Genomic DNA, 71,760 nt, shown 5'->3' on the forward strand with positions numbered 1-71,760 from the left:
TATGCCTACCAATAGCAATGTCGATGTTCCTATGTAGAGGCGTACACAACCATTATTGTAAACAGTAATCAATAATCATATACAATCTAACACATTTTCTGGTGCATGCACATTCATGAAAATTTCATAGACTGGTACCAGTGCCACTTCAGGGGCATTATCATATCCTCATTTTAATGAGGTATAAGCTTAGAGAATGTGGATTATATTCCGATAATCTCCACGAGCACTATTTGTAGTCACTATCCAAGAGCACTACATATTAGAAAAGTGATTGAACTCTCTTTTAATAGGCATGCATATATGAGGCAGTTATTTAGGCCTCAAGCGTGTTTTAACACACGACTTGGTCACTACAAGATGCATGATTTAACCTGCTGTGACAACTCCTTGTGTCTGCATCCTCAAGCAAGTGACGAACAATACTTTCCCAGAGCTACTACGATTATTTGTTTTAATCATGAGTTATCTCCAACACCTCAATTTTATCAAATATCTTGGTGTGAGAAAACAAATGAGATGTTTCACGCCAATTCTAGTGGCATCCGAACTTTCTTTGATCAGAATAAAGCATAATCAGATAACCTATTTGATTGTCGACATCTCTTACTGCAACCTTTAGGTGATGCCTGTCATATCCATGACTTCAAAGTAAAGTCTTTAAATTTGTTGACATAATACGCGTCATTTTTAGATGACAGACTTTCTCCCCCTGATTAAGGAGGGAGAACATTTTTAGGTTATCAACATAATTTGTAGCATCCTGTTGTGGTGACTGTTCTCCCCTGATTAAAATGGAAGAACCTTAAAGGTTACAACCTTGGTCATGCCAACTTCTGGTGGCGGGTTGTCATGCCAACTTTTGGTGGCATCTTATACTTCCTGATCATGGAGGAAATATTACTATCTCATTTCTGGAAACTTCTGGTTCCATAATTGCCTGATTTTCAAAGGAAATTCTACTCATGTTCGTTTCTGAGTTTTAATTTAACTACACAAAAAGTACCCAACAACAACTGCGGGTTCGACAAGAGATGAGACACTTCACGTCTTTCCTCGTAACGACTTACTTTCTCCCCTTAACGGCGGGAATACAGTCTCATCTATGATAATACATTATCAGTACAGACTTTTAAATGTCTTATGAACCGAAACCAACATATATAGCTAGGTGACGCTATGGACCAAACACGTAAATACGGGATGTAAGGTCGCTTCCCAAAATGAATATTGATGGTAAACAGTTGATCGAGAAATCAACCAAAGATGCTTAAATAAAGGACTCAACTATACCGGGTTGAGTACGCACATATGCCATTTAGTGCTCGACATAATACCAACTGAAGGCAAAGCATCAAATGCCTGTAAATTTACCACCAAGATAAATGGACTTAAGCGGAAAGTCGAATAATGGATAGACAACCATAAGGTTTACACAAATGGTTTTGGCAATCACAACATTACGTGTTAATATAAACAAGAGACCATCAATTAGATGTCTCTATCAGTACAATAAAGTACTGAAAAATTGTCCATAATGCAGTGTGAATAAGCCCTATAATGCCACCTTAAATCCTCTCTAGGGATTAATGTCGGTGATTCAGCAACGGATTACTATAATGCAATTGTCAATGCCAGTTAAAGAGCCAAATGTCTTAGAGAAAGAACAACACGATTTACATCCTTATTTGACGGAAGCTTCAGGTGTTGTAAAAGATGTCCATGATCATTTTGTATCGTTCTACTCATCTTGGTAGGACTTAGTTGTCCAAACTTACCATGCCTAAGAATGAAAATTCAAGGTCATTAAACTTCTAGCTAATGACAATATGGAATTTGACTGTTCGAATTCCCCTACGGCACACCTCATAAAATAGACCCTTACACTTCTTTACAACGTGCTTCTGGCACAAAAGAAAATTAAGTAATAAGTACTTCATAAAAATGCTCATTTATCATTTGAAGGTGGTAATGCCAAATATTTTCAAGACTCAACGGACTCTTCAGGAATCCGGAATAATACAAGGCGTTAATAATATTAGCCTTTATACCACTAGAATGATACACGCTCTTCCGAAGTCGTCTATCATATTAATTGAACCCGAAATATTATTTTACATTTCGCAAAACCTCTACAAGGTTATAAAATAGTTCGAAAGTATGTGATTGTTGTTTCGCCTGAATTTGAGACAGGTATCTTTATCGTTTGTATTTACACTGGATTGATTACTTCTGGAATCCACATTCTTTAGTACAAATAGACGAGAGAAAAATAATGGAGTCATCAACAAAAACATTTGGTGACCATGGGATACTTCCAGAACCCAAAATTTTATGGCTTATTCCTGGAACCCATAGACCACTTCTGGAGCCTAATATGGATTACTACAGGAAACCACAAATTACATGTTGGACTACTTCTGGAGTCGAAAACATTTTATGGATTTCTTCTGAAATCCGGTATTTACAAAAATAAGCAAAGAAAATAAACAAAACTTAAAACAAATGATAAACATAAAAAAAAATATATATGGTACTAATACACAAATATCCAACTTCGTCACCTTCAAGGTCAACAAAATATTAGTTTACAAATGCACAAATAGATAAACTGTTTACGGCAAAGTTGCGTAGTTGGTCACTTCAAGGACCGCCGATAGGAACGGCTAACACTTTTGTAACGGATCACTTATGGGACCAACGGGCTAGTGGAGCACACGTTTTGCACCCATATTGTGCCACATGATGTTCCATCTTCTGGTGGAACTATTTCAAAATTTCTGGAGATTATCAAAGCTGAGAAAATCAAATTTACGCCATCCTTCAGGGATGCAACAATTTCTCGCTTTACCGGCATTAAAACTGTAGTACCATAACAAAAAAAAGAAGAAGATAAAATGGAAAGTTATTATCAAAATTAACGGAGTTGCGATTCTCACCTTTCCAGACTTACTAGGAAATATAAATCAAAATATGTATCACGTTGACATATATATGCGCCTTAATTAGGATAAAGTTCGATTTAAATCGAAACTTTAATCCGGGATGGTATCCTGACTACAAAAATAATATAAGTAAGTATAAAGTTAAGATCATATTTAATGAACACAAAACAAAAAGAATTTGGGAAGGAAAAATAATAGTCTCTGCCAATGATAAATGTTGCTCCCGCTACATCTCTTCTAATCGATCAAACGAATACACCGCAGCTATCGTGCTGATAACGTTTTATAATCCGAATAATCCAACCGGTATTGTATGATATTATTGATTACAAAACTGTGAACCGGTATCATATATTAGTGCTACGTTTAATTTAAATTCCATAAGCATAAAGAAGTAGACTAGGTAGGCAGAGACAGAAGACGGAGAATAGAATTTTATTCATTTCTCAAGTGTTTATTTTATCTACAATAAAGGCCGATCATGATATATATATATACCATCCCATGAATGCTGAGTAAGGACATGAACTTGCCATGTGTCCAAACAGATGTCCACTTAACAGTGATATTTATCACTAGATTAATGTTAATCCAAAAACGGATTAAGTTTGCTACTTGTACCTCGTGACCTTTGGTGGGTCGGCCACATATCTAGAAGGTTCGTTCTTATAACATTATATGATTTCGTATCGCATTATAGTGTCCATGAGTATTTTACTGTTTGAGTCATTAGTTTTTCATACGATTCTACTTAGTTTCAAATCCATGACTAATGATTTACTTCGTTTTTTCATGATTCAACTGTTCATGGATGTTCCACGTAACTCAAGTTTCATGGGATGCGTCATGCGAGGACAAAAATATGAAGTCACACGGTAAGAAATAATGCAATTCGTATAGTTGCTTGAATATTTATCTTTCTTTTTGCTAATATTTCACAAGTGCTCAATTTATCGTGGCCAATGATGTCTATTCTTTTCTCACGGAGCATTCTTATGCAATATAATTTGTTTATTATCTCTTAGCGCCGACCATGTGTGGTCATCTTCTAGATTTATTTATTTTTGGTGCTACAGTTATTCATTGGTCAATCTTAAAAGTAGGTGATCATTATCAATATGACACGGGTGATCAACTTTCCTGAACATGTTGATTTTCCTTTCTTCTCTAATTCCTTCACTGAGAAAGAAAAAATAATTCATCGAAAGATAGTTTACGGTTTCTATTCTTTAATGAAATTGTGATCACCAAAAATTGATGTCATCACAATTTAATTATCTTTACGATAATTAGTCACGTGCATGGTTGAAAAATCTACGGCCAATTAAGTTTGGTATCTTCCTTTTTTGAAGGAAGATTATGTGATTTTTATATGTGGTTTCTATTCATTCGCAAGAAACCATCAGCCTGACACAAAGTGAATTTTTCTTTTTGCGATGACTAAAAAAACAATATTTGTTTTATTTTGTCGATATTGTAGCGTCCCAAAATTAAGCTACTTATTAATCTAAGAGATCAGTTAAAATAATGAGGCATTAAGACTCTAAATCCTATAATTAAATTCCAATTTAGAAATCTTATACAAAACTTAGCCCAAAATTAAAACCCATAACTCGAGCAAATGTAAATGAAGAATCTCTCAAGTTTTATTAGTAAAATAATGAATTTGTGAGTTACAGCAGAGTGTTCATGCCGAAAGTGATTCGTATGATTCACATCAACGCTAAACCTTTAAGTTAAGAAAACGAACATCTTCACGAGCACCAACTCTTCTGATAACTGAAAGATTGAAGTGGGAACGAGTCACTAACATACTTCACGGTTCTACTAGTGAAAATATTTGTACATCACTTACACACAACACAAAGCAGAAGATTACTCCAACTCATCTCGCCAGATATTGTGTCCATTTACAATATCTATAAAAGTTCCACCACCGGACGGATCTACGGAGATGAAATAAAGCAACCTAACATATGTCATCCCAACCTCGTGTCACTTAATGAAGGAGTAGATGCTAGAAAGACTTCAGTCTCAAATGATAGCATGAATCCAGGTACCATATGATATTTTCGTAGAATGCATACTCCTCATAAATTCTGATGCCACCATCTAAGTCTAAAATATATAAGAAGGTTTGATTATTATGGCTCGACCTCGCACAGCAGGTTCCCAATAGGTCCCATCCTACCATGAACCTAGAATTTCTTCCGGAGTCGAGATCATAGTAACCCAGTCGAACTATTAAGAATGAACAATCAAGCATGATATGCAAACGACCAATCTCCCCACATATATTCGATAGTTGGGGGCCTATTATTCTCCGCTACCCAGTGATACCCTGATGTGTCCGCAGGTACCCTCAAGGCAGAGAGTCATTCCCCCTATAGTAAAATAGGTATAAAATAGTAATATCAACCCACAACTGCCACCGGACAACTTCTAGGGTCTATGTAATCTGTAAGTTGCTTTGACCTATAATAATATTGGGTACCGATCTTCACCTACGTAAGAGTGCGTGGCCTTCCCCACCTATAAACGCTTAACGGGAATCCGTGGAGAACACGGACAATCCTCGCGAGGAGACTAGACAATGCATATATGCAACATACACAATCAATTGCACTCAAACATGGATTGCATAAGAACATATAGTTCCAATCAAACATGCTCAAAAATAATTTGACACATCATGCTCGTCATTTAAAGTAACTTAATGATTACAAGAGAGTTAAAAGAGTTCCCACCTGTTCTGAAGACAAGCCTCGCCTACCTCAAGATTCTCAATCCACACGTTCATCCTTGAATCGATCGTTGTTAATAACGACTAAATGTTAATTACACAAGCATTCTAAAGGTTAGCCAAAAATGCTCGCACAAGGCTCATAATATAATCTCATACAGTTCTCTAGTTATAAGTTTGAATTCTGCTGCAGAAACAATCAAATCCAAAACCTAACCTCTATGAATATGTTAAATCACCTATGAAATCCAAATCTGGATCAATCTATCTTTGTATCGAACCTTTATGAATCTGTTATTCACCTCTGGAAATTATATCTGGATCGATCGATTTCAAAACAATTCCACAGTAACCTGAAATAGAATTAAGTTGAAGAAACTAATAAATACAACAAATCCTCTCTGAAACTGTCAAATCGCCTCCAAAATTCATCTCAAACCTGCTCCCTGTTTTGAATTATGTTGAGATCCAAAATAATCGATTTACAAACCACGCTTTATTTGTATAAAATCGGTTTAAGGGTAATAGTGGAATTTTGAAAGTACAGAAAATCAGGTCTCAACTCGATTTTGGACTAACTCGTCCATATTTGGACTAAAACGCTTGGGATAGGGATTATTTGGACTAGATAATATTAGGCCTCAGATTTGTGGACTAAAACGTTCAAAGCCCACTAACTTTGGGACTAAAAGTCAATTTCTACTGATCTGTACGAGTGTGTAACAGTTGGATTGGCTGGCTGGACACTTTGTACTTATCGGGTTTTTTATGCCCATCAAATGAAAAGGGTATATCGGTATTTTTTGGAAAAGTTGAAACAGAATACAGCGGCACTGAGTTGTCCTCTTTACCTAATTTCAGTTTCTTTCTCATCTTCCTCTTCAACAGTCAGTAACTAGCAACAATCTGCAATTTTTTTTTTCAAAGAAGAAATCATAGATTATTATGAAGGAAGACGAGAAGTTACGCTTACAAAGAGGCGGTGGTGGTGGTCACGATAGTGGAGGTGGTGGTGGTGAAACCCTAGAAGTAAAAGATGAGACAAACCACAACAACAACGGAATCATCAGAACTAGAAGTACCAGTAGTGTGGTGAGAAAGTCGAGAGTGAAAGGAACATGGTCTCCAGAAGAAGACGAGTTGCTGACACAACTAGTCGCTAAACTCGGTGCAAGGAATTGGAATCTCATTTCTGCCGGAATCCCAGGTCGCTCTGGTAAATCCTGCAGGCTCCGGTGGTGTAATCAGCTTGATCCTTACCTCAAACGAAAACCATTTACTGGTAATCCTTCTATCTCTTTATGTTTAACTAGGGTTTTCATTTTCAATTTCTTGACTTATTTGACCTATTTTGACTTATAATTGATGTTGTTATCTGCTTGTGTATCCTTTGTAGAGAAAGAGGACGAATTGATCATTGATGCACATGCTGTTCACGGAAACAGATGGGCAGCAATTGCAAGGTTGTTACCAGGGAGAACAGACAATGCTATCAAAAATCATTGGAATTCCACGCTTAGGCGGAGGTGTCTTGAATTTGATCCTCCCAAAGGTACTAAGGCTGCTGCTGTTCTTGCTGCTTCGATTGAAATGATGGGAGGCAATCCCATGAACCTTGATAAAACTAAGGTATTGTCTGAAACAACTTTATCATGTGAACCTGATGTGAATCGCGAAGCTCATGTCAACATGGGAGACAATGCTGTGAACCTTGATAAAACTAAGGTATTGTCGGAGACAACTTTATCATGTGAACCTGATGTGAATCGCCAACCTGATGTCAACATGGGAGACAATGCCATGAACCTTGATAAAACTAAGGTATTGTCGGAAACAACTGAACCGGACATGAATTGTGAACCTGTTGCGAAAGGAAAAGATGTTGTTAACTCACTTGAGAATCAATCAAACCAACATCAGGATAGGGAAGAGAACTACAGGGTGGAGTATCGTTGCAGAAATGAACCCAAGGAAAAACCGAGACTTTTCCTTCCAACACCTCGTGTTAGTGCATTTAACCTCTATAATCAGGATCAGTCCATGGGTGGCTATGTATTGCCAACAATGGTCCCAATGCTGCATGGACCTCTGCTTCAACCTTGTAAACCACCTGTTGTTGGGCAATGTGGGATGCTTGGGGGTATTCGGCGAGTGCCTTCTCATTGTGGGCATGGTTGTTGCACTGGTTCTCGAAGCGTTGGGGAAGATGGGCGGAGTTCTTTGTTGGGACCAGAGTTTGTTGAGTTTGTGGAGCCCCCACCTTTCTCGGGTCATGAATTGGTGTCCATAGCAACAGAGTTGAGCAATGTTGCTTGGATTAAGAGTGGGTTAGGCTTTGGGTTTAATCATAGGGGAATAGTGAAAGATAATGCAGAGCAGCAGGTGATTTATCATTGAGAATCAGCAACAAGAGACATATCGCACTGGAGGGGGACATGTTTCTCTTGAGAGCCGCAGCAGTAAGATACACAACAACAGGGACATAGAAACAGCGCATTTGTACATGGTGTCCTTTCTTTTGTTTCTTTTATGTCTTCTTGTATCTGTGTTTGCTGGGTAGTATAGTGGTATATGATTAGCAATCTATGTTTAAAGTTCGAAGTAGAAATGATATATAGTATAACACCATATTCATTTGGTTCATGATCTATCAAGAGTTCTAGATGGGCTTAAGCTTTTCTTTCAAGTATATATACATTGATACATCAAATACTGCTAAACATATTTTAGCATAAACCTTAATTAAAATGATGTGAAGTTTCTTGCAGAGTGTAACCTGATGCAGAATTAGAGGTAACTTTGCTTTTTTGGTGGGACATACAGTTGGTTTATTTCTCAGTTTGTTCATTCATTTCAGCTGACCGCCTGCATTTTTGGTCACTTTGTCGTCTTTTAACTTTCAGGAGGAGACGTGGAGGGAAATTTGCAGGAAAAGTAGTTGCAGTGTCAAGTAGATGAAGAATATTATAAGCAGTTGAGGAATATTCGAAATTAAACCAACCCAAACTACATTTCAGCAACACATAAAGATTGTGAACTTATTCTCATCCAAGCACATATATTGTCTCTTTGATATTATAATGATATTTACCCAAAGTTTGCACTCAAACAAAATTTTTCTTTTAATTTTCAACAACACTACCATCACATCCATCGATGTCTTCTTCCCAATATACTTATTATCCACTCTCAATTGCAATTAGTCCAGCCATGTTCAAGACTCCCCTGCACCTACAGAAAGCCTGAGTGATTATTTCACCCTCGTAGCCATCTTATTATATAAATGGAGCCTGATCAAGGCGACAAAGGAGGAAGACAGCAGGAAGCGAAAGCTGAAGCAGAAAACAATTCAATATGTGGTCCACATGTGCTCATTTTCCCATTACCTGTACAAGGCCATGTTAACTCCATGCTCAAGTTAGCAGAGCTCCTTTGCTTATCTGCAGGTAGTCGAATACAACAAGTCACCTTCCTCAACTCTGATTACAATCACCATCGTCTCCTCCGCTTCACTGATGTCCAAACCCGCTTTGCTCGCTTCCCTGGTTTCAGGTTCGAGACCATTTCTGATGGACTTCCTGCTCATCATCCCCGCTCGGGCGACCTCCTCAACGAGATGTTTGATTCCATCAAAGCTGTAACTAAACCACTTCTTCGAAAAATGTTGATCTCCTCATCATCAGCATCTGGTTCATACACACCAGTGACATGTATAATAGTAGATGGGATTATGAGTACGTTCACAATGGATGTTGCAGATGAGCTTGGGATTCCTGTTATTTCTTTCCGTACAATCAGCGCGTGTTGTTTCTGGGCTTATTTTTGTATTCCACAACTCATTTCAGCTGGGGAACTGCCATTCAGATTCAACAATATCGAAGATGATGATGACTACATGGATGGTAGGATAACATCCTTGCCAGGCATGGAAAGCTTTTTACGCCGTCGAGATCTCCCAAGTTTCTGTCGAGCCAAAGATCTTTCTGATCCGCTTCTCCAGTGTGTCATAACAGAAACCTGCAACACCATTTCTCGAGCATCCGCCCTCATACTCAACACCTTTGAAGAACTCGAAGGTCCCATCCTCTCTCATATTCGCTCTCACTGTCCTGGATCGACTAAAGTCTACTCTATTGGACCTCTTCATGCTCATCTCAAGGCTCGACAACAACAACAACGAGAAAGATTATCTAATCAAGCAGATGAAAGTAAATCAGCAACCTCTACTTCAAAAACGATGACAGAGACAAATAGTCTGTGGGAGGAAGATCGGAGCTGCATGACTTGGCTGGATCTGAAGCCGTTAAGATCAGTTGTTTATGTTAGCTTTGGAAGTTTAGCTGTGCTGAGCAGAAAGGAGATGCTGGAATTTTGGCATGGTCTGGTAAACTGCGGGAAGTATTTCTTGTGGGTTATACGTCCTGATTCCATCAAAAAAGCAGTGGTGTCAGAAATATCTGACAGTACTACCTTGACTGGTGATCAAAATGATCAAATTGACCCGACATTAAGATTCATGAATGATATTGTAGACCCGGGCGATGGTGACAATAAGCTGCTAATGGAGGGAACACAGGCAAGAGGTTTAGTCGTAGGTTGGGTTCCACAAGAGGAGGTACTGGCTCACCCTGCAGTGGGGGGGTTTCTGACCCACAGCGGATGGAACTCGACGCTGGAGAGTATTGTGGAGGGTGTCCCGATGATATGTTGGCCATACTTTGCGGACCAGCAGATTAACAGCAGGTTTGTGAGTGAGGTGTGGAAAGTTGGTCTGGACATGAAGGATAATTGCGAAAGACGATTTGTGGAGAGTATGGTGAACGATCTGATGACGACAATGGATGTCTGCGATGAATCATTCCAGAGAGAGCACACTGGTGATAGCGAGTCAGGGTTATTACGCAGAAGGGTCGATAAGTTTGCAGATTTGGCAAGAAGTTCCATCGGGGAAGGCGGCTCGTCTTACAAGAATTTTGATTGTTTAATTGACCATATAGTTAGAACTGCACCTGTCCATTCCAGCAGTAGGGAAGATGGTGGTGGTTAAAATTTCAGTCTTTGAGATTTATTGCTGGCAAACAACCAAGTGTAAATTGTAACTAGGTTATCATCTTTTTCGACCTTGTTTGACAAGTTCTAAGTTTTGTATGAAATCATCACACAGGTTGAATGCAAAATTTTAAGGTTGCCTGCTAGAATCTATTTAGGTCGTGCAGTCTTGCTAAAAAAAAAAGATGAACCTGACGTGCAAACGCGCTACCATTGCGCTGCAGATCCTTTATTGCATTACCAGGTGGTCTTTAGAATTTCTATACATCTTCACACACTCTCCACTGTTGACTAACCATCCCCGAGCTGTCTCGACTACAAGCTTTGTTGGTATTATTAGCTTTCGTTGTCTGTGGGGCTGTGGCATTGGCAAGGAGGAGGAGAGAAGACCAATGAAGCAATCCCGAAATGGATTGACAAATTTGACATAGTAAGTATATACTCCGACTCTGAGAACGTACCACCCCTTCCAGTTCGATAAGCACACTCTCCTTATGTGATGGTGGTGGTGGTGGTGAGGTGAAGAAGCAACTGCGTGAGCAAGTCAAAAGTTGGATGAGATGATGACGATGGGCCGGATTTAAGTATCTTGATCCCAGCCCAGCCCATAATACTGATTAAGATGATTCTATACAAAAGATGATCCAGCAGAGGAGAGCATGCCCATGCTATCTATGTCTATTCCTTTATTTGTTTTCATTCATATTTTTGGTAATTGAAGTGGTCGGATGGATTGCCTGCCTTGGTTACTTCATACTATGTCGATGGATGAACAAGGAAATAAGCAAAAGCCCATGATCTAAATTGTAATCAACAACAACAACACAAGATCCTTTACATATAGATAGAAATGGCAAATCCCTATGTAGTTGACTGTTGACTTTTTGTATCTAAAATGAGCCGCAAAAGAAAAAGGGATCACTGTAAATAATAATTCAATAAAGTAAAATTTGGAACCCGCAGCTTGGTTTCGTCAGGGAGAAAAGAGAAAGGCAGGCAGGGATGAGGAGATTTACCTTGCATGAAGATGATTAACTATATGAGTAAACTTTAAGGTGGGAGCATATCACAAACGGCTAGTAAGTATTATTAAAAAACTTCATTGAATACAAGGTTTTGAAAACTCAAGAAACAGCATAGTAGTCCCTGGGCTGCAGTGCAGTATTATAACTAAATGATGATCAAGCCACTGTAGTAGTAGCCGTTGAGGGTACGTAAGGTAATGTTGGTAGGTAGTGGTGGCGTGTCTTCCCATCTTTAGAGATACCTGTTTGAAAATATCCAAGAGGTGAGCCTTATTCATAGCAGATCAACAAACAAACACATCGAGAACACTGTCTGTTTATGTTGGTATCTTATTGTCTTTTTTAGTAATACAAACATCTAATAGTTAGTTCATGATACACCATCCATTTTTATTTCACATTTCTATGATTCTTTGACGATAAACAAAATTTTGAATTTGAATACACACTTTTATTGGACCTTGTGTGAGTGCACGGTTTTCAAGTTATCACATTAGACGGTCTGTCCATAAAAAGGGATGAGTCGGTAAAGGCAGGCAGGGAAGACACTGGTGAAGGCAAAAGGGTCGATAAGTTTGCAGATTTGACAAGAAGTTCCATCGTCTTACATGAATTTTGGTAGTTGAATTTTGCGGGTTTTTTTTCTTCAAAACCAACCCCGCACCCACAAACAACGTGCGGGTTTTGTTACCCGCCCGCTGCGGGTTGGGCGGGTATGGGTTTAAACCCGCTTAGACCCGCTTTATAATTCAATACTCATTCACACACACACATGTTTTACTTAAGTTCACAGATGAAGATTAAGTGTTGAATCTGTTGATTTTTCGATTGTTGTCGATTTCTGGTGAAGATTCGAAGTCGTTGTTGTTGATTTCTGGTAATTGTCGTTCTTAGGTGAAGGAGAAGAACTGAGGAGGAAGAAGAGGAGAGGCCGAACATAGACAAGAGTGTAGAAAGTGAATGAGGGTTATCAGTTATCCTATCTAATAGTATTAGGGTTTCATAATGGACGGCTAGGATTAGTTTTATCTAATGGTATAAAATTTGCGAATTTTTTGGGCGGGTATGGGAGGGTAGTAGCTTAAACCAACCTCGCACCCACAGACAGCGGTTTTTTTTTTTCTCATAACCAACCCTGCACCCACGACGGACGGGTATGGACTAAAAAACCACGAGTTTAGCGGGTACGGGCGGATTTGGGTTTGGTGGGCGGGTCTTGTGCATCCCTATTCACCATATCGTTAGAACTTGCATCTCTCCATTCCAGAAGCAGGGCAGGTGGTGGTGATAATAAAAATGCATACTGTCCAACTTGAAATTGGTGGTGAATGAAAAAAAACCAAAAAATGAACCTGACGTGAATCGAACACGCAACCTTCTGATCTGGAGTCAGACGCGCTACCATTGCGCCACAGATCCTTTCTTGTATTAACCAGCTGGTCCATAAAACATGAATGGTATATCAAATTGAAATTCAACTTTCACAGCAGAGGAGACCAATGTCTTGAGCCCATAACACTAATTAAGATGATTCTCTACAAAATATAGGGTTGAGCAGAAAAACCGTAACCGCGGATTTCATCCGTATCCGTCGGCAAAATTGCGAGTGAAAACCAATCCGCAAGAGTTATGGACCGGACACGGGTGCATTCTCAAATCCGCACGCGGTGCGGTTACAGTTGCGGTTGGGATTTGATAACCGCGGATTACCCGCACCGTAGGACATATAGGGAATTTAGTAAATGTATTAAGGATAATATGGGAAGTTGGAGTTTTATATATAAACATCTTTATCTTTCGGTGAAACCTAATAGCATCAGTTTTTTTTTCGAGAGGAAGAGACCTAATAGTCTCAGAGGAAGAGACCTTCGATTCTTCTTCTTCTCTGAGTAAATTAGTTGTTCTCTCATTCATCTTCTTCTCATCACAGTAAATATCCTTCTGATCTAAAGTCTCTCTTGCTACCAAATTAGTTGTTCTATCATTCTTCTTCTCTGAGCAGCATCAGCATCAGTAACTGTAAGTAGTTCTCTCATTTTCATTTCTTTTGACTTTCAATGATTATTATATGTTCTAGTGATGTTGATTTCGTTTTAATTGGTTTGGAATTTTCTTAGATGTCAAAATAATTTTGAGTATGTTTGATTTAGGGTTTTCTTAAATTAGTTTTTTCTTCCAGTTTAGAGATTTTGGGTGATTTGGTCGGTAAAGACCATCATCTCTGGTTGAAGTTTGTATTATCAGTGCTGAAAATTAAACCAGTATGTTTGATTATTAAACCAGTTGTGGGTGTGGATTGTCTAATTCATGTATGTTATTTATGAAACAAGGCAGATCCACGGATTGGAGAGAAGAATCTTCAGGAGAACAATATTTAAAATCCTTGGGTAGGTGGTGAAGCTTGTATTGTCAGTGCTACAATTGTTTGGGTATGATGTTGCTATCTCTGCATTCTGTAACATATCTTCTTATTTGCATTTTGTAGCCATTCATCTGGTTGCATCTAATCATTTTGTAATCTGTAATTGTAGCTTATCTCTGTACATCTCAGTTTATCTGTTCCATGTGTTTCATTTGTTATATTCATTTAGCTGCACCCTGTGTTTCATACTCACTGTTTCCATGTAATATACATGTTAAGCATTCTCGCATAATAGTTAAATTCCTTTCAGTTTATCTGTTCATCTTGCATATCTTTTTGTCCTCATATATTACAGTTTTTGGTTCTCAGTTACTCCATCTTTGATTTGATTTTAACTCTTTTAGTTTATAGATCATTGCATCATTGATTCTGTCAATCTTATTTTTCAATATCTACTGTCAATGGGTATGAACAGGAGAATCTGAGAGCACTGTCTATTTACCTTGAGCTACTATTTCATGAGCTTACTTGCTTGACCACACTTCTCTATCAAAGACTACAATATTTCTCTATATACAGATCAATTGAATTAATCTCTTAGAATGTGTTTTCCTTGTTGTGTTCATTTACCTAATGTGTTAAATTTGTTAGCAGATGGCTTCAAGTACTGAGGGACCTTCTATTCCTGTTGACTATCCTGATGAGAGCATGGCTACAGTTAACCCGGCAACCGTCGAGAGCATATCTACAGCTACACCATCATCTCTGGTTGAAGTTTCAAAGCCTCCGAAAGCTTCTGGTAAGAAGCAATCAGACTGCTGGCAACATTTTGATAAGCGTCTTGATCTTAAGCCACCTAAAGTTCAGTGCAATCATTGTAAAAGGAAGTTTTCATGGGGTAAAGACGATATAGGGGGTTCTAACTCTCATGGAACAACAAACATGAACAACCATATAAAGCAAAGAAGGTGTCCTAACTACACTCCACCTGGACAACAGCAATTAGCCTTTCAAGTAAGTGATAATGGTGAGACTCGTTCCGTTGTGAATCACTCGTTTGACCAAGATGCATGCAGAGAAGCCCTCACCAGAATGATCATCAAAGATGAATTACCTTTTATGTTTATACAGCGTGAAGGCTTCTTAGAATTTTTTCATCAACTAGAACCTAGGTTTGATGTTCCTTCTCGTTTTACTGAAGCTAAAGACTGCATGAAGATGTATTTAAGTGAGTACCACAAATTGAAAGCTGAATTTAAAAAGTATGGTAGAAGGTTATGTCTCACCACTGATACGTGGACTTCAGTTACAAACATGAGCTACATGGTGTTGACAGGTCATTATATTGATGAGAAATGGGTGTTAAAGAAGAAGATATTGAATTTCTGTCCAGTTACGGATCATACTGGTCTGGAATTAGGTAAAACAGTTGCAGCTTGTCTTTTACAGTGGGGGATTGAAAGGGTATTCACTTTGACGGTTGATAATATTAGTTCTAACAATGAAGCAGTTGCTTATTTGTCCAAGAGAGTTGTGGGTTGGAAGGATGCAATTTTGGGAGGAGAGCACATGCATCTTAGATGTGCAGCACATATCCTTGCCTTAGTGGTTAAAGACGGTATGGATTTGTATAATGAATCTATTTCTAGGATACGCGAGGCCGTTAAGTTCGTTAGAGGATCAGCAGAAAGATTGAAGAAGTTTAAGGAATGCGGTGAACAACGGAAGATTAACATCACCAAATTTCTTAGCTTGGATTGCGAGACTAGATGGAATTCTACTTACCATATGTTGAGTGCAGCTGAAAAATATGAGGAGGCCTTCTACCAATTTCAATAATTAGGGTATGCGGATAAATTTCTTAATCCCCCTCGACCACCAACAAGAGGTAAAACAAACGTACCAGCAGTACCAGCAGTTTCTAAGGTATGGCCCGTTGCTTCTGATTGGGAAACAACTCGTGCATTTGTTAGATTACTAAAAACTTTCTATGATGCTACATTGAAATTTTCTGGATCAACTTATGTCACGTCTAATTTATTCCTCGACGAAGTAATTTGTATTAATGACGTATTGCAAGAATGGGTTAAGAATGGTAATGTGTTATTGTCTGACATGGCTGACTGGATGGTTCTTAAATATGAAAAGTATTGGGCAGTGGATAAAATCAACAAAGTGTTATACATTGCTGTGTTGCTTGACCCACGACGCAAGGAAGCCTATCTTAGATTTGCTTTGACAGAGTTACTGAAAGAGAATCATGTTACAGTTGACCACGAGGTCCATGAGATGATGACTCCAGTGAAACTTATTTTAACAAATATGTTTGAGGAGTATGCACTATTATATAAAGGGGATGATACGGATTCAAGACCAACAGCTTCATTACAGACTTCTCGTTCACTAGAACCTCAGAATCCGATCAACAGATTTGTTGAGTCTGAAAAACATCAAGAAACAGTGGAGGGAAAAACAGAGCTGGATATGTATTTCTCAGAGAAAAGAGAGGATTTTAATCAACAATTCGATATTCTGAATTGGTGGAAGGTTAACTCTTCCAAGTATAAGATCTTGTCCATGATAGCTCGAGACGTGCTTGCTATCCAAGTATCAACAGTAGCTTCAGAATCAGCTTTCTCCATGAGTGGTCGTGTTCTTAATGAGTTTCGAAGTTCCATGCTGCCAAAAACAGTCCAAGCACTGATCTGTGCTCAAAATTGGCTTCTAGATAAACCAATCAATCTCGAGGAACTGATAGAAGCGGTTGAAAAAATTGACTTAGGTAATTCTCAAACCTTGCTTCCTTTGTTTTTGCATCTTTCTCTTTGTGATCAGCCTTGCACTAATTAAGTTGATTTCTCAAACTTTGCTATATTTTGATGTGATGCTACAACTTTCGGGCCTATGGGGCATAACTTTTTGTGTGCAAATGTGACCTGATCAGTTCATTATAGGGTCTGCGGGCATAACTTTCTATTAGTCTCCTTGGAATTTGATTAGTCATAATCAATCTTAATACTTTGGCTTGTTGTTCCTCAATGTCGATTGGGTCTGCGGTCTAGTTGTGATCAGCCCTTTTAAATGGTCTTTACTAACCAATGTTGATTGGTTTTTGTTTCTTCTTGTTTATTGCTGCCTTATATCTGCCTTATAGTGTTTACTGATTATCTATAACTCCTCATTTTACAGATGCGGCAGAAATCTTGCAGGAAATTCCAGACATATCTATCACGGATTGAATAAACTAGTACTCGAATCCAAGGGCTCTTTTTCAGTTTTTGGCATCAGAGATTCATATGGCTTTGCACCAGACTTGTTGCATTTGAATTAGTACTCTTTTGTGTTAACTATCTTATGTCCTTTGTTGCTTTTGAATTATTGAATTAGTATTCTTTTGCTTTTGAATTACTGAATTAGTACTCTTTCTGTACTTAGTTTCTTTTTTGATGTCTTGTGATCAAATCCGCGGTTAATCCGTAACCGGCCCGCAAAATCCGCTGATCCGCACAGGACAAATCCGCGGGTGATTGCGCCGGTCACGGTTTGAATTTCCAAATCCGTAACTTTGACGGTTTGGTTGCGGGTGACCCCTAATCCGCAACCGTCCGTCCGTTGCTCACCCCTAACAAAATATGATCCAGTAGGGGAGACCAATGTGGTCTATCTATGTCTATTCCTTCATTCGGAAGAATGAAAGGATAATGTGCCTCTATTTCTAGTTGAATTGTAAACTTCTTTTTGGCTTAATCTACTTAATTTTCCTAGTAAAAAAAAAAGTCTATTTCTTTATTATCTTCATTCATTTTTGGTAATTGAAGTGGTCGGACCTTAGTTACTTACTTTAAGCACTGTGTCTCTATAAGTAAGCCCATGATCTAAATTGTAATCAACAACACAAGATCCTCCCTCCTTTACACAAAAGATTAATGGCACATCCCTGTGTAGTTGACTGTTGACTTTTTCTATCAAAAATGAGCGGGAAAAGATATAACTCTATAATGTTGTTTGCTATTGTTATAAGTCAATAACTATTGGCTCAAAAATTTGAAATGATTCCCAGGCAGGCAGGACTGGAGAGGAGGGCACGAAGATGTAACTTTTAGGTGGGAGCATATCACAAACGGCTAGTATTCATTAAAAAACTCATTACTGCTTTTTCATTTTCAAAACTCAAGAAACAACCAACATAATAATCCCCGGGCTACAGTGTAGTCCACTCACATGATAATAATAATTATTAATTATTATCCCCTGGGCATTCAAGCCGTTGCCGGTACGTTAATTCGTAGTAGCATTTTTATTTTGTTTCATTTACTCGTATCGTATGTGGTTAGAGATATCGAGGCTTTTAAGGATATTAAGGCTGCTTTTCAATTTGTTTGATACCCATTTTGAGATCAGAGATGAGGCAGATTGATTGAGTTGAACAATCATCTGTGAACGAAGGTTAGTATTGGGATGTCACATTTTATTAAAGGAGCGTTGTTTAATAGGGCAAAAATTGATCATACATAAGTAATATCAAAGATCTTTTATCTTAAATAATTTTGTAATGACCAAATATCATTATTTAGTTAATTTTAATTTAATTTAATTCAATTTTATTAGATAATAATTAATTTTTACGGTTGGAATCAATCCAAAACTGGACGTAAAACCAATTTCTACGTTTGGAATCAACCCAAACTTGGACGTAACATCAATTTCTACGGTTGGAATTAAAAGAAACCTGGACGTAAAACTACATGCAAATAAAATTCTACGGTTGGAATCAATCCAAACCTGAACGTAAAATTAAAATTTACGGCTAGGTTGACGAAAGGAAAATTCAGTAAACTAAACCTTAACGTAAAATTAAAAATTGCGGTTGGAATTCAACTAAACCTAGACGCAAAATTGAAAATTACGGTTGGAATTCAAATAAACCTAGACGTAATACAACATGCAAATCAAAGTTTTACGGTTGAATTGAACTAAACATACAACAGTGTCCGGGGGTATCTTATTGTCTATTTTTTTTGAGTAACTAATTTAGTTAACGATGCGCCATTTTGCTTAACGGCAGACATAGTAGAACATTTTTTTCTTCACATTTCTATGATTCTTTCCTTGACATTAAACAAATTTTTTGAAATTTGAATTTGAATACTAGGCACTTTTATTTACTAGACCTTGTTTGTTGTTAGCTAAAATTTGACTCGCGGGTGCTTGCTTATCTCGTCAAAGACTTGAACATGATGAGGTGAGGTGATCCATGTAGCTAGTTGAACTTTGGCAAGCATGAGTTACCTGTACTGTTCTAATACGATTAGCAATTAAAGGGATTGAATTTGAACAATTAACATCTGCCGCAGCAGTTAAGACCCTCAATAATACATTTCTTATCCTCCAAAAACGGTTTCAAATGTAACTCGGAGGAAAGAGAAACTCTAAGCTAATCAACTAATCGAAAAAGGACAAGTCTCAAGCTCTCATTCTAGACACACAACACCGGCCGATACTAGTGCACAGCAGCTTCAGGTAAGGGCACCCACCGGAATTAAGCAACTAAGTTTACTTAGCCAGTCAGATGAATCTAATAGTTGCTAACGGACTAATAATAACAATAATAAAGGGGAAATTTAAAACCAATTATAGCAAAAATTGGAAAAAGTAAAAGTGAATTATCCATTCCTAGAATTTAACCAAAAATTGACAAAGAGATAAGACAATCTTTGTACGTGTCTTCATTTAATTCGCCAGAGGTGAGTGTTTAAGACTAAACAAAAAGAACAGATCCGTCCGTCCGTCACTTACACGAGGACTAAACTCAAACGGGCGAATATTTATTTATTTATTTTTGAATAACCATTTTAAAAAAATTAGTATTATTTAAATACTCGAGCTCTGTTTCTTCGTTTGTATCCTCTATCAATTCTGAACTAGTGTCTCTCTCTCTCTGTTTCTTTTCAATCTCTTGTTCGATTCAGACCAGACTACTAGAGTGTTTCCATAAACAAAACAGAACCACTTTCTTTCTCTCTCTCTCTCTCTCTCTGAACCAAACAGAAGAATAATGGTAGAGTCTTAGACCAGAGAAACAAGAAGAAGAAGAAGAAGAAGAAGAAGATAAAAGACAAAGAAGAAAACGCTCCTCATCCTCCTCATAACAACAACAATCACAAATATCATGTGAATAAGTGTTACCAATGAATAAAGCAAGCTCCATCTCTCTCTCTCTCTCTCTCTCTCTCTCTCTCTCTCTCTCTCTAGGTAAATCTGTAATCATCATCAACCTTCAACCTCACTCCATTTACTATTATACTATAAATTAACAATTTCCATTCCTCAAGTTTACTCCAACACAAAACCTAATTTGTTTGTTAGTTTGTTAGCAACACCCTATCTATCTCTCTACCCACTAATTAACTAATTCAATCCATTGATTGATTGCAACATTCCATTAACCTCCACTCATTCTTCACTGTTGTTTAATTTGTAATCTGTGAATGCTACTTGATATTTAAGGGGGTTTCTGTACTGTTATACACACGAGGTTTACAACAACAACAGTAATCAAGGGAAAATAGAAGAAGAAAATATGAGTCTATCGTCTTTGATTATCCGAGAAGATGAGATTGAAATTCATGCGGAAGAAGAGTGTTCCATATCATCTGAATCACCATCTACATCAATTGAGGACCGCCGGAACCACAGTAATAGCACCACCAGCAGCAGTAGCTCATCTTCTTCTCCGCCGCCGCAATTGGACTGGCCTACTAACAATTCAACCAATAATAATGTCATCAAAGATGATGCTGAGAAACCCCATTTGGATGTTGCGGAAGCCAAATCAATAGACAAACTAGAGAAACAAGTCTCTACTAACAAAATTTCCGGTCGGTACCCATTTTATTTAACTCTTCTTCCTTCATTTTCACCCCAATATTGTTTTCTAATTCACTGATTTTTCTCTTTGTTTCATTGTCTTCAGAAATTGAGATGATGAAGGAGAGATTTTCAAAATTGTTACTTGGTGAAGACATGTCTGGCTCTGGCAAAGGGGTTTGCACTGCTTTAGCCATTTCAAACGCCATTACCAATCTATGCGGTACTACTGTTACTTAATTGCATCCTGTCTTCTTTGCATCATACAAATTAGCAACAACAACTTAATTTGAATTTATTTTCAATCTTTTGTTCAATTTCAGCCACCCTCTTTGGGCAGCTATGGAGGTTAGAACCTGTATCACCGGAGAAGAAATCAATGTGGCAAAGAGAAATGGAATGCCTTCTATGTGTCAGTGACCACATTATCGAATTGATACCTTCCTGGCAAACATTTACCGACGGAACCAAGCTTGAGGTAATCCTTCCTACTAGAGTCTACAAATTTATCGCTAAGATGTCACCTTGAATCACTAGCAGTTAGACCCACATTTAGCTGATTCACACTAGTTGCATTCTCTATGCAGAATGTATCAATCTGCAGATTTATGATCATCCAAGTGCATTTTGAATCTCTATGCAGTGCTTGTTAGTGTCAATGTCTGGGTAACTCATAGAGCTCCAATTTAGGATGGGCATGCGAACGACCTTCATGCCTTCTTATCTAATTCTAAACGTTTTCCACATTTATGACTCAGGTCATGACTTGCAGACCCCGGTCAGATATTTGTATCAATCTTCCCGCTCTTCGCAAACTGGATAACATGCTTCTTGTAAGGTTCATCAGCCTCTTTGTTTATTTTCTTTTTCATTTTAGGCAGGAACTGTTTGTTTAAACATTGTATTATTTCCGGCAGGAAATACTAGATAGTTTTACAGACACGGAATTCTGGTATGTTGACAAAGGGATAGAAGCTCCAGATGCTGATGGCTCGGCCTCTTTCCGTAAACGTCCCTTGCAGCGCCAAGAGCAGAAGTGGTGGCTACCTGTACCTCGTGTACCACTGGGAGGTCTCCAGGAAAGTTCACGGAAACAGTTGAAGCATAAGCGTGATTGCACGACCCAAATCCTTAAAGCTGTCATGGCCATTAACAGCATTGCTTTGGCCGAAATGGAAGTGCCTGAATCATTCTTAGAAGCTCTTCCAAAGGTAATACAGATCTCACTTGTAATTGGTTCCCAATGTCGGATGAGGCAATGTATAGTAAGTAACCTCGAGTCAAAATTTGAATGTTTGATTTGTGTATATCAGAACGGGAGAGCCAGCTTAGGAGATGTTATATACCGTTACATTACGTCAGATCAGTTCTCTCCAGAATGCCTTCTCAATTGTCTCGATCTAACACCGGAGCACCAGGCTCTAGAGATTGCTAATCGGGTTGAAGCCTCCATTTATGTGTGGCGACGAAGAACAAACTCGAGAACGGCAAACAATAATAGTACCAGGTCCACACCAAAATCGTCGTGGGAGATGGTTAAAGACTTGATGGGTGACGGAGATAAGAGGGAATTGCTTGCAAACAGAGCTGAAAGCCTCTTGCTTTGCCTGAAGCAGCAGTTCCCTGGTCTTTCTCAGACTACATTGGATATGAGCAAGATCCAATTCAATAAGGTTTCATAACAGTTTTGCTGCTTAAATTTTTGTTTAATGAATTAATCCGAAATTTCCGTGCTCCAAAGAATCTAAAACTCTTACCTCTTACAGGATGTTGGAAAATCCATTCTGGAGAGCTATTCACGAGTTCTTGAAAGCCTAGCGTTTAACATTGTAGCTCGTATCGATGATGTTCTGTATGTAGACGACTTGTCCAAGAATTCAGATCAGTCATCATCAGTTCCTACCATCAGCGTGATTGCTCACAAGAAGGTTTCCATTCCACATTCTTCTTCTGCACCTCTCTCGAGTACTACTCCCTATGCAACGGCTTATACCACTCCGAGTTACTCACCAGCACCTATGGTTAGCCCTGCAAATGGAGGAGTCCTGAACAGCGCCAAGCCGTATCACCGTGGGTTTGGAGTAAAGAAGGTCTTAACAGATTATCTTGGTGCTGAGACTAAGACCAAAAATGCAGGGAATCTTGCAGATGCGTCGTCAGATTCTATCCCAGGCTCGTTTCGATCATCTTCAAGTAGGGTGGTCAGTTGATGACTTAAATTGTTCATATTATCCCTTCCCCCCATTGACAGAAGAATAGACTTGTCCTAGGAAATGTGATGTAAATTTGAGAGCGATGATATCATGCTAAAATCATCCTATTGTGTTTTGTTCTTGTGTGATGAGTTTTATGTCATGTGTGACAGTTTGATACTGATTTTTTTTCGACATTATAAAGAGGCTGAACTTGATCCTGTAATGTATACTAGCAAGTAGCAACAGTATGACTCCCAATACTAGTAGTAACAACTATTGCTGCATATAATTCCATACCAAAATGCATATAACAAAATACATTCAAAATAAACTCATTCCATTCCAAAAAAAAATCCATTAGGATGTAATCAAACCGATGCATTTTGAAAATGATGCGCGTAATACATTAACACTTGACAGTCTCATTAATAAACTATCCAAAACCCAAATAACTTGCTGAAAGAGTACCAACAGAAAACAATAAAACCGTGCACTTTAGAAATGCACCTTAACTCTATAAGAAGAAGTGTCGGGGTGCAATAATCAAAATAAAGAAAAAATCAAATAAGCAAAAGTTATCGATACTTAGCTCATTTATAATGGAAGTGATCGATTGACGAAACAAACGAGCTTCCCATATGTCCACAACAGCAACAAGGCAAAACTTTGGAAAAACATAGTGAATCACGTGTTCAACACGTTGCCATTAAGACATTAGCGCCCGACTACACTCAAGAGTAAATGTTATAGCCCTCACAGGACGGATATATCTCCAGGATAAAACACCCTTCTACACCTACTACTAACATATGTAGTAGATGCTCAACTTGAGCTTGGCAACTCCGAAAAAACCGTTAAGGAAAATCGCAAACGCTTAAGAAACACTATAAAATATTTTCCCTAAGGGGTCCCTCCAAAATATAGAGCAACCCCTTTCCCATAGATTTTACAAAAGTAGTGAATTTGTTTATATAATCGACAAATACAACTTAAAAAGATGAATTCCCCTATATGGGACTAAAAAACTTATATGGTCTTTTAAAACAACTAAAAGTAGAAACTACACGACGTGGGACTAATAAGTTTCATTCATAAATAAAACAATAAATTAATTTTATTTAGTTAAAAAATAAGTTTAGATCATCTTACAAAGCTTTTGGTTGGTAACCTAACAACAAGCTGGTAGAGCTGGCAAACGGGCGGGCCGGGGCTTGCCCGTTGCGGGTTCCACGGGTTCGGGTTAATACGGGTTGAAACCCGCGGGTTGAAATTCTTCACGGGTTGTCATTTCTTCAACCCGTACCCGTAACGGGTTTAACCCGCGGGTTCACGGGTTAGCCCGCCCGTTCAACAACCCTTGTACGCAGTTCAACTTCTTCGCAGCTGAGCTTGTCATGGTGATGAAAAGGTCATTCAGACGTAGATTGTGATCGTGATGATGGGAGCTGTGTTTCGTTAACAGGGAAGGTTCCGTGGTGATCGATGCTAGTGCTAATCAATTTTCCTTAGTAAGGGGTAACCAACTTACTAAGAAATTCCAGATCAAGGGTACGAGTGTGAGCGCAAAACAGCAAAATACCATCATTTAACAAACAGAATTATATTAAGAAACAAAATTTCAAACTTCAAACCGCTGCACAAGAGACTAGAAGAACCACGACCACCAAGATAAAGAATCCCAGGCTTCTCAATCTCAACAGCAGCTGTACACTATTAATGGTGTGGAAGAACTGGAAAATAAAACCTAACATAATAGTCATTCAAGTTCTACTAGTGGTGTAGAACCACAGCAAAATAACACCTAACATAATAGTCATATAGGTTCAAGATCTTCTTCCTCGCTACTAGCACTTCCAGAAAACACAACCCAAAAGAAAAAACATGTATAATAAACTGACACCATATACTAAACACATCCTCCTCCCAGACACCATCATCAGCACTGGTTGATCAAGCCCTTTCTCCTCTGATCCTCCTAGCAAGTTGAATATCCTTGGGCATGATAGTGACACGCTTTGCGTGGATGGCACACAAGTTAGTGTCCTCAAACAAACCAACCAAGTAGGCTTCAGCTGCTTCTTGCAATGCCAACACAGCGTGACTCTGGAAACGCAAATCAGTCTGCAGAAAGCAAACACACAGTCCACATTCAATCAGTATCAGTATATTCTATCTTTGTTTAACTTAATAAACCAATTCAATCAAATTAAGCATTCAACAACAGTGTACAAAGTCTCTATACCTTGAAGTCCTGGGCAATTTCACGAACAAGTCTCTGGAATGGAAGTTTTCTTAAAAACACAAATAGAAAGTATCAAATCCTAATCAATGTTTCTGCAGACAATTTCTTGTGTACAGTGGAGATGGCTTAGTCACTAGTTACGGAGCTGTTAAACGGACTGAGTTGGGTTTGCTATTTCATACATCTGATGGAGGAGATGATTAATGGTTTGTAGAGCTCGAGACGGTGGATGCTGGTATTGTTGACAGGCTCGAGTGAACAGAGTGATGGATATTTGCAAGGAGTACGTGATGGAAAGACTGTGATATTTGCTGGTGTTGTGAAAAAGAAACCGAGTTCACGGGTTCCCGCGGGTTCACGGGCCGGGACGGGTTAACCCGTTTACTCACAAGCCGACATTTCTCCAACCCGAACCCGGCTTGTTTTGAAACAAGCCGAGCCGGGTTCGGGTTTTCACGGGTCGGGCAAGGGTTAACCCGCGGGTTTTGGCTTGTTTGCCAGCTCTACAAGCTGGGCTCAAATAATAATTAATACATATTTTTCCAACAATTAGTACTTTATAAACTATTTCTTGTGTGATATATGTAAAAATTGCGAACTACGTTCTATTTCGATAAACATTTTGCAACTATCGTTTGCTTAATATATGCAACAATTGAGAAGTATTACCGGTAAATGTAGCAAAGATCATGGGGATGGGGCAACAGATTTTTCTTTCTCTTAGAGCATCTCCAATGTTAGAGGTCAAGGTCATCCTATGTGGAGAAGTTATTTATACCTTTTGTTTGTGGGTCATTCACTACATGACAAAAATAAAATAAAAATAACACTCTCTACCTAATTTTCATCTCCAATCTACAAGGTACTATCTTACACTTTTTAATTAAATTAAGAGACAAAAGATGATGTGGACTTAAGACCTAGGGTCATGAAGAAAGTCTTATTTCCACCTTGTCCTTTACCCCCAATAAGCCATGTCATCTTTTTCTATGACCCCCACCCTTGCATTGGAGATAAAACTTTGGTGCAAAAAGTCTTAAATCCTAGGTGTCATACTAATTTAAGACCTTTACCCCTTGCATTGGAGATGCTCTTAGGGGCAGCGAAATCTCATGGTCAGTCCTGCATTTATGAATTTGTATCGAAATTCCATGCATGCATGCATGCAATACTAAACTGCTGGTCCCGTTTATTGCATTTCTCAGTTTCCCTCCCTATATAAGAGCTAGGGATACATGCATGAAAATGAAAACAATCAAGCAAAGTGGTAAAGTCAACGGGCATTTAACTGAAAACCAATTGGCAATGAGTGGAACAGCCCTTCCATATTATATTTAAGTTAATTAAGCAGATTATAGCGATATGGGACTATTTTTCCTTTCACAAGCCCCCTCATGTCTAAGGCCAGTCGCTGGGCGTCACACGTGGATCTATGTACGAGTTACCAGTCCATCGGTAACAGGTGTACACAGGTGAGTGACTAAATCTGGGGGTAACACCTCGGCCAATATCGGCACTGGCCTACACCCAGAGTGTACAAGTGAGTAATCATTTTGTTGTGCCCACGCACAACTTAAAAGAAAGTTACACTACTAAAGCACCAATACAGGGACAATCAAGTTCTTCATATCAGACTTGTCTAATTAGTTGTAAACTCGAGACGGGTTTCTTCGCAGTAGGAGAACCTGATATGGGACATATTTTGACAAGTCACGTATATTCCAAGATTTGTATAAATCTTGGACATTTATCAATTTCAGTATTATATTTAATAGGATAATTATCTTCTTTATTTAGTTTATCTTGTTTAGGAAACTTCTAGACTTTAGGGTTTTAGATTTGAAGGCTATAAATAACCTTTTCTTTTGTCATTTCTCTTTAGCTTGGATTAGCTCGCTTTTATTGATTAAATGAAACTGTTAAGTTGTTCGGTTAATATCATTGATTATTGATTAACTCTTGTATTAGAGTCACTATCGTCGTCGTTGCTCCAGGATTGGGGTTTCTATCATCATCTTAAGGAGTGGATTCTCTTTCTCTCTTATCGCTTCCGCTTGTGCCATATCAGTGAGAGATTCAAATAAATCTCAAGGACGAGGAGTATGGAACAACATTCAAAAGCAGAAAAATGTAGTCAATAAATTTCAACAATCTCAATGCATAATGGAAGAGGGGTGAGTTTTTGGGAAGATATCTGGGCATGATCTCAATCTCTAAAGCTAAAGTTTCCTAACATCTTCAAGTTAGCCACATAGAAGAATGCCTCCATCAAAGATATGATTGCTGCGGATACTTGGAACTTCAAGCTGAGAAGAAATCTAACACAAGCTGAAATTCCAGAAATGATTGAGCTGTTTGCAGTGCTGGGTGTTCCACCAATTTTAGATGAAGAAGCTGAAGATGAACTAATATGCACAGAACCTTGAGGATACAGTTCCAAAACATGCTACAACTGGTTAGTGCAGCAGCTACCTGACACTATTGTACATACAATCCCATTCTCTTGCATATGGGTCAAGATGGTTCCACCAAAAGTTGAATTTTTTATTTGGTCTGTGGCTCAGTATTCCATTCCACCATTAGACATTCTACTAAGAAGAGGATGCCAAATTCAAAACTATTTATGAGCATTCTGCAATCTACAGCCATAAACAGTGGATCATCTTTTCCTGCACTGTGAATTTTCTCATGAGATATGGAGCTATTTCATTGGAAGATACAATATAAGATGTGTTCAAGCAGGAACAATGACTCAACAGTTACAATCCTGGAAGTTTAGGGAAGGAAGAAACAAAGGAAGAAAGATATGGCCGCTTATCCTATTTGCGATTTGTTGGGCAATTTGGGATGAACGTAATGGAAGAGGCATGCCAAGAAAGAGACCAAAGACCAGGGAAGAAGTCATAATTGAAGTTAAAAACTTGATATATGTATGGTGTGGGAAAGAAAAAAATCTCAAAACTACTTTTTTCCGGGAATTAGTTACTCACTGGAAGGTAGTTATAGATTGCTGTTAAACGGTACACTGTAATTAAAATGTGGGCCTGTTTTTTTCTAGTCTTTTTACCATTTTTTTTTATACACTCAACCTTTTTAAGTCAAGAAAAACACAATACATATTATACGGATGTTTGATCAAACCGAGAGATGAATAAAATAGTTCGCTTATCCATTTTTTACTTGCTCGATCCCCTTTTCCAAATGCCTGATAATTACCTACACACAAAATAATGAAATGCCTGGTGGCATTTTTGTTCTGATTATTGAGAACTATAAATAGTACAATTTGAGTATACATAAGTGGTTCTAAATACCGATGGATAAAATGAAATGTCGATGGCATTCCTAGTTTCGCTTTACTAGCTAGGAATTAATGCTCAAATCCGAACCTTTTATTTTATGCCGGTGCTCGGAAGATTTCCTGTGCTTTCATGTAAAAAGTATGTAGCTAACTTCACAAAAAATTCAGTTGAAAGTGAGTCGTTCATAGTCAACTATTAGTCAAGGTGCCATCTCTAATTTTCCAATAACCAGATGCCAGCACCTGATCAAATTTGCCAGGAACCTTCCGATAAGCAACTCTTTTAAGAAAAAATAACCTACACTAATGGACCCAAGTGGTAGATTGTGAACTTGGCTAAAACACAAAATGAACCTAAAAGATAATTTAGGAAACGGAGCAGAGGAGTTTATTCGGGTTTAAATCCAGGTTAACCCTCTCACACGTTTGTCATTGGGCACATTATATAGATGATGAAGTCCTAAATTTGCTTAGGTCCAAAAATATAAACAGGTGTATTTCCGACTGTCTAGTGTTCCATGTGTTTTTCATTTTGATATTTGTGATGAAAGCATGAAGAGCAGAAGGATAGAAGACTCGGGTCAATATTGACCACCTGAAAAAAGGGGGTGTACTCTATAAAAGATCTTTTTGCGTTGTAAAGAATGGTACTACTGTAAATTGCCTCGACCATTGAACATAAAAACACATCATTTGTAATGATAAATTTGATTGTGAGGTCTAGATTGCTGCTTCAATTACCACTTACTCATTCCGTTTCTATGGAGAGGTTTCTTCTTCATCTTCTATATATAAACATGTGGTGGTTTCAAGATAAACACATAAAAATACAGTTTGAGAACTTGGTGAAGTACTGTTATGCAGCTGATGAAGAACGCTAAAATGTGGAGCGTTCTTCGGTCTGTCATTAGCATTGCGGTGGTGCTGACAACGATATTTGCATTATTTCCATCCGAGTTGTGTCTCTGCGATACTGTCGTTGTGCGAAATGCTCTCACTAGCAAAACAGAAAGTCCAATTGTTGGAATGATTCATCCTGTCTACTATAAATTTGATTATGTCAAGTATGGATCTGAAAATGAGATGAACTTCGTTGTCCCTGTGGATGGTATCCAGTCTCACTCCGCAAGGTGCAGTGCTTTCTATGATGTCAGTTTTTGGTAATACGGATCTACGATTCCGATGTGGATCACGCAGCATGCGCAGACAAGTGTATGGTTGAGTTGCGAGACGACGGTTCATATCGTTTGGATGAAAAGAGTAATACTTGGATTAAAATTTACGATGTCAATGTTATAACTTATACTCGTACACCAAGAGGAGCTAATGTTTGATTTTTCTCTTAGAAAATAATGAACCGTTTATATTACATATGTAAGTGATCGTAGATCTATGAAATGAAATGTTGTTGACATCCCAAAATAAAATTATCTCGTTTGCTTTATTTATTTACAGAATTTTACAGACTTTGAAGCTGCAAAGCACAAGCTGCCTAAGATTTTGTAAATAAATACTAAGATTTCGCAAATAAATAGTATTAGTAAGAGTTAAGAAAAATATGAAATAACTGTTAAGATTTTGTAATTACTGATTGATCTCTAATTACTTTTAAGATATAATTTTTCTCAATACAGCATTAAGTTTAAAATCGGAGGTAGTTGTGTCCATCAAAATCGTTTTAGCTAAAAAAAATGGGGACAACTCTTTTCATCCTGCTTCCGACAATTGTTCATGTATCACCGCTGCTAATAGACCCTGTCACTGCCGTTAATCTAAAGAAAGGATTTAGTTTGAAGATGATTCATAGATACTCCAAGGAATCACCTTTATATCCAGGTGATCATTTAACAAGAGAAGAAAGGCTTCAAAGACTCTTTGAACAATCTAAATCTCAAGCACGCCACATCCAGTCACAAATATTATTCCAGAGCAACGCAACACTCTCCATGAATCCTGAAGTTGCACGTTTGTCTGTAATTTACGAACCTAGAATGTATTACATTCCAACTGTTAGCTTAGGTACATTTCCTCGTACGCGAAGCCGACAACCATTCATGAATTACTATTTACGCGAAGCCGACAACCATTCATGAATTACTATTTAATGGTTGATACAAGTAGTGATCAGACATGGCTGAATTCAGTGTGAAAGTACCACTGAAGATTTCGTTCAAGATATGTCACTTTATCCTTGGAGTTCCTCAACTACATATCGTCCCATTCCTTGTAATATGCATCCTCTTTGCAAGGGAGATAAGTGCAATGCTGATGGACAATGCACTTACGTATCACGCTATTTGGCTGGTGCAGTCACATCTGGTGTTGTTGCTGAAGAAAAATTCATTTTAGGCTCTAACACTGGCGTATTTGAAAGTATTGAATTGCATATGGGTTGCGGATTTCTCCAAAAGAATTTCAGTACTATTGGTAATAATCATTTGTATGAAAACCTAATCTTATTGCAGGAATTCTCGGCTTAGGATCAGGACAATGGTCTTTTATAAATCAATTAGGTGCTATGGGACAAGGTAAATTTTTCTACTGCTTCGAGGCGTTTAATCCGAATATTGAGGGATCGATACATATTTAAGGTTTTGCGCATATACAATAATTGGAGGCGCAGGCCAAGAAGTACATGCAACTCCCATTATCATATCTAATTCACTATATTACTTAAACTTAGAAGATATTAGCGTAGGTAATAAAAGAGTACGATTTCCTAGAGGTATTTTTAAACTTAACAGTCAAGAAAAAGGCGGTACGATTATAAATTCTGGTGGTCCAATATCCATGATATTTAAAGATCATTTTGATAGAGTTGCAGACTTGGTAAAGGCACGATTTAACAACCTCGGAATTGAATATGTTGGTCACCACAAATATTTTGATGTTTGTTTCCGCCTACGGGGAAGGTTCTATATTACCAACTATCCTTCCATGACACTTCATTTTCAACAAGCTGAATATGTTATTTCAGATTATAAAACTTATTTCATAGCATTTAATGACATTGTTTGTCTAGGCATTTACCGAGATAATACTTATACGGTAGATTTTGTTTTGGGGCGATGCAACAAGCTAATAAAAGGATTTTGTATAATGTTATGGATGAATCACTCTCGTTTACTACAGAGTATTGCGAATTAGATTCATGAATAAAAAGGATTTTGTATAATGTTATGGATGAATCACTCTCGTTTACTACAGAGTATTGCGAATTACATTCATGAATAAAAGATGTTTATGATTATCAATTTATTGGAACATGTTTATCTTTACAGGTGTACCGATTAAAAGATGGTAATTATAACTACTGCAAGAACAAAATATAGTCCGGCTCTTCCCTTAACTGTTATTTATTTCGTCCTCTCCGGCCATTTCTTGTCGGCGTTTCACTGAGGTTTGTCAAGGCAGCTTATGCAATTGGGTTCGAAGGCAGCGAATTCAGTGTGTTGATCCAAGGTGATGTGCTTTCCTGAGGGTCTTTTTCTCTGTCACTGATAAAGTTGATTTTGTTGTTGTTTTTGTTCCTCCTAGTTGCTCTAATGTAACACGCAATTGATACGAGAAAAGTCGTCGCCAGCCCCCCCAATATCACTCCACCTCCGGCAACTGATTTTTCACTTGGATGATAATGATGATGACGATGGTTCGCTAACTTTCTGCTGCTCAATGGTGATTCAGCAGCTTCATGGTGCTCTTCTTCATTATGTCCTTCAATAGTCCCATGCTGAGGAGCAGCGGCAGCTTCACTCCCATGGTTTTCATCAGGAGTGGTTTCTCCATGAGGATGTGCTTCTTCAACCGCATCAGTAGTTACACTGTGGTGTTCACCGGTAGCAGTAGCGTGTTCTGGGAAAATGGATGCCTCGCTGGAGCATTTTAGGTCTTTCTGGTTGTTATGATCCGTTCTAGTTGTGATAATTTTCGACGCTGGTGAGTCAGAGACACCTGCTGATTTGGAACTAGACTGGTGATGGTTGCCTCCTGCTTTTCGTGGAAGTGGCACCGGTGCTGCTGCTCCGGTAATGGTGACATGGTCTTCATTTTGATTATGAGCAGGTAAGCTTGTTGTATCCTTTTCACTGGCCATGGCTAAAATCATAAAAAGATTTGGTACCAAGAAGAAGAAGCTCATACAAACAAGAAGAGATCCCTTCGCCATTGTTTAAATTATAGAACTCTGATTTTTGTATTTCTACTGAGCTTGGAGTTTGAGGCTGAAATAAGCTGATGCTATGTGATGAATGTCTTTGAAGAACTAAGGAGACATACTCCTGTTTATATAATAGTTGAATCGAAGTCGAAGAGGGATAGGAATTAACAGCTCATTCTTCCCCCCACGCTCAGTTACGTCGTAGTTCAGTGGGAGCTTCGCATTTTCGGGATCTCAGCAACCGAATTCTTAATCCAATTAATTAGTGGTTGTTGATTGTATGATTAGTGGGAATTACACGTGAAAACATTAGATTAAAACTAAAAAAACAGAGTTGCAGTGAGGCTTTCCCCATTACAGGGAAGAAATCTGTGTGTTTAAGAGTTTTGTTAATGAAGTTGAATTAGGTGGACGTGTACGTGTTATATTTATTCATTTCATTCATCAATGCACACGGCTTAAATTCAACAACAGCTAGACACCAAAATCAAGAAAGAGTTATGGTTATCAACAAGTCAATGCAGAGATACAGACTGTTAAACTTTTGCTCTCTTAGTTTAATCTTCATATAGTTTAGTTTTTAATTCGAATTCGTGCAGTTTACAGGAAGCCTCTGGTTAAATAATATTTCAGCTGGGCACTAGTTACTTAGTATGATATGCCACCACACCACAATGCAACACCACCACCAACAACCTAAAAAAACAACAACTGAATCTCAGAAACGATCAAAATCAAGAAAGTGTACATGCTTTTTTGAGTTAGGTAAGATTATTACATACATGTTACTCAAAAATTCACCAACTTCATAAGAAAATATAACATGCTCATACTTATCACTAACTCATAGAATTCTTAAAAGCATGACAAAATTTCATAATTCAAATATTCAAAATTCAATTCATGTTATGATAAAATTGTGATATTATATTCAAATATTTTATCCATAACATATTATTTGTAATAGTGCAATGATTAAATTCAAGAAAATTCTAATCTTAATCTTGTTAATAACAAGATAGGAGGAAACTAGAATTCTTTCTCATTTCGGAAGGATGGATATCTTTAACAAGATTGTTCTACCCAAAGTAAACTTTGAGATCGTACCAATACCGAAAATCCTAGTGATGTGAGTATATCTCAACACCACTTTCTTTCAAACTATTTGGTTCTACTTTTGAACCATAACCTATCAAAACAAACATGGTGTAAAACACCAATATATACCAACCTCTCATCGTATCCACAATTCACATTAACTTACATTGAAAAGCGTTGTTAATAACATTTGATATCCTTGCAATACCGTGCAAAAATAGCAAATAAATTCATAATCAATATTATGTTCATTTCTTGGTGAGAGTTAATATTCACATTGGCTTTGACTAGGTTTCAAAATATTTCGGTTTTGGGTTCGTATAGAATTTCATCTCATAAGTTCCAAACTTATATGAGCCACATGTTTATTGTCATACACAATAATTCTCAATATCTTGTTTCCCTAAAATTTATTCTAAGATTTAACCATCAATTTATTCAATTTAGAATGCCATTATTTGATCACTACAATTACTACAAATAGTTCATCAAACATACCTCAGTTTCTTTTAAAGCTCAATTGGTTATAAACCATTGTCCATTCTTTACGCACTAACAAAGGAATCAGCAAATCCATTGCTCCATACATCGATTAATCTCAAAGGAATCAGCAAATCCATTGCTCCATCGACTAATCTCCCACAATCTTTATTTCATTGGAAATATAAACTTGCTCAAGTAAGTGAATTTTCACCTGTCACAATCATTAACATATGAGCATTTGAAACCAAAAAATAAGTAAATATGCACTTACATAGATACTTAAAAATCAATCAAAAAATTGGTACTCCAAGTTGCTCTGAAGCATCGAACAAAGATTCAAAATTCTATAGTTATAACATCATGTATTTATAACTTTCTATCAAGCATTTTATCAAACATGCGCGGTGCAATTTTTTTGATTGCTAACAATAATTTTGATTTTCATTACTAAAAATGAATATGACGTACTATAATCAAATCATGATTTCTTAACGTAATATCTTACATTTCTAATATCATGTATCACGTCTCCTAATTTGGACAAACATACACAATGATTTTGAAATCATCACATTTCTCAAACTAAATATCCAAAAGGAGAATTTCAAAATGGGTTTGAAAATAAGTTGCTGATTTACAAGTTTCATGTTACACGAATCCAAATTATCTACACAAAGATTAAGAAAACAAATTCAATCGGGATTAAATTTCTGCCCATCAGAACTTTTCAGATATGTTATGCTGTTTTCTAAATACTTTAAAAATACTTTCCATACTTCAAAAATTATGAAATTTAACAAGGAATATCCTCATGATGTCTAATACACACGGTTCAAATTTCAAGACCCAATTCATTTTAGTTAAAGAGATGCACATAAAACTCTACAACCTGTTAAAAACGTTCGTTTATCTTCAATAATATTTTTCAATGCTAAAAATTCATGAATAGAGATATCAACCATTTTATGATCCTAGTCCATAACATAAAATTAACTTTAGGTATCAGGTTACCTAAAATCTCAATCATCATTTACAATTGTCAAATAAAAATTATACTGATTATAATTCTATAAAACGAAATAAAACAATGATACTTGTCGCGTTTATGCAATTGTTTTCCCTTGATTCGTATGGCAGAATAAACCGTCTTAAAATTGTTGGAAAAATTGCCGAATTATGCCTGCACAACAAATAAAATCAAACACGAAACAAATAACGTTATGGCTGAGTCGCGGACTAAGTTGCTTTCTTTAAGACGTTTCGCGGCTCTGCCCAAGATTGTGCAAGCAGTTCATCATTTTCGCGTCGTCCCCAGGATAAAAAAAGCCGAGTTCAATCTCATACACAATCACTCTTACACGGTGAGAGGATGTGAAACTTCTACATTTCATTCTTGCTCATAATCTCTAATAGAAAACAAATGATGCTCACACATCGTTTTCTTTCACAAAAAGTATTTCTTTTGAAAACACACAACATAAAGAAAAACTCAACTCCCTTAAAAAAAAGTTTTTCCAACCAAAATCTCATTTTATATTGAAATGTTTTTACACAATTTAATCAAATATAATTATGGTGTAGTTAACACCATTAACTCCACAAAATGAAACTCTCAAAGTTATAATGGTGTAGTTAACACCATTAAAAAGAGAAATATGAAACGGTCAATTTTACCAAAAAAAATTAATTTCTTTTAATAAAGATTAAATTCCAACTTTAAAAAATAAAATATTAATTGGAAATAAATTTATGTTTTAAAAATATATTCCCAACCGTTACGACTCTTTCTAAATACTTTGAGTGAAGACCAAGGAAAACCTTAGTTCGACCGACTAAGTATCTTAATATAATTTAATTTTCCTTAATGCCATACATTAAAATAATTTAGGGGTCATGGCCGGGGCTGTAAGCATTGCTAATATGACATGAACAAAAAAACACTAAAGCATGATTAAGTGACAGCCCCGACTGATTTGAATCGAACAACAAAACACTAGGGCTGTAAGCCCCGGCTAACTTAGAGTCTTCGTGTTTGACAATTCTAATCTAATTAATTTTAATAATGATTAAAAAAATTTGGGGGAGTACTGACCAACCGACCAAACAACAACAAAAATCGAAACAGGTTGAGCCCCGACCGTAGGACGGGGTGATACATAGTCTTCTATATTATAAAAAGAAGTGGCCTATGTGTAGCCTGTTACATCCGACCATTGGTTTAGACATCCTACGACATAGATATAAAGTTGGGCGATAGATATTTTCGAGTGTCCTATCGGGAGACAAGGCAAGAAGACGTTTCCTACCACAACCGGGTTTCTTAAATAAAAAGGACAAACATCCTTTTTATTACTTGCGGAAAAAAAAACTAACTGATTTCCGATTATAGAACAAATACCAGAGGTGAATGAATTTCCTAATCCGTGTTCCTGCCTTTCTGGTATCTCTGTGTACTCTCTATATAAGAAGCCTTCGCAATGTTTATAGCAGAAGCGTAGCTTTTCTTTTTTGATTGTACCTTTTCTCTGAATCGTGCTCAGATCAAGCATCTACGTAGGTGATCTCTGTGTATCATGCTCAGATCAAGCATCTACATAGGTGATCCTGGTCCCTTTCGATAACTGTTGCTTAACAATGTTTTGAATGCTTAGAGTCTAACTCTAATGTATGTATTGCAGATACCCCTTAAATTGTAACACCATCAGAACGTACGAATAAGAATATATCGCAGGTAACCTTCTAATCATCTATTGGTATTGGTATTGGATAACAGTTCTTTGATTCAATTATTTAGTATAGACAAATAATTACACATATAGATAGGCAAGGATTCTTTGATTTACCAACATGTAATTTTTGATATATTTAAAACAAATTTGTGCTACTCAGTTCGCTGAAGGGACGTGCAGTGATATGGAAGCAAATCAATTCTCCATCGAAAGAGAGCGTAAAGAAAAGGAAATTTCAAAAGCAAGATCCTTGGCGCAACAAGCACGAAGAGTAAGAGAAAAGCAAGAAAAAGAGTAGCAGGAAAGACACAAACAAGAATTGCAAAACAGTCAGATTCCCCAAACAGCATCGGTCACTGATTCCGTGATTCAGAAAGGTTTACTTGCACCTGATCAAAAGAAGGAAACTTCAATATTAAGATCCTTGGCACAATAAGCATGAAGAGAAAAAGAAAAACAAGTAAAAGAGGGACAAGAAAGATATAAAAAAGAATTGCCAAACAGCCAGTTTCTACAAATAACATCGGTCACTGATTTTATTTCTCAGAAATGTGTCCTTGGACCTGATCAAGTAAGTATAATTAGTTATCATACTTAAAAACAATGTTCAAAGGTAATTGAATTAAAAATTTGTCTTTTTCAAATTACTGAAGAAGCATGAAGTCGTGTGCAATCTAAACAATCCACACCTGAATGTGAGAGGCAAAAAAAAAAACTACAATCTCTGGCACAACAAGCACGTCGAGCAAGAGAGAAGCTAGAAAAGGAAAGCCGGGAAATGGAAATTCAAGAATTACAGAATATGCAACCTAAACAAAAAATATTAAATTGTAATCAATTCGCCATTCACAGAGCTAAGGTGTTATTTCATTCAAAAACTACTTAATCTTGTGTTTAAAAATATGATTACTTTCTAATGTTCACTTAATTGACTTTACTGGAAAGGATGCGAAGGTCCCAACGAGAACGTCGCGCCAAATCAGAAAATAAAGCATCAATGGTAAAGCCTGGGTTCATAACCATAGTAATATTCCGTAAACAAAAACATTGATATTAAAGAATACTGATTTCTATGATTATAATTAACAGGCACTGTGCTTGGCGCAACAAGCACGTCAACGAAGAGAAAGAAAAAAAAAGTTATCCAACCATCAAAAGAACCGTCGATGGTATCGTTCTAATCAACAGTAGTATCTAATACAAATCTAAAAGTATATAAATAATCACCTAAAAGTATAATAAATCACATTTGCAGTCTATAATAAATAACTTACACGTTAAATTCATTCACAGGAACAAATAAGAATACATTCAATGTTTGGATTAGTATGTATTGCAGATATCCCTCAAATTTAACACCATCAGAGTACACATAAAAATACATTGCAGGTAGCCGAAACATGGAATACATTGGTAATGTTGTTCATTTTCTAAATTAAGGTTTGTCCGGTGATACCTATAGGTTACATGACCAACATATTACTTATTTTTTCGATTCAAAGCCTACTAAATTTATCGCATTAGGCTACACCATCATTTTTGGGTCGTGTAAGTATGGATTGGGCATTGTATAGGTTAAGGCAGGCTTACCTGTTGTGAAGAAGCATGTATGAAATTTGTGAACTCAAAACTATGTTGCAGTTCAGAGTTTGTCAAGTAATTGACTCAAAGGAACTAGATACTACTAGAAGAGAAGTAAATTCAGGTGGTAGCTCACAGCCAACAAACGTGCAAATGAAAAACAATAATTAATCCACAGCAAAGTATGAGCTGAATAACTTTCAAAGGAATAAATATTGATCAAGCTTTTGGTGCGATCCAAGTCAGCGACATTATTTTTTCCAAAAAATACACATGAAAAAATGATTTTTGGGTGAGTTTTTGAGATTTGGGGGTGGCTGGAGCACCCCTAAGCCACCCCAGTACCGTCCCTGATCCAAGTGCAGTTATTGAACCATTCTTCAGTGTCATTTAAATGCTAGGAGAGTGCTACCTTCTTTTAAATTTAATTGCAGGGGAGCGCCAAATTCCTGAAATTGCGTGGTGAGTTGTTCTTACGGCAAAAAGAATGATTGAATTCATCTTTGGTAACGAGAAATCGAGCTCACCCCAGTGTATAGAGACGGTTTGGGTTTCTAGGACAAACGTGTTTGGGAAAAAGCTACAGAAGAAAGAGAGAAAGTGGTTCTACCTTCTAACTCTAGCCTCTACAAAATGTTAGCCCAAATTACGAAGATATCTCATAGCTACCAACACCATAGGGTCCCTGGCATGAGCACCACGTTCTTAGATGTAGTATTTAACTCCTCTCTGAATTTAGATTAACACTATGTAACTCATCCTTCGGATAGCATTTCATAATATTTAATGATTGAGAAAAATACACATATGTTCGTAGGACAATGCAATATGCCAACACTTTCAAGTTTCAACGAGATAAATATGCACCTTCATAAGATTAAATTAATTCCTGTGGATGTTTATTTGCCAGGTTGCCCGCCTAAACCGGAAACAGTTATCGATGCTATAACAAAACTTCGTAAGAAGGTTCAATTTCGATACAGTATTGTACAATGCCGGTACAGCTACATAATTATAACTTAAAGATGCCGATTTATTGTTGTAAGCCTCGGCTAATTTGATCCGGACAATTTAATAATAGGACATTCTTAGGGGGTTACGATCAGACTAATTTGACAAAATTTTGTGAGAGAATACTAACCAGCCAACCAAACAACAAAAGAAAAAATCAAAAAAGGTTGAGCCCCGGCTGTAGGACATTAAAGAACAATTCTAAGTAAAAAAAAAACTCAATTTTCAATTTTTCTTACCACAACAAATCCAAGTTATGATGTCCAACAGTTGTTTGTAGAAATGTCGTAACACTTTTCCCCTTAAAATCAATAAATCTCTCTTCAATTTGTTAGAATCTGAAATATAAATCAAACACCCACTGTTACAATACACCTATAATATCAATTGGGGAAAAAGTTACAAAAATTACTTACAATCGAGGAAGAACGAATGGAAAAGTTAAAAAATTTGAGGAGTAAAGAACCCTAACCTGGAAACGAAATCGATGAAGAGGATAACCAGTTTATCTTTGTCTGTTGATATATCTCCTCTATACTTAAGGAGACCACCTTTGTTAGCAAAAAATTAGGAGATTTGGGTTCCAAAAAAAGTTGATTTAAGGGTTTTTAGAGGGTTCCTAAGAGTAAGCTTGATTGATAGAGGAATTAGAGTTGAGTTTAGTCCTCGGTTATGCTGGTAAAGTTGTAAATGTCGTGGGGGCGTCTGGGTTATATCAAACGAGAAACATTTTAGGATTTTTTTTTTATAAAACGTGTGGGGCAGGTGACCCCAGGTGCACCCCTGTAGATTCGCCCCTGAGTTTGTGGTTCATATATAAGGATGTCTAGTCCTATGTTGTAAAAGGCGCTAGGCAAGGCGAGGCGCACCTAGGCGTCGCGGAAAAATTAGAAAATTGCAAAAATGGGCGTGTCTTGGCGCCTTTGGCGCTTTTTTTGCTAGGCGCTCCCCTTTTACAACATAGGTCTAGTCCATGAGTTAAACTATGGAATTCTCAAGGAAGTTGTGGGAATTCCATTCCACCTCTTGGGGTGGTTATCTTGTGAGAGTTTTGATTGGCAACACTAGAGAGACAAGGATGGCTAACATACAAAGATATATATTATTGTAATTGTTTTTTTGGAGATATTGGTTATAATGAAAAAGTCATCATTGATAGTGGATGTAGGCACATTGCCGAATCACTATAAATTTCGCGTCATGATATCCTTTTGTTGTTTACTTTCTATGTCAGTCGTATGTTTACTCTCCTCTATAACTGTTTTCCGACATTAAACATGGTCTTGTGGTCTGTCGAGATTTAAAAGAGTTTAAACTTTAAATGCAGCATCGGTGATTTAAATATACACCAAATCAGTATCTAAGCTAGAATGATACAGAAATAAATCAACATCCGACTGAAAAGTGAGAATGTATTGGATGTTTAGGCATGTAACTTGGAAGTTGGAACTAAACCTCTTACACCACCGGAATTCGCTAAACAAAATGGCTCTATCAAGCAGAATAATAAATCCATGTCGTCAAAATATGGTACTCGACGGGCAATGCAGCATTAAGGCTCTTTACAGTTTACACTTGCAGTTCTTACACATGTTCCACAGTGCAATCCACCGAAGCCTCAAAGCAACCAAACAAGCTACAATTAACACGGAACATAAAAATATATTGAAGTTATAAGCCTCCGGTCATAAACAGGTACCGATGACACTAGTCAAACTAACACAATAAGAGGATGTCATGATACTCGACTAGCATTTTTGTTCGGACTTCGGAGATGAAAATTGCTCTGAATTTTGTGGATCACGTTCTTGCAGTTCTTCAAGTCAAGCTCACTCTTAAAAAAAAAAATCCAATTTAGATTAGTCTTTCATCACAGCATGTCCACAGAAATCTCAAATCTTATCTCTAAAAGAAAATTCCACAAACACATCAATCATGGGCTGGGACACGCACCAAGAAAAATTAGCTAACTGATGAATTTCTGTTCTTAGGTGGTTTATATGTAATTTCTATGGCGGAAAAAACATTTCTGAAGTTTCGGGGTGGGCTAAAGCCTTAGTCTCCCTACCTCCGTCACTATGTAGAAAGTGATTTGTTACATCTGTTAGGCAAAGAAAGTGTTTGGATAGTCATTAGTCGACAAACTTGGTTAGGACTGCCTTGAAATATATGACCCTTGTTGGCCAAGCCCCTTCTAAGTTCCGCTCATTTGCAAAGCTATACATACGCATACAAACCTGTTGTTTTCATCTTTTTTCTTGTTCTAATTAAGTTGACTGCATAGCTAGATTAGTCTTTCATCAGAACATGTCCACAGGAATCTCAAATCTTATCTCCAAAAGAGAATTCCACAAACACATCAATCATGGATACACTTCCAATGCACGCCATTGTGACCTAATGTCACTAGGTCAAAGAAAAATTAGCTAACCGATGTTTTTCCAAGTCAAGCTCTAGTCGTTGTGAAGGAAAATTCAAACTGATTTGGGATAATTGAACAGGCTGGAGTTGTTACGCTTAAAATGCAGTCTATATAAACCAAAGCCATTCTGCACATTCATTAATCCAGCAAACACTTCATACTATAATTGATACAGTTGAGCTCAAGTTCAGTTAGAGTAATTAGCTATGAGTTCGTTCAGTAAACGTACTCTAATAACTTCACTCGTTCATCTATTTCAACTACATTTCTTGCTCTTTTTATTAATCAACATCACTCGGTGCCCATTAGCATGTCACGGATGCCATGAACAGGAAAGAAGAGCACTCCTTGATTTCAAATTCTCATTGGAGGACCCTGCGAATCGTTTATCTTCATGGCTAGATGACAACAGATATCGAAACTGTTGTGATTGGCACGGAGTGGGATGTTCCAGTGATTCTTCTCATGTTATCTCCATAAACCTCCGTAACACAGTCCTTGAAACTTTCTACAATGAGTATCTCGATGATTCATATCACAACGATATGCCACCACAGCCAAATACTGCATTGCGAGGTAAATTCTCTTCCTCGTTTGTCAACATTAGTCATCTCGAGTATGTTGATCTTGCCTTGAACAATTTTGAGGAATCGAAAATCCCCTTTCTGTTTTCTGCTCTCACCAAACTCGTGCATCTTGATCTCTCCCACTCTAACTTCTCTTCTCCAGTTTCGACACCATTAACCAACTTATCGTCCTTACGATACCTCGACTTATCTTGTGGTTTCATAGCTAGAGAAAGATACTCTTGCTTAGAATTGTCATCTATAAAATGGCTAAGAGGGTCAATAAATCTAAAGGTCTTAAGATTGAGAGGCATTGATTTATATGAGGCGGTGTCTTCGGAAAAGAATTTTGCTGAATCAATTTCCTATCTTTCTAATCTTAGAAATCTTGATCTCAGTGACTGTAGTCTACCAAGCACAGTTTTTCCCACCCATGAGTTTTACAATCTTTCTCGTTTATCTTCTCTCACATTGAGTCAGAATTCTTATCTATATTTCGACATACCAGTACAGCTACTCAATTTAACTTCACTTTCTGTTCTTGAATTATCTGATTGTGCACTACAAGGTTCAGTTCCTTATCTTCCTCAACTTACGAAATTTGATGTGAGTCGTAATTATAATCTTCGTCCTGATCTAACTAGAATGTCTCGACATAAATGGCCTAAACTTGAAAGACTTTCCATATCAAATACTAATGCAAGTGGGTCAATCCCCGACTCAATTTCCAATGCGCCATTATTGGTCGACTTTGATGCTTCTTTTTGTGGGATTCAAGGGTCTTTACCTTCTTCAATCTACAATCTTTCCCAATTGCAATCTCTCGACCTCTCTGAAAACTCAATAACAGGTTACATCCATTCCTCAATATCCAATCTAACATTCTTAAGGATGCTCGACTTGTCTTATAATAATCTCCAAGGTTCCATACCCAAATCAATCTGTGAGATGTTTTCTCTCCAAGAACTTCGTTTAAGTAATAATACCATAACAGGACTCATACCAAGTTGCCTAACAAACCTCAAGAACCTTACGGTATTTAGAGTTGATGGAAACTCGATTGAGGGTACCGTTTCATTGATTAGTTTAATGAACGATCTAAATTTGAAGGTTCTAGGCCTGGGTTCAAATAGGTTAACTGTGGTTATAGATCGACATTCCCATCTATACTCTAAATTTAAACTAGAGTTTTTGAATTTACAATCATGCAATCTAGAAGGCTTATTCCCTACTCTTTTCATGTGTAAATTGAGTAATCTAATGGTTTTGGACTTGTCTCATAATCACCTAACAGGAGTTATTCCTGCTTGTTTCTCCAAACTCAATTTCTATGCATTTGATCTGTCAAACAACAAACTTCATGGTCGACTGCCTCTTCCACCGCAAGCTTTGTATACCTATTCATCATCATTTGATGTATCATATAATAAAATCACTGGTGAAATCTCAACAGACTATGGAAAACGACTTTCTAGTTTTAATTCCATCAATCTAGCTGGCAATGAACTTTCAAGTTCGATCCCATTTTCCATATGTTCAAGAGATTCAGAGTTTAATCCTACATTTATAAACCTTTCGAACAACAAATTTTTCGGGGTTATACCTACTAGTATAGGGTACTCGTGGGATCTTATATCTCTAAACCTCGGCAAAAATAACCTCACAGGAAATGTTCCAAATGAGCTTCAACAACTAAAGTCATTGTCATATCTTCAACTAAATGACAACATTCTGGATGGTACTCCTCTTAACATCATCAGTAAGCTTCCAGGGTTGGCAGTTCTGAACTTAGCAAATAACCACTTCGAAGGCAGTATACCCAGTGCATTTGGTTCGGCTACCGGATTGAGCATTCTTTCCTTAAGGTCAAATAAGTTCAATGGGTCAATCCCTCAAGAGATTAGTCATTTGGAAGAACTCCAAATATTAGACTTATCGGGGAATAATCTAAACGGGTTAATTCCTAGGAAAATAGGAAACTTAATGATGCTAAGAAGTAGACCTAACGATACATATTTGCTAGACGATTCAAGAATTGACGTGCAATTGCAGATGGTGATCAAAGGGATCATGTTACAGTTTAAGAAACTGTATGCATATAGTTCTGGGATTGATCTATCGTGTAACAATCTTGAAGGCAATATCCCAGAAGAGATTGGTCTACTGAAAGGGCTTTCCACACTTAATTTATCACACAATCGCTTTTCCAGCGTTATACCACAAAGTATTGGAAGCATGAATGGTTTAGAATCCTTGGATTTGAGTTTCAACAAATTAACTGGACTTATCCCATACTCTTTACCATCAATGAATTCTCTTGAGAGACTGAACCTATCTTACAATAACTTGAGTGGTAGGATCCCAAGAGGACCACACTTTGATACATTGAGTGGAGATGGTTCAGCATATCTCAACAACAGTTTGTTGTGTGGCTTCTACACAAATAATACTTGCGAGGCTGATCAGAGAACTGACGCTACTGATGGGAATTCTCCAAATCAAGGTCATGAAGATGTTAAAGAGGATGCAAAAGGTAAGTTGTTGTTGTATGCTATAGTTGCCTTGGGGTTTGCAGTTGGATTTTGGGGTTTATTCTTTGTTTTGCTTCTCAAGAAACAGAAATGGTGGTTCCCGTATTGGAGATTAGTAGATGTGGTTGCAATGGGAGTGGCTAATTGTATGTGGAAAAATTAAACATCGCTGTGTGCTAAAATGTTGATAAATGGTACTAAATCTTTTACCATGTCCGTATCTTTCTTTTACTGTAATTTCTGCCGTGACAAATATTGTGCAATTGAGCTTAATTCCAAACACCAGATAATTAAGCAAGCATGACATTCTCATTTTTTGACTGCAAGGATACTGAATTCATGATTCCACTTGAGATTGTTAACAACAAATTTAGCACCAGGAATTCTCTTCCTTTGAGTAAACTTTTGTTCAGGGCTAACAGGTTTGGTTATGTTTCGTTTCACCGCTCTAAACGGTTTATGTAAAACTTGTGTTTGCTGTGTTCTTAACTTTTGTCATCTCCAGCCAGTGGAGAAGAGGATACTGTTTGAAACCTGGCCTTATTTGTGTGTTTTTTCAACTTAAGGATGCTGATTTTGTTCATATTTGTGCACTAGAGAGTGATTTTGTACATTTGTTTTTGGACTGCGTTGAAATATATGGTTCTTGGCAAAGTCCCTTTTACAGTTCCCCGCGTTTGCACCGAAGCAATGCTTCTCAAAGCTGCAAACACCTCGGCCTCCACACTTGCTGAATATAATGTAGTATCAAGTATGTATATTTTACATAAACAACGGCATAAGACAACAATTAGAAATACACGAAAAGGAACCCTGACTGACAACATTTCATTGCAGATATGGTAGATCAACATTACCCCGTCCAGCAAGAACAAACACCATTAATATCTTAAAGCTTATAAAATAGTTACACCAAGAAAACCAGCAATATACTTAATCAACAAGGATCTTACTGATTCACCTAATAAAGTTACAGCTGAATAAAATATGGATCCATGGGTCATCGATCTCCGTAGTAGAGCGAGAACTCTTTCTTGTCCGGTTATTAATCCTCACAAATAAGTGGAACTATGATGGTTCAAGTACTAATCAAGCTACTGGAGAAGACAGTGAAGTTATTTTGTACCCGCAAGCAATTTTCAAAGACCCGTTAGATGAGGTTTAAATTTAATTAGCATACAGGTTTTACCACCATCCATCATTCCCACGTTTTGCGTTTTCCAAATAACTGCAAGGTCTCATATACGTGGGGCGTATATTTGATTTGAATATATATCGTAGTTAAGACGATATTTTAAAACATTCCATTGCGGTGTTACGTTAAATTAGGAGAAAACATTTAGGTAGTTAATATTACCGGGATGTAAAAGGAAAGGGCCAAATAGGAGTATAAAATCAAAACAGAATTTCGTTAGAAACCGTCCAAATAAAGAAGGATAGATGTTGGCTTCTAATTTTGCCCCCATCAAAATTTTTCTCAACAAACAAACTGTACATAATTATGGAAAATTCCAGTATCTCCCATCTTCTCAGATTTTTAGGTCTAGAGATTGATAAATATGTGTTCGATAGAGATGACAGACGGAAAATTTAACTGCAGTGGAACGCTTCAAATGATTAGATTTTAAAATAACACGATAAGCAAGGGGCCATTCATAAAAACCAACCTTTAAAACTTTTAAGTCACTAACACTCATACTTCTCGTGTCCACAGTTGCTACCCTGAAATTTAAACAAGAATAAAAAGGTTGAGTACCGCTATTTAGTTTCAGTCACTAAAGAAAATACTGAATAAAGGAAATGAATCTGTTTAAGGATTTCCACATAATGTTATGAAATGGTATAATGCTCATGTCGATGGCGGTAAGCAAAGATGAGACACATCATCCTTTTTGACCTGGCCATTGCATCACCAATTTCAGTTCAAGATATATTTCAGTCTCATCATCTCTTGTAAAGCAACACCACCTCCTACTACAACAACATCAATCACCATCTCATACAGCAGGACACAACGTAGCTCAGCTCCTTCCATGTCTCATTGCTGACTCCACTCTGCAGCTTCAATAGCAACCACCAGAACCAACATCTAAACTCATTCCAGTCCACTCTTTTGCTGCAATTCTATAGCTTCATAACCAACCCATTGAATCACCAACAAAACTATCTCTAAGCACCCTTTATCATTTTCATCATTTACTGCAGCTTCACAGGCAGTAACAATCAGACCCTGTAACCATTCATACCACCAATACCCATCACCATCATGAATAAATCGCAACAAAACCTTCTTAATTCTTACCCTGATTTCTTCATATTCATACTCAGTTTCTTCCATTCTTCATTTTCATACTCAGTTGTCTTCAAAAGTGAAGGCAACACTAGCCCAAGTTTTCTCCAAATGAAGTAGTAATAAGTGTTGCGACTTCACTGGTTAGAACTTATAGAAAAATTAGGTACCTGAACTCAAGTGCAACCACTCAATCTCTTGGATATCTCTTTTCTGCAAAAAAAAAAAATCATATCAAAATCACATTCAATAGACATAAATAGACATTGACCATTTCAATCGTTTTTGAAGATGAATCCTTCAAATTATACTGATCTTGAATCTCATCAATTCTTTCCTTCCATTTACAGTAAACCTTCAAGAAAAATGATGTATCTAGGTTTTTCAAACTGTCTCGAATTGAATAAAATTAATCCATATTTTCATATTACTTTTGTAGCTGAATTCGATAAAATACCTATGATTTGTTGTTGCCGTGGTGGAATTTGGATAACATTGGAGTGGTGGCGGCGGAGATGGTAAAATACGTATGATGTGGATTGTGGAAATGGAGATAGTGATGGCGGCGATGGGGATAGTGGTGGTAGTGATGGCGGAAATGATGGAACTAATTGAATTTAGAAAATATTTGACAACAACTTATTGAATTATCCATCCCCTACTAGTAGAATTAACAAAGCATGGTATAAGAACCTTCCAATTTCAAATACAAGATACAGGATATGTATTTGAACCTAGATTTGCATCATGGCTTTCTTCTCCGACTTACATTCCGAGTCTATATTCCGAAAAGTGCTGCAATTAGCAAACTTTAAGGTTCTCAAATTATACTCTATATCCAACTGATATTCCATTCCTCTCACTACGATAATCAAATTCTCCGGTAGTGATGTATGAGCCTTAACCTCTATGCAAAGCATGGCATAAGCTAATCTCTCTAGATTGTTTGTTTTACGATCAGCATACAAGGGAATTCCTAGCCCACTCCCAATCTTGCTGAGAAAACAAGTATTCCACAGGAAGAGCGGTAAGTTATAAATCTTCACCCAGATGGGAAGAGATGTCATTTCAGTTCTGTCAAAATTCAACTTATAGTTCCATTCTCTCAGAATAAGTTGTCGCTGCTGGATTTGCCAGAGATCAGCTGATTCTAGGACTCTGATCTTATCTTCCGCACAACCATACTTAAATAAATAAAATCCGTTACCAATAGCTAACATAGAAAAACTTCCTTTCACCTCCCATAGTTCTTCAACCATCTTTATATCTTTATCGGAGTAGTCTTCCTCGCCCATAAAAAAGCCTACTAGAGAATTCTTCCATTGATCACATCCAGCTTGGAACTCTTCATCTGAACACTCAATACGAAGCTTTCCTCCCTCAAAGGAGGGTTCAACAAATTCAAGCTTAGTTTTGTGCTCCCTAATGGGTGCCTGGTTATCAACTAGAAAAGTTGGTGCAACATTTAATCCAGAGGGCTCATATGCCGCAACAATCACCTGGCTCAGTGACACATCATTCTGCGTTTCTTTATTGAGCAAAACACTGCCATCTGAAGCCAATTCCTGGTGCAATTCCACGTCATTCCTGTATTGCTCCTCCACTGATAGCACAGGAGAGGAATGCAGAATAGCCACCCCATCACTAATGTCAAATGCACCAATTGTGGAATTACTATTCTCGTTGTGGATCGAAGTACTGCTTAAGTTGCAGATTGATATGTCAGCAATGGACTCTGTTGTATGGTTGAATCTTCTTGTGTAGTTTAAATTGTGTGGAGTACTATTTATCGTAGTCCTTCCTTCTAGAATGCTCACTACTTCTGACATGGAGGGCCTTAATTTAGGGTCATGATGTGTACATAACAGTGCCAAATTCAAAAACATTTCCGCATCTTTCGCTGGTATGTCCATCTCCAAGTCTTGATCAATCAGCTCTAGAAGATGTCCTTTTTGTAGTGAATTATAGGCCTGTATGCCCAAGCCAAAGATGTCAGGGTAAATGCAATTGCAAATATGGTATTCTACCTCAGTGGAGATATAACAAGCAATCCATTACATCATTACCAACAGCAAGGAATATCTACTTACCAAATCTAGAAGGGATACATTTTCTTGCTTTGTTATCCACTGAACTCTGTTCTTTCCAGACATAAGCTCAAGGGCTACTACTCCGAAGCTGTACACATCTATTTTTTCTGTGACGGTTCCTCGTATAACATACTCAGGGGCCATGTATCCACTGCCAATAAATTAAAAGCAGATTAGAACATGGAATTAGCCATCGATAAGCAAATTTTCTACCATTGCGCTCCATTAAGATCCTAATTACAATCCAAGAAATCTTAGGAAACGAAGTTATATATGTTTTGTTTTCCTTACACTGTTCCTGCAAGTTTGCTGTTGATATGCGTGATTTCTCTATGGTAATGAGTAACCAGTCCAAAATCGGATATCTTTGGATTAAGATCTCTATCAAGCAAGATATTTGAAAGTTTGATATCTCGGTGGACAATCTTCATTTTTGGGTCATCATCGTGTAGGAATGCAAGACCATTTGCTATTCCTATGCAAATTCTAACTCTTGCTGGCCAGGTAAGTTTATTCTTCAAATTTATTGGACCTGAAAAGTGAATACCACCCGTCTTCTATAAATCGATGATTGTAACTTTCAGGAGATGATAAAGTTCAAACTATAATATTTGAGTAATAGTTACCAAATAAAGCTTTATTCAGACATCCATTTTCCATGTACTCGTATACTAATGATTGCTGGTTGTTCTCTGAACAGTAACCAAATAATCTAACAACATTTGGGTGTCTCAGGGTAGAAACAACATTTACTTCATTTGAAATATCTAGCTTTCCTTGGTCTGGTATATTACGAAGTTGTTTCACTGCAATCATCATTCCATTGGGAAGCACACCCTGTACAACACACCATTCAGTATGAATGAAAGGAGGCGCACATGAGAATTGGGAAAACAGATAAAAGTTATATTGCAAACCTTGTAAACTGAACCAGAAGATCCTTGACCAATCTTGTTTGCAGGACTGAAATTTTTAGTAGCTACCTCAAGATATCTTAAATTGAAATTTTCAGTTTTATACTGCTCATGTGTGTCTTCAGAAGGTTCAACCCACTCAGGGTTACTATTCACTTCGCCTCCCTCACTTAAAAAGGCCTTTAGATCAGAAACAAAATCGTTACTAAATTCAGAATCAGCAAATCCTTCCTTTACCTTTGCCTGAGAAGACTCAGTTGCCTTCCCACCATTTTCATCGTATACATCGTCATGGTCAGAAACAAACCTTTGGTCAGCCAGGTCTGTCACTGCGGAAATGCTGCTTCTTTCGGCATCAGACATGACCTTAGAAATGTTTTCTTCAAAATATTGTGGATCGACTGGTGGTGTCTTCATTATAGTCTTTCCTTCAATAATGTTTACTACTTCAGACATTGTAGGCCTCAAAGCCCGAGAATGATTAGTGCATAAGATTACCAAATGCAACAACATTGTTGCCTCTTTCATTGGTATGCTGTCCTTCAACTCTTCATCAATCAGTGATAAAAGATCCCCATTCCGATGTAAGTCATGTGCCTGTATGCCAAACCAAAGCTCCTAAGTTGAAGATGCAGCAAGAGAAAATAATAACTGCTTAAAAAACAAACCATAATTAGAAACACATATTAAGGACCTAATAACTGAAATTCTGAAATTCCGTATAAGAAAAACTTGACCAGTTCACTTTTGTTGAGTTAGAACAACACTTGTTGTAACTTACAGTTCCCAGAAGGTTTCTTTTATGATGTGCAGTAGGAAACTCGAAAGGCTTTTGTCCGCTCATTAGTACAAGTATGACTACTCCGAAGCTGTATACATCTGATTCCTCACTTACCGTACCTGTAATACAAAACTGAGGGTCCAGATAACCACTGCAAAGAAAGCAAATCAAATCACAAGTGAGTTTATATCGGATTCTAGTCTGAAATGAAAATTAGATAAGGATAATCTTCTCGTATTTACAATGTTCCGATCACTATGGTCGAGCAGTGCGTGGCTTCTTCTCCAAATACCATAGCAAATTCAAAATCAGATATCTTGGGATTAAGAAATTTGTCAAGAAAAATATTTGCAGGTGTAATATCTGTATGAATAATTACGGATTTTGATTGGTCTTTGTGATGCAAGAAAGCAAGGCCACTTGCGATTCCCAGACAAATTTGAACTCTGATGTGCCAATTGAGCTTTTTCTTCAAATTCTCATTGCCTGCATCACAAACCTATACATAATTAGGCACTAGTAGTATAATTTTAGCTAATCTTTTCTACAACAGTTATATATTATCTCAATAATTACCAAACAAAGCTCTATCAAGAGAACCATTTTCCATGTACTCGTACACTAGTATGACTTCCTTTTTCAGCGTGCAGTGTCCAAACAGTCTAGCAACATTTGGGTGTCTTAAGGTAGACATCACTGCATTTTGAATCTCAAATATTGTATCTCCGCGACTTATATATATTCGTTTAACAGCGATGTTCAACCCATTAGGAAGAATACCCTGCATATACAAAGACATCATCACAAGTCTAAACCTTGTGAATTGTACTAAAAATCAACTAAAGAGACAAAAAGTAAACAGATACTGAGCGTATGTGAAACGGGAACAAAGCTGACCTTGTGAACGGTTCCCCAGCGTCCCGTGCGGATCAAAGTTTTTTCACTGAAATTTTGAGTAGCAGCCTTTAGCAGCTTCAAAGTGAAGTATCCACTTTCGAATTCCTCATCAGATTCTAAATCGTGTTTGATGCAAAATTAGTCAGCAAAAACAAAAATCTACCAACCACTTCCAATAGCATGATAACTAATAATTAGAATATTTATTATAAAAACGAAATCCTACCATGAAATCGGTCGGCTCCAATAATATTAACCATTTCTTCTTTTCTGCTTCCAGAAGAGCTATGAAAAAAAATCACAATAAGAAGATAAAGATGAAGATGATATAAGTTTTTAGGTGTGTACCAAAACAAGTCATTGACTTGTTCATTTTGGTAATAGTCTTTCTTTGAAACCGCAGCCCCATTATCTTCTTCTTGTTGTCTACTTGACTTAGATATTTATTTTCACAAACAAGTGGACAACATTGACTTTGGGGGAACTAAACCAGTTTTGCTTAGATATTTATTATCACCCCAGCAAAACAACCACGCAGGCCGCAGCATACTCACATCAGACCAAACCAGTTTTGCTTGATGCTTGATTCGGTCTTTGATCAATAAGAATCGGATCAATTTCAGTTTTCTGATTCCAATTCTCGATTAGAGCCAATCAGGGTACAGACCAGCTAAAATGAAACCAGTCCACTGGAAGGTAAAATCGGCCGTTAAAATCACAAAGAACCTTGAAATTCATCATTGGTATAGCTTTTTTAAGGACCACTGAAAAGGAATTAGGGGCCACTATTTTATTCACATCCATTGAAGGGAGTTAAGGGGTGTCTCAAAATTAGAACATCAAAAAAAAATAAAAGAGTTAAACAAACAAAACGGATAGATGATAGTAGTTGTGATCCAAACTTAGGATTTGATTGCTTGAAATCAAATATTTGATCCGAATATTTTTTGTGATTTACAGTAGCAGAAACATAATCCGTAGATTAACAATCTATTTACCTACCGATTATGGTTGATGTTCTTCGATTTACAGTAGCAGAAACATAATCTATAGATTAACAATCTATTTACCGAGAAGTTATAGTTGATGTTCTTCATTTCCTAAGAACATCAACCATAATCGGTGGGTAAATAGATTGTTATCTACCGATTATTCTTGATTTAAAAAATTCAAGTTTTTATACTAAAAATTAAGCACAATCGGTAGATAATAAACACCATTAACTATCGATTGTGAAAGTAGAAAATTTTGAAAATTGAATATATATTCGAAGGTTAAAGTAACACACTTTACTACCGATTATGGTAGAACCAAAGTTCGAAAATTTTAGGATTTTGGCAAAATCACATTTTGGGGCAAATATACATTCAGAAGTTAAATTTACTACCTATTATGGTAGTACTAAAATTCGAAAAATTGATTATATTCGGAGGTTAAAGTAATACACTTTACTACAGATTGTGCGTGGTACCAAAGTTCAAAAAATTTAGAATTTTGGCAAAATCACATTTTGGGCCAATATACATTCGAAAGTTAAATTTACTACTGATTATGGTAGTATTAAAATTCGAAAATTGATTTTATTTGGAGGTTGAAGCAATACACTTTACTACCAATTATGGTAGTACCAAAGTTCGAAAGTTTTAGAATTTTGGCGAAATCACATTTTGTGGCCAACAAACATTCAGAAGTTAAATTTACTACCGATTATGGTGGTACTAGAATTCAAAAATTGATTATATTTGGAGGTTAAAGTAATATACTTTACTACCGGATATGGTAGTACCAAAGTTCGAAAATTTTAGGATTTTGGAAAAATCACATTTTGGGGCCAATATACATTCATAAGCTAATTTACTACCGATTATGGTATTACTAAAATTCGAAAATTGAATATGTTCGGAGGTTAAAGTAACACCATTTACTACCGATTATGGTTGTACCAAAGTTCAAAAATTGAAGGATTTTGGAAAAATCTCTTTTTTGGGCCAATATACATTCAGAAGTTAAAGTAACAAGTTTTTGTGATATTGGACAACTTTGTTAAAACTTCTAAGCTTGAATAGTTCCAAGATTTAAACCTCAACTTTATCCTTAAGTACCAAACTTATTGTCATATGCAGAGACCATTAGAATTTTATAATCTAATACTGGAGAAATATAGATCTTTCCGGCAAAAATAACTTCTAAGAATCAAAACAAAAATCACAGTTTTCTACTCGAAATTTAACTATGAATAACAAATTAACAATTAGGGGAATCAGAATAAAAAGAAAGAGAGATAATCGCCATACATTGTTGATCAAGAGGAAACTACTTGCCAAAATCAAGGACATGGAAATTGAACCAAAGTCTTTTCCTCTTCCGTGGTTATGCAGACCGGTAATAACTCTCTTCTTCCTCATCAAGCTCCTTGAAAAGAACTGTCATAACCAGATTCAGATTAACTAAAACTTCTGATCAAAACTTTAACTAAAACCCTAGTCGAAAAATACGAAAACCACTAATTTGTTTACCAACACACTTTTGTTCCAATTTTCACTAACCCCTAACCAAATCACACCAACTCTTTAAATTTTGAATCAGCAAAGAAAAACTTACAAACTACATTGAGGTATGAAATACAAACGTCCACGCCCGGTGAAATCCTACAATACCAAACAAAGAGACTCAACATTGATCTCTCCAACCCAACATAGAGCTTCGAAAAAAAGAGAAAATGGCTAGAAAACAAACTTAAATAGGAAAAAGTAAGATATGTTATGGAATAACATATTTGTGGATTTACACCACACTTACACCATCACCCTTTCACCTCCTCTCTTCCCTCTTTATTTTGTAACCACCACCACCAGTAGTAATAGGTAGTAAATTGGTGCATGCCTTAATGTCATTTTAAATACTCATATTCTTTTCCCTATAAATAGAGAGCATTTCTATTATAAATATACACATCTAATAGAATTCTTCTCCTTCTTTCTCTTTATTTTCTATGTCTTCTTTTAGTTTATAACACGTTATCCACACGCTCTACACCGAGCTTCGGAACTTCTAAGAAGAAAATCAGCAAAGGAGAATTGGTGTTAAAAGAAAATTTTCTTTCTAATAATTTATATTAGTAATTGGTTTTTAAAACTCTAAATTTGTTTGCATGGTATAATTTAAATGTTATGCTAACTTTTGGTTTTATTTTGTATGTACTCTACTTGGATGGACTAATACAACTTTGATGCATAAGTAAACAGACACGATCAATGGTATTGTTGGTTTCATTGCTAACCCATTTTTTTTTATACACCAAATTTTGTTAAGATATTTCTATTATATCTTTTAATTATTTTCTTGGATGGTAACCACATAATTGATTATTGAATCAATTTAGTTAGCCTTATTTGGCATATTATTGTTTTGTATTATTGACAATAACGAAACCCATGTCTGTCAGATCATAAAATATGTTCTCATTAGTATGATTCTTTTTCTTTTCTGCGATGAATTTCATATCTTCGCTGCACCAAATTTTAATTTTTGGGTGAAATTGAATTAAATCTATTGGTTAATTCTAAAGAGACATGGTCCATATATATGGGGCGTGGTGATCAATATTAAAAATTGACTTCCTTTCTTCTTAATTTTTTTTATAAAGAGAAAGAAAAAATAAAAATCCATCGAAAGATGGTGCACAGTTTCTACTCCTTTAATAAAACTATAATCACCAAAAATTGGTGTTATCGCAAACCTATCCGGTAACTAATCATGTGCATGGTTGAAAAACCTACGACCATTTTTTTTGGTATCTTCGCTCATTGGAGGAAGATCATGTGACATTTTGGTTTCTATTCACCTATAAGAAACCATCGGTCTAACCACAAAGTGGATTTTGATTTTGCGGTAACTAAAATGACAATATTTTCTTATTTTGTCGATACGAGGGATTGATAAATAGTATAAACCTATTGGTAATAATTTTCTCCATCATTCTTATAAGATAGAGAAATAAATTGGCATACTTTATGAAAAAAATAAAATTGCCAATAAGGATTGATTTTTTTTTGACCACATAATGGATTTTTTTTCAAAGAATATAACGATGATGATTTCCTTTTTTTTTTTAAAAGAAACATTTTAAGCCAAACAAAATTGGTTTTTCCTATCGATCCCAAAATGATATATCATTAATATGGTGGATAAACAATTTCAAATACCAATAAAATGAGGAATTCTTGTATTCTTGAGGGATATTTAGCAACTTTTAAATTTTTCCTCGTGGTAATAATCTCCAATATTGAAACCACTTCACTTGTATATGAAATATGGCTGGACATAAAAGATTAAAGGGTGTGCACCCGGCTAGTCAGCTTATATTATAGTCTTTTTAGAGACTATATTGATCTTGGTATAATTTTCTTTTGATACAGAATATATATGTCAATAATTTCATTTTAAATCATTATTTCGTTCGACCTCAAGGTCACGAAATTATTGGAGATTTATTTGCATATTTTATATGCGTTTATCTATACCAATAAAATCCATGGTTGATTTTGAATTTGTACGTCTAATGGACTATAATTCTTGGACATTTTTAAATTTATGACTCCTGAAGTCAAAATCTAATGTCCAACCTGGTATTGTTAAAATCCAGAATTATTAAAAATATATGTCCGCAAATTAATCGGATAATACTTTACGAAATGTTTTTCGTGTATGAAATGAAAATTATTTCAGCCATATTCAGGGGAGACTACACACTAGTAAGATGGTGTTAATTAACTTTATAAAAGTTATGTAAATTTCTCTCCCATCATGAGAAAATTCAAAAAGTCTTCCATCAAATAGGCGTGAAAATATCTCATTTAGCTTTTTCATAAGCTTACGCCGTTTGAAAGGCAAACCCAATCACATTTAGCAAGCATGTAATGTTTTAGCACTTGCTACAAATAGTTCTCTTATAAAGTCTATCATATTACAATTAACATTCTCAAAATTAATATCTCCTCGTTAAGCTGGGGAGATTATAATACCCATGAGCGCTGGTACCAGTAAATTTTGAAGTTTTCAAAATATGCATGCATTAGAGAATTGTATGGGATTGTTGTACATTAATGATTGTCGAATATTTATTTACATTAGCTTCTAAATAAGACATGATGGTGGTTAAGAACCCATCTATAGATAAATATCGACAAATGTGATTGGTAGGCACAAAACCCAAATTATGTTGGATTAAAATCTCTTGAATAACGCAATTTTTGGATCCAAGACTTAACACATTAAACGTTCAAGCCTGAATTCTGAAAATTACAGGTTGGTGTAGTCTTCATATGTTATGTGAGAAGTATGATCGTTGTAAAAATGAATTGAGAATTTGATTTTTTTTCCCTCTCAAACCTTAGGATTAGTTGAGTAATACTTTGTTCACCTTATATGACGCATTTGGCGTGGTATTCCTTAAGGACTCATATTGCATTCACACAAGAAATTTGGGGGAACATATTTGAATTCAGGCAGACACCTAATTCTATTATGTCACAATCCTTTATGTGTTTTTAGAAATTTGGTACAAAACCAAAATCCGGAAAATAAGTTGATGATATCAACTTTATAGGTCTCTTAAGGAGTCCTTAAAAAAACAAAAATCCACGATTTAGCAGCATAAATATATTTTTTTTCTCTTAAATCTGCAGTTCAATATTATGCTTGCATGAAACTCTTCTAAGATACAGATTAGAGTTATTATTTTGATGCTTGGTTTCTATAATACTCATATAGTTGAGTTAGCATCCATACATCGTCAAAAGTTGTACTCTTTTTCCTTCGTTTCAGGTCTTGTCCCATGTAGTTTTTCTTGACAAGGTTTTAACGAGGTAACTCAGACGTTAATTATTTTATGTAAAATGTTGATATTGTGCTCTTTTCCCTTCGTCCATATATATATTTTTTTTCCCGTTGGGTTTTTAATAGCAAGGTTTTTAGTGAGACAATTTAATTCAACGTGGTGGTCATCCAATGGGGAGTTGTATCGGTTTTGGTTATTTTGTGGATTCCCACCATTAACGAAGTCAATCTGTTAGACCAAATTTGCACAGCCATCTCCTAGAAGTATGGATGTCCTTCTGAACCACGTAAGAAACTACATCAACTACTTCTACAAATCATCCTGAGTTATTAGCAATGGTCGTGAATGCGTTTGGTTAAGGTGATAGAACGAAGAATATTTCTCCGAAATTTTTCTCCACACATGATCTACAGAAGAATGGTGAAATTGATATTAAACAAGTACGTTCAAGTAACAATCTAGAAGACCTCTTCACCAAAGTATTACCAACTTCAACATTCAAGAAATTGGTTCACAAGATTGGAATGTGTCGTCCTAAAGATTTGTAAGCCAAGATTTTCCGAAGTATCCATCAGGGGGAGCGTCTTTCAATAGGTATTTTATTGGACTTATCGCGTTGTACTCTTTTTCCTTCGTCAAGGTTTTTTCTTCCACTGGGTTTTCCTTGTCAAGATTTTAACGAGGCAGCATATGCTAGTCCACATCACTTTTGTACTCTTTTTCCTTCGCATAGGTTTTTCCCACTGGGTTTTCTAGCAAGGCTTTAACGAGACAATCTTAGTAGTGTGGTGTCATCCAAGGGGGAGTGTTATGGAATAACATATTTGTGGATTTACACCACACTTACACCATCACCCTTTCACCTCCTCTCTTCCCTCTTTACTTTGTAACCACCATCACTAGTAGTAATAGGTAGTAAATGGGTGCATGCCTTAATGTCATTGTAAATGCTCATATTCTTTTCCCTATAAATAGAGAGCAATTCTATTGTAAATATACACACATCTAATATAATTCCTCTCCTTATTTCTCTCTATTTTCTATGTCTTCTTTTAGTTTATAACAAGATAAACCAAAATCATAAACAAGGGATTTCACTGAAATTACCGAGAACTTATATTGTACCAAATAACATCCACTCAGGACCATAATATTTCCTAAGAGAAGAAATCGAGAGATTCCGTGTGGTTTTTTATGGAGATAGAGAGAGATTTTAAGCTTTATTTCTGTATACAAGAACAAAATGGAAATTTTACACGAGATAGATAGGGAGTGATCGATATAAGGATTGAAGCAAAGAGATAAACCCTAGATTGAAGTAAGAGATGATTTTCTAGACAAGAACTATGAGCAGTGAGATATATCTACTTCTACAGAGATTAGAATTATCAAAAGAGATAGGTTTTTCATCTAACGGAAAGAGAAACTGTGTTTACTAAGATCCGGAGGAGTCGAGACTAGAGAGACCCATTAAAAAAAACTGACCCACTACTCGTAGATAATGACTCAAACTGACGACATTGTGCGTTTGAGTCGCTTTATGGTAGACAATATGAGTGAAGCAGTTTTGGATCAGAACTGTCACTATAAATGAAGGCGGCGGTAGTAAGAAGAACTGTTATCAAAAACTTTTTACTTCGACAATAGTTTTAATTTGAACCACTTACAATAGCTGACAACTGTTATTATACATTAATGTACAGTAACATTTTTCTAGAAAAACTGTCACGATTGTATACCATTATTGGTGTGAGTTTTTCGTGAAAAACTGTTGCCTATATCTCGTAGCTTATTCTTTGGTGACAGTTCATTTGTGAACTGTCATGGTTTTGGATTTTGAACTGTCACCAAAGCCCAATTTTGTACTAGTGAATGACGCACCAGATGACGTCAGATTAGTCACTAGTAAAGTGTGAAGATCTATGCGCTGTTAAGAGTACGTGCAAGAAGAGTCAATGTAAGCGTGTGTTAATGACGCACGCCAGATCCGAAAATAAGGACTTTATTAGTTGTCATCCACTATGTAAACCCCTACATAAGGGACCAAGCGACCTTGTATTGAGAGAGACCTTTTTGAGTGCATAGACAAGAAATTTAAGAGTGAGAAAGATTATTTGGAGAGCAAGTTCGGGTTTTATCGTTACTTTATATCCAATTTGAAGATCTTAATGAATGTTCTTATGATGATTACTTAGATTGTTCCGTAGATTATTTTAAGGGTGTGGTTGTGAAATTTCTTGCAACTATAATGTTTATACAGTAAAATCAAAATCATGGAGTCATTTTCAGGGCAACATCGATTGCTCATTTCGTTGTGCTAAAGAAATATCCGGATATCATTAGATTGGTGCTAAAGGATTTTATGGTGTGCTTTTCAATGGTAGTCTTCATTGGTTGGGATACTCGGGAAGTTTGCCTACCTCCGAGGTTAGAATATGTTTTGATATTAGCAATGAGACTATAGTGGATATGCCATTACCTGAAAATATTATGCCACTTATAGATTTTCGGCAGAGAATTCATATGAATGTGGGAGTGTGGGGAGACTGCATTTGCGTAACTTGTGTTTGGGAACAGTTAGAACTGATTTGTGGGTGATGCAGGAGTTTGGAGTCAAAGAATCTTGGATCAGAAAGTATACCACAACCAGACAACTAGGGGAGTTAGATCCATTTTGGCAACCGCTATGGTGTTTTGACAATGGGGAAATTCTGGTAAATAATTGTTGAGAATAATTACTTTTGTATGATCCAACAAATGACACAGTTAGATCAGAGGTGGTCTTATGGACGAAAATCGAGAGAGTTATGTGGAGAGCATAGTCTCACTTGACACCGGTACTTATGTAGAGAAAAAGTTACAAATGGGATCGTGAAGAGTCTCAAATGACAATGGTTGAGGTAATTAGAATCATCACAAATTACGCACTTTTTTATTATTTTTCAGTGAGTTTACCTCTTTGGTTAATAAAGAAAACTAAGTCGAATAGAAGTGTTTCTTCATTTGCCGCTTTTATGTGTATATATTTCCGAGTATCTTGATTGCATTTGTTGTAGAACGCCGGGGGTGAAAAGTTTTGCTTGCTCTAAATATACCAATGATATGCATTTCTTCAGATGGTGATTCATTTGGGCTCTAGAAACAGAAGATCACCAGAAAAGACACATCCATGCTTACTGGCTTGCGTATGTGGTCTATGCATGTGTTTCGTATAGCTAGAGATATATAGTTAACTGTTGCGTATGTGGTCTATGCATGGAGCTAATCTATTACTAAACAGTTAAATGGAACCTTTAATTGGAATTTTTGTTGGTAAAACTTCTTTAGACATGGGATGTGTCCATTTTGGTACTAAGTAGAATAAATTAATCTTCTGGAATTGACACCCCAGTGAATTCCATAGACAGATAGATGTGTTTGCAATTTCGACATGCCGCAGGAATTTGAATCCCAATAGACAACAGCAGGAAGAAATTTTAAGATTTTACCCCAATCTGCTTCTTATTTTACTTTTCCATCTGACTGGAGAAATTTACAGTATCTTTGGAGTTTCGAAATGCTGCTGGCTGATAATATGCGCCAGCCGCCAAGTGAAACAAGAAAATCTTAACTCATCTTTAAGCAAGTAATTAACACCTGGAGATAGTGCGATTACACTGCTAGTTCATAGTGACATTTAAGATACGTGTTTAGTGTTAGGACTGTCTGTAACAAATTTCAGTACGTAGACGTTGATCACTTCAATGAGATTATATATATATAGATAGTGATCCATTTGTACCAACTACTAGTCTACTAGTGCCATGAAACAGATATATATATATATGTAAAGATACAGTAAGAAGATGATTTATGGATGAGTATGACATGAAACAGAAATCAAATGTTATTAGTATGATCCCTACTGTAGGTTATAGGATGACTGCCCATTATCAGTGATCCTACTCTAGTCTAGTCTAGAGATGAGAACAATGAAGTGAAAATTGTCATTTTGGTTTTTATTCATTAATTTGCATAGTATAAAGCGTCATTAGTAAGATTCTGTCTATATCTTTGGAGGGTTGAGTGGTTGGGTTTTCCTTGCAATTTCTCCAAAAGAGAAAAACTAAGGCTTTTCTTAAATATAGTCTATACATTTATTAACTATAATCCACTAAAATAAATGTTTAAACTAATCAAACAGATTCTTATAATCATTTCATATAGTCTGCAAAATTGTATATAATTTTTATATATAGTCCAAAATAATAAGAGATTTGACATAATTAATATTTTTGAAGAATAATAAATACCTTCGATCAATTTTTTTTTTTTTGTAATCATGATTGAGAAGAAAAAAAGTTAGGGTTTATATATAATTGTTAGAATTTATTTTATTTTGGGGTAAAAATGAGAATTAGGGTTTATATATAATTGTTTAATTGGTGAGAGTACTAAAAGAACAATGATATTTAATTTTAAATTAAGAACAAAAAGTTAGGGTTCATTTTTGAGGAAGAGGGAGATTTGATTTGAATTGTTAGTAAAAAATTAAAACTTGTTTGGTTTTTTGTTTTTATTTTTGACTTTTTATTTTAACTTAAATTTTTTGGGTTATGGTTAATAAATATGTGGACTATATTTAAGAGAAGGTAAAAAAAAAAATTAGTTGTCATCCATATTGTTTTTCTGATAATTTTAGTATTAGGAAATAATATATGAGAGTCTATATTTAGGAGATACGCACATTAAGTTGTGAGAGTTATATTAGGAAAGTGTCTATGTTTAGAGTTTGATCTTAGTTAGGAAAGTACCTTGAGTGGTCGTCAAGTTTGTGAACAATATAAATAGGCTGTTGAGCCATGAAAGTTGATACACCAAAATTATTATCAATGTAGTCTTTTACGCTTCCGCGTTTATGCTCTCCTCTCTCTTGCTCGATCCTTAACATGGTATCAGAGCGAGGTGAGAGGGAGAGAGGAGAGGAAGAGAGTTAGAGAAGTTTTTCATCGTTTTCGTTTTAAGGTTTACGAGAGTCGTTAAAAAAAAAAGAAAAAAAAAAGAAAAAAGATGAAGAGTTGTTGTTTTAAAGAAAGAGGACAGTGACTTGAAGAAAAAAAAAAGTTTGGTCTGCTGAGAAGAAGGCGTGAGATCAGTCGTGTTGCTGTTATAAAAGTGAAGATGACTTGTTACCTGTCAAGTCATGTTCATGTGGTTTTGTTCGTGTGCTGTTGACGAAAAGAACTTGGAGCAAGATGGAGAATTTTATAAAGAAGGAAAAGATGTTGCTGCCCTAGATTGATTTCCAGTGATGATGTTTACTGTTCTGATGGTGAATATAACCACTGTGGTTGATGGCTGGGAAGAATACTGAGAATTGAGTTGAGCTAATATAGGTGATTCTCGTTGCTGTTGATGACGAGATGGTGATGGCAGACGAGGTTGGTGCTAACCATGGTTGATCATGGTGGTGATTGCAAAGAAAGAGCCCAAACTGATTATCAATGGGTTGATCATTGTGCTTGAAAGTCTGTGGCAAAGATGAATAGAGAGAGTGGTTGCTGCGATGATTGATGTCAGCATTTGCGAATGTTTATGGTCTTCTTTTGGAAGTCAAAATAAATAAGGAAGTTGTATCAGTTTCCTGGATTTAATGGATTAGGGTCTGTGGTTTGTGTGTTGGGTTTAGCTGGCGTATTCGAACTTTGAGTTAAGAAACCAACAGTGATGAGGAAAATTAGGTATTGGTCACCTACGGATGGATGCTGATATCAGAAGGTCTAGGGCTGAAGACGAGTAAGACGATGATATTGATCATGATTCCAAGGAGTACGTGAGTTCGAGAAGGAAGAAGTTGAGTGTTGTCATTGTGTTTAGAGAAGAAGATTGTTAATCACGTGGTTTGATTGATTGGTTGCGAAGATTGGCTTGTTTAGAAGATCCGAACAACACGAGACTTGATGGTTTGTTACAGAGGCCGAGTAGTAAGAGGCAAGACGAGAGTTGTTGTTGCTGCGGTATGGTGCGTATGGAGATGGGAGTGTGCTGATGGCCATTTGCAGTCGATCTAGATAAGAAAACAGAGATGTTGATCGGTATTTAGAAGTTGATGGATATGAGTTATGGAGGCGACGTTTGCTGGAGATTTGGGTTTCACAATCCTAAGATCAGCCGATATTATTGCTTGCCGGAAAAAAAAGAAGAACAATCACAGTAATGAACAGTTACAGAAGCGTAACTAAAGAATTGTTACAGTTGAACAATAACAGAAGTGTGAGAGAAGAAAAGGTCACAGTTGTGACAGTAGGTGTGACAAAAGAATTGTGACGGTGCAGAAAATTGTGACAATTTTGTGGCAGAGGTATTGCAGAAAGCTGTTAAACATGTTGGAAGAAGTGAAGTGTGGTTGAAGAGTTTGTGAGAGAAACTTGGAAAACTTACAAAGTGTGACAGACTTTGTGTTAGTTATTGCTTGTGGCAGAAGCGTAACAAGAGAAAGATTGTTAGAGAATCTTTAAGAACAAAGAAGTGTGAATGTTTCGCAACAATAGCGTGACTGGAACAAGAGAAGAAGAAACAACATTCATGTTGTGAAGAAAAAAAAAACAATCACCAAGAGGTGATGAGAAAAAGAACAACAATAGTAGGTTAAAATCCTATGAGTTGTCGAGAGAATACACAAAGTATTCTATCGAAGAAACCAAGAAACCAAGAGTACAAGAAGTATTCTACCGAAGAAACGAAGGGGACCGCAATGTCCTTAAACTACGAAGAGAGGACCGAAACGTCCTTAAACTACGAAGATGGAACCGAAATGTTCTAAAACTACGAAGATGGGACCGTAATGTCCTTAAACTACGAAGAGGACCGTAATGTCCTTAAACTACGAAGAGGACCGAAAGATGTCCTTAAACTACGAAAATGGGACCGAAAGCGTAATGTCCTTAAACTATGAAGGGGACCGAAACGTCCTTAAACTACAAAGAGGACCGAAACGTCCTTAAACTACGATCTAAAGATTTTTTTTCGCAAAAGCGTTGAAAAAAAGAAAGAAGAAAACCGAAGTTAAATTTCTTTTGTCCAAGATGGGCATTCGTGATCTACATGCTCCATCTTGAGGGAGGGTATTAGGAAATAATATATGAGAGTCTATATTTAGGAGATATGCACATTAAGTTGTGAGAGTTATATTAGGAAAGTGTCTATGTTTAGAGTTTGATCTTAGTTAGGAAAGTACCTTGAGTGGTCGTCAAGTTTGTGAACAATATAAATAGGCTGTTGAGCCATGAAAGTTGATACACCAAAATTATTATCAATGTAGTCTTTTACGCTTCCGCGTTTATGCTCTCCTCTCTCTTGCTCGATCCTTAACATTTAGTTATACAATTAAGTGGAAAAACAAGTAATTCTCAAATCAGTAAGGATCCTGGTCATCTAGGAAAGTGGCTTCAAAAAACTGTAAATGTAGTAAAAGTTAAAAACAAAACTAGAAGTAAGTTAACAAGAAGAGATACAATGAATAATAATGGAATCCATTGTATGTTGGTGGCGTTAGGGGTGTAAATATTACCCGAAAAAACTCAGCCTGCCTGTACCCGCCCAAGCCCGCCTGTACCTGAAATTGCCCAAAGCCTGTTATGGCCCGTTGCGGGCTACCCGGCCCGGCCTGGTTAGTGTGAACGGGCGGGCTCAGGCTTTCTCCAAATTTTTTCTACCCGGCCTGGTGCCCGCCCAAATTACTTGACCCATTACCCGTTCTATCTACCCGCCCAAACTACTTGACCCATTACCCGTTCTATCTGCCCGACCCAAGTGCCTGGTCATTATTTCGATATAGCCGAGAATATCTTCAATTGAATCTTCCAGTTCCACAATTCCATTCTTCCCTAAAACTAGCCAAAACAAAAGAAGGAAACAAGTTTATCTTTCTTTCCATATCTTTGGAGAAAATCAGAAAAGATTTCATCTTATCAATCTGCAGAAATTCTACCCAAACTTGTGGCAATTCTACCCAGAATTTTAGGAAGTTAGATTTCTTTATAAGCCAGTATGATTTTCTCTTTATCTCTGACGGGTTTCAATAAGAGAAGAATTTTCATCAGTCAAAAATCAAAAAAAAAGAAAAATTGATCGGTGAATCGGAGGTGTCTGTGGCTGTAAGTATTTTCTTAAAACTTAATTTATATCTATCGAAGTTATGTTATCAATTTAATTTTTTAATTTCTAGTAATTTCTAGTAATAAGTTTGAAGTATGATTATTGAGATTCTGAGAAATGAATTTCATGCTTATCAACTGTTTGTAGAGTTGTCTAAAACAAGTAATATACTGTCCTCTAGATTCTGAGGAATACAGTTAGATCTGTATGGTTTAATATAATTGCATGTTATATTGTCCTCTAGATTCTGAGAAATACAGTTAGATCTGTATGGTTTAATATAGAGTAATCAATAGTTGTATTCACAGCTTCGTTTAATAAGTTAGATCTCAAAAGCACAAGCTTTTTCAGATGCACACAGTAACTAATTAGTTAGATCTCAAAAGTACAAGTTTTTTACATATACTTAACTATCTATGTTATGTTGTTAGCAGGAACATACAACATGGATACTACTGAAGTTCAAATGGATTCTCAAGGAGATAATGAGACTAACTTGAACGGTGATGTTGCTGCCTCCACAAATCCATCAACTATAACCATAGATGAAGGGAAGCAAAAAGAATCTAGGCTGAGATCAAAGGTGTGGGGTGATTACGAACGCTTTACAATGGCAGATCCAGAAAACCCTACCAAAGTCTTAAAGAGAGCACGTTGCAAACTATGCAGCATTGATTTTTCTGGGGATCCTGGTGCAGGCACATCACATCTCAGTAGACATACCATAAGCTGTCAGAAAAAGCAAAAAACTGATTCCGAGCAGACCTTAATAGCCAGGGATGGGGAAGGTAATATCATTTCTTTTCAGTTTAGTCAAGCTAGAGCAAGAAAGAATATCATTAAACTTATTATATTGCGTGAACTCCCTTTCCAATTCGTTGAAGATAAATTTTTTGCATGGTGTATAAACGACAGCTTTCATCCTAGTTTTGTTAGTTTTAGTCGAACTACTGCTCGAAATGATATCTTGAAGTTTTTTAGAGAAGGGAAAGAAAATTTGAAAAAAGTTCTTTTGGAAAATTCAGGAAAAATTTCTTTGACTTCAGATATTTGGTTATCAAAACGTCAGAAATTAAGCTATATTTCACTCATTGGGCATTTTATTGATAAGGATTGGGTGCTAAGAAAAAGAATTTTGTCTTATTTATTAATCGATGTGTCACACACCGGAGAACAAATTGCTGAGATGATTAATCAAATGTTAGTTAATGATTGGGAAATTTCTCAAAAAGTATTTTCTCTTTCGATGGATAACGCTAGTGCAAATACATTGTCAATCAAACATTTGAAAGTGTTAATGCCTAACCTTCCATCGAAAGGGGATTTATTTCACGTGCGTTGTTGCTGCCACATACTAAATTTAGTTGTTCAAGACGGATTAAAAGTTAAGGAATTTAAGGAGATGCTTGAAAATATTAAGGATACTATAGCTTTTATGTTTGCTTCTTCTGTGAGATATGGACAGTTCAGAAATGCATGTCGGTCAGTGGGTATGCGTCCTAAAAAGCTCCAAACTAATTGTGAGCACAGGTGGAACTCCACTTATATGATGTTAAAAGATGTACTTCCCTATCGTAACGCAATTCAAAGGTGTCTCGCAGATATGGCATGTCGTTACAGTGTAACTAATTCTGATTGGGAATATGCTGAACTGTTGTGCAATTTTTTGCAGCCTTTTTATGAAGCAACTAACTACTTTTCTGGCGTTGATTATGCAACAAGTAACTCTGTTCTTAGATTTTTGTTTGTTATCAGAAAAGTTTTTTCAGCTCACAGAAATATTCCTAGTTTGAAGGTCATTATTGCTACCATGGAAGAAAAATTCGTAAAATATTGGGGTGAGACTCCTCATTTGTTTGCGATAGCTTGCATATTGGACCCTCGACTTAACTTCAAGGGTATGGAAACTACTTTGTCTGACATTGAGGAATGCTTCGGTACTTCTGCATATACAATTCAATGTCACAAGGAGCAAAGCAGTTTAATATCCCAAAAGCTGAAAAGTCTTTTTGCTGAGTACGTAACTGCCATGGAAGTGGGCGGACAAGTGAATACCGTTTCTAATACTTCTGCAACTCTCACTAGTACACATCCACCTTTACAGGGAAATTCATGGGATGCTAGCTCCTCCTCCTCAGTTGAAGACATTTTTTGGGAATCTCGAAGTAGGCATAGAAGTGACCCGCTTGCTACAACATCACAAGAACTTACAAGGTATTATGCTGAGCCACCACCAAGTTTAGAGGAGATGAAAAGTTTTGATGTATTGGCTTGGTGGAAACAAAATGAAAAGAGGTATCCAGTCCTTTCTTGCATTTCGCGTGATGTCTTAGCAGTTCAGGTGTCCACGGTGGCATCTGAATCAGCCTTTTCTCTCGGAAAGCGTGTTGTAGGTGATTATCGGAGCTGTTTAACGCCAAAAATGTTGGAGTCTTGTGTGTGTTTGAAAGATTGGTGGAAAGCTGAGTTTAAAGACCACCTTCAAACCATGGATCCATTGAACGATGATATTTCCATGGAAGATGAAGACGATCAAGTGTCCACTTGATTCAGTTTATCTTTAAGGTATGTTACTATTGACAGTCAAAACATATATGATTTCTATGTTATTATTAATTCTGACAGATTTTATAACTCAGTTGATAGTTTTATAAAAATGTGCAGGTAGTCTAGTACATAACATTAGTTCAGTTGATAGTTGATAGTTTTATAAAAAGATAACAAAAGTAACTAGTCAGTAGGCAACCAAAATATGTTTTTCTTTTCTGGTGATAAGATTTCACTGTATATTGTATAGTATAGTGTATAACTCTTTAATGTTGCTCTCTTTTTAATATGTGTAGGTAAAGGAGCATAGAGTTCCAAGTTGTTAGACTGCATGAATAAACAACTTCTTCAAGACTTAGAGAAGCGCCCGGGAGCTCATGGATAATCTTTTTTAATTATGAACAAACAATTTTCTTAGAGTTTAGTTATTCTTTTGATAGGAATTTTATGTTTTTTTTTTTCTGCATCCTCCAAGACTATAAGTATTTGTTCATTACATTGTTTAGACATTCTAAAGTTGCTTCTCTAGTTATATTGTAATTCAAACATGAATATGAGTCATATGACAGACAAGAAAAAGGTGGCCTGCCCGGCCTGCCTGGCCTGGCCTGTTTAATATTTGGGCTTTGGGCAGGCTTTGGGCTTGGAAATTATTGTTACTGCCCGGCCTGTCCGGCCTTTTGGGTAACTTAACTCATAGCCTATCCAGCCCGGCCTGATATACAAAACAGGCCAGGCAGCTCGGCCTGCCCGAATTTACACCCCTAGGTGGCGTTCTCTATCCGGGTGCTGCGTGTAAAACGTGCCGTCGCGACACAGCCCAGCCCATGAAACATGTGATTTACCCGCACGTGACTCCTCCCCATTTCGCACATGTGGAAAACCTTTCCGCGAACTCATTAAACCCTAAACTCATTATAAATCTCACTGCGGCTGCCATGGAAGATTCGAATCTGAGATTTCTCTGCTCTCTCAAAGTCTCGTGGAGGGTAAGATTCAACACTAGTTACTCATAATTGAGTTTTGTATTGGATCGAAGGGAGGGAGGATGTTTCGAGTTTCTGTTGACTCTGTAATTGAATTGAATTTCTCACTTGGAACCAGTACAACACCTCCATAATGGGTAAACTATCATCATCATCATACCACCTCTCTCTTTTTTGGTCATAATGCTAGGTTTGATTTCTAATCAATTCAACATACCCCTCAAAATAGGTATTTATGGATTCCATAATTTCTGAAACTCAATTTGTTTTTTTTTTTTATCTTGCATTGTATATGGGCGATTTTAGAATGACTTGTTCTTCCAGTATTGCTAAAAACAACATTGATGACACCTAATTTCTAAACACTTTATTATGCAATTTATGAACTCTATTTGTATTATTACATTTACAGGAGGAATTGAACAATTGCCACTTTCCTCGATGACCAGGTCCTTGCTCCACCTATTTTCTTACTAATAATACCACAAAAAAACATGGATGACAACTTAATTCATCCTTATTCTCAATTTTGTTTTTTCTTCTTTACTGTTGGAGAAATTGCAAGGAAAACCCACCCCCTCTAAAGATAGAGGATTATGCAATTAATGAATAAAAACCAAAAATGACATTTTTCAGTTCACTGTTTTCATCTCTAGACTAGACTAGGATCACTGCTTATGGGCACTCAACCTCCTACAAAAAGGGATAGGGTAGGGCTCTTGATTTCTGTTTCATGTCACACTCATCCATTCGTCATCTTTCTTTCTTTATCCTTACATACATATCCATCTGCATCACAGTATTAGTCTTTTTGTAATCTCATTGCATTATTAGTCTTTTTGTAAGTTTGAGTAGTTTTGAGAGAAATAAGAAATGGATGAGCAGAAGCAAATAGTGCTGGTTGGAATGGATTTTGATGCAGAGACAAAGGATGAGAGGAATTTGGAAACAATCAAACAAGAGCAATGGGTGAATGATTCGTCCGTGGATCATAAGGGAAGGCGCCCTCTTAGAGCCTCTACTGGTGTTTGGAAAGCCGCTCTTTTTATCATTGGTATGCATACTAGATCTGAAGTTGCTTCTAGTAATGTTGGTATAGAGATGTTGTCTACATCTTATATGGGATACCTTCTGGTCCTGGTATTGATTTCGTATTTGGGGCTATGCATGCACATTCTACTGTACTAGCTACATGTAAATTTTCTGTTCCGATGGGTTTAGCTATTGCTTCAGTTGTTTCTATTCCAGTGTGGTCTGTTTCCTTCAATTGCTTGGATTCATTTACCGTTAATCAACTAAACCATCATATATGTGCACCAATTGTGTGTGGTATGTATAATAGATCTGAAATTGCTGGTAGTAATGTTGGGTCTGTACATCTTATATGGGATAGCTTCTAGTCTTGGTAGTCTATTTCTTTCATGTTCGGGGCCGTATTTTTATGCATGCACATTCTACTGTACTAGCTAGTTATAATTGTTGTGTCCTGGTGGGTTTACTTTCCGCTTCAGATGTAATCTCCGTTCTAGGGTGGTTTGTTAACTGTAGTTGCTTAATTTCATTTACCGTTTATCTATTAAGAATAACCTGATGGTAATTCATCGACTAAACTATTATACATGCGCAGCAATTGAGTTTGGTATGTATACTAGATCTGAAATTGCTGGTAGTAGTGTTGTTGGTTTGGTTTCTTGTCTACTCTCTATCTTTGTATCGTTTTCTATATTCTGATTTTGTGTCCGTACATTTTATATGGTACACCTTCTGGTCCTGGTAGTCTATTTATCTCGTGTTTGGTAGTCTAGTTTCTGCTTCAGTCACAGTTGTGGTTCTAGTTCATGTGGTTTGTTTCCTATAATTGCTTGTTTTCAACTTGAAGGTCATTAATCAAATAAACCACCATTTTGGTATGTGCAGCAATTGAGTTTGGTGAAAGGTTAAGTTACTTTGTGATTTCAACAAATCTCATCGTGT

General features: G+C 36.6%; 5 protein-coding genes, 1 long non-coding RNA gene and 1 other non-coding gene across 15 annotated transcripts in view; 4 read left to right on the top strand and 3 right to left on the bottom strand.

Annotated features, from left to right (window-relative positions):
• Window positions 1-6,511: 6,511 nt before the first annotated feature.
• Window positions 6,512-10,886, top strand: LOC113344555 (7-deoxyloganetic acid glucosyltransferase-like). Of its 3 annotated transcripts, XM_026588509.1 has the most exons (3): window positions 6,512-6,970; window positions 7,085-8,481; window positions 8,592-8,957. In XM_026588509.1, exons 1-2 carry the CDS (start codon window positions 6,634-6,636, stop codon window positions 8,083-8,085), a joined length of 1,338 nt encoding a protein of 445 aa, XP_026444294.1. In that variant the 5' UTR covers window positions 6,512-6,633; the 3' UTR covers window positions 8,086-8,481; window positions 8,592-8,957. The 3 variants fall into 3 exon arrangements, with proteins under 3 accessions (XP_026444294.1, XP_026444292.1, XP_026444293.1); XM_026588507.1 differs by lacking the exon at window positions 6,512-6,970 and having other exon boundaries at window positions 8,190-8,481; window positions 8,592-10,886; XM_026588508.1 differs by lacking the exons at window positions 6,512-6,970; window positions 7,085-8,481; window positions 8,592-8,957 and adding exons at window positions 9,015-9,134; window positions 9,241-10,886.
• Window positions 10,887-13,109: 2,223 nt separating this feature from the next.
• Window positions 13,110-13,181, bottom strand: TRNAW-CCA. Its single transcript has one exon. It is a non-coding gene; the product is annotated as a tRNA-Trp (tRNA).
• Window positions 13,182-20,093: 6,912 nt separating this feature from the next.
• LOC113344556 (rop guanine nucleotide exchange factor 7-like) lies at window positions 20,094-23,401 on the top strand. Its single transcript, XM_026588510.1, has 7 exons — window positions 20,094-21,002; window positions 21,098-21,214; window positions 21,315-21,469; window positions 21,750-21,824; window positions 21,909-22,202; window positions 22,305-22,664; window positions 22,758-23,401. The coding sequence occupies exons 1-7, from the start codon at window positions 20,705-20,707 to the stop codon at window positions 23,199-23,201; spliced, it is 1,743 nt and encodes a 580-aa protein (XP_026444295.1). The 5' UTR covers window positions 20,094-20,704; the 3' UTR covers window positions 23,202-23,401.
• A 1,516-nt stretch (window positions 23,402-24,917) lies between these two features.
• LOC113344521 lies at window positions 24,918-25,487 on the bottom strand. The gene is made up of 2 exons (XR_003357854.1): window positions 25,429-25,487; window positions 24,918-25,307 (listed from the first exon to the last, which is right to left on the bottom strand). It is a non-coding gene; the product is annotated as an uncharacterized LOC113344521 (long non-coding RNA).
• A 16,787-nt stretch (window positions 25,488-42,274) lies between these two features.
• Window positions 42,275-45,889, top strand: LOC113344693 (LRR receptor-like serine/threonine-protein kinase GSO1). Its single transcript, XM_026588617.1, has 2 exons — window positions 42,275-45,308; window positions 45,395-45,889. The coding sequence occupies exons 1-2, from the start codon at window positions 42,416-42,418 to the stop codon at window positions 45,448-45,450; spliced, it is 2,949 nt and encodes a 982-aa protein (XP_026444402.1). The 5' UTR covers window positions 42,275-42,415; the 3' UTR covers window positions 45,451-45,889.
• Window positions 45,890-47,067: 1,178 nt separating this feature from the next.
• LOC113344696 (receptor like protein kinase S.2-like) lies at window positions 47,068-52,689 on the bottom strand. 2 transcript variants are annotated; one of them, XM_026588626.1, is made up of 11 exons: window positions 52,505-52,689; window positions 52,279-52,394; window positions 51,982-52,162; window positions 51,624-51,867; window positions 51,382-51,532; window positions 50,604-51,197; window positions 50,313-50,523; window positions 49,978-50,218; window positions 49,687-49,837; window positions 48,054-49,566; window positions 47,068-47,809 (listed from the first exon to the last, which is right to left on the bottom strand). In XM_026588626.1, exons 1-10 carry the CDS (start codon window positions 52,536-52,538, stop codon window positions 48,331-48,333), a joined length of 3,159 nt encoding a protein of 1,052 aa, XP_026444411.1. In that variant the 5' UTR covers window positions 52,539-52,689; the 3' UTR covers window positions 47,068-47,809; window positions 48,054-48,330. The 2 variants fall into 2 exon arrangements, with proteins under 2 accessions (XP_026444411.1, XP_026444410.1); XM_026588625.1 differs by having other exon boundaries at window positions 51,958-52,162; window positions 52,505-52,688.
• A 17,058-nt stretch (window positions 52,690-69,747) lies between these two features.
• The window catches only part of LOC113344707 (protein NRT1/ PTR FAMILY 5.6-like), a 4,317-nt gene continuing 2,304 nt past the window's right edge, over window positions 69,748-71,760 (top strand). For 2 of the 6 annotated variants that reach the window (XR_003357905.1, XM_026588635.1), the window contains exons 1-3: window positions 69,748-70,015; window positions 70,199-70,840; window positions 71,704-71,760. The exon at window positions 71,704-71,760 is cut by the window's right edge and continues 161 nt beyond it. Coding sequence is in view for 5 of the 6 variants with exons in the window: in XM_026588635.1 (XP_026444420.1) it covers window positions 70,660-70,840; window positions 71,704-71,760 (238 nt within the window). In the remaining variant the exon portion in view is untranslated. The remainder of the gene's footprint in view (window positions 70,016-70,198; window positions 70,841-71,703) is intronic. The other 4 variants (XM_026588637.1, XM_026588636.1, XM_026588638.1 and 1 more) reach the window with 4 other exon arrangements.

This window comes from Papaver somniferum, unplaced genomic scaffold, assembly GCF_003573695.1.
Source record: "Papaver somniferum cultivar HN1 unplaced genomic scaffold, ASM357369v1 unplaced-scaffold_79, whole genome shotgun sequence".
NCBI classification, from domain to species: domain Eukaryota; kingdom Viridiplantae; phylum Streptophyta; class Magnoliopsida; order Ranunculales; family Papaveraceae; genus Papaver; species Papaver somniferum.

Coding starts and splice junctions, on each gene's coding strand:
- LOC113344555 (XM_026588507.1), top strand. CDS start 8,972: ATGGAGCCTGATCAAGGCGACAAAGGAGGAAGACAGCAGGAAGCGAAA.
- LOC113344556 (XM_026588510.1), top strand. CDS start 20,705: ATGAGTCTATCGTCTTTGATTATCCGAGAAGATGAGATTGAAATTCAT. Junction 21,470..21,749: donor CCGACGGAACCAAGCTTGAG/GTAATCCTTCCT, acceptor TTTATGACTCAG/GTCATGACTTGCAGACCCCG. Junction 21,825..21,908: donor AACTGGATAACATGCTTCTT/GTAAGGTTCATC, acceptor TATTTCCGGCAG/GAAATACTAGATAGTTTTAC.
- LOC113344693 (XM_026588617.1), top strand. CDS start 42,416: ATGAGTTCGTTCAGTAAACGTACTCTAATAACTTCACTCGTTCATCTA. Junction 45,309..45,394: donor TGTTAAAGAGGATGCAAAAG/GTAAGTTGTTGT, acceptor CTCAAGAAACAG/AAATGGTGGTTCCCGTATTG.
- LOC113344696 (XM_026588625.1), bottom strand. CDS start 52,538: ATGGTTAATATTATTGGAGCCGACCGATTTCATG. Junction 51,868..51,957: donor TCTTGATAGAGCTTTGTTTG/GTAATTATTGAG, acceptor TTTGTGATGCAG/GCAATGAGAATTTGAAGAAA. Junction 49,838..49,977: donor AGCAAACTTGCAGGAACAGT/GTAAGGAAAACA, acceptor ATTTATTGGCAG/TGGATACATGGCCCCTGAGT.